The sequence below is a fragment of the Aquarana catesbeiana genome, linkage group LG12 (assembly GCF_042186555.1).
Source record: "Aquarana catesbeiana isolate 2022-GZ linkage group LG12, ASM4218655v1, whole genome shotgun sequence".
Classification (NCBI taxonomy): Eukaryota; Metazoa; Chordata; class Amphibia; order Anura; family Ranidae; genus Aquarana; species Aquarana catesbeiana.
In genome coordinates, this window is record NC_133335.1 from 164,305,798 (window position 1) to 164,377,886 (window position 72,089).

Sequence of the window (72,089 nt, forward strand, 5' to 3'; positions counted from 1 at the left end):
TGTCAATACGGTGGGGGCTGCATTCATGTCAATACGGTGGGGGCTGCATTCATGTGAATGTGGTGGGGGCTGCATTCATGTCAATACGGTGGGGGCTGCATTCATGTCAATACGGTGGGGGCTGCATTCATGTCAATACGGTGGGGGCTGCATTCATGTCAATACGGTGGGGGCTGCATTCATGTCAATACGGTGGGGGCTGCATTCATGTCAATACGGTGGGGGCTGCATTCATGTCAATGTGGTGGGGGCTGCATTCATGTCAATACGGTGGGGGCTGCATTCATGTCAATACGGTGGGGGCTGCATTCATGTGAATGTGGTGGGGGCTGCATTCATGTGAATGTGGTGGGGGCTGCATTCATGTGAATGTGGTGGGGGCTGCATTCATGTCAATACGGTGGGGGCTGCATTCATGTCAATACGGTGGGGGCTGCATTCATGTCAATACGGTGGGGGCTGCATTCATGTCAATACGGTGGGGGCTGCATTCATGTTAATGTGGTGGGGGCTGCATTCATGTCAATACGGTGGGGGCTGCATTCATGTCAATACGGTGGGGGCTGCATTCATGTCAATACGGTGGGGGCTGCATTCATGTCAATACAGTGGGGGCCACATTCATGGCAATGGAGTGGGGGCCGCAGATGGGCACTGATTAGGCTGCATTGATGGGCACTGACCCTTATTTTGCTTCACAGTTCTTTATTTAAAATTTAAGATTTTTTTTCCTGAAACTTCATTTTTAAAGTGAAGGTGCATGTTATAAGCAGATTAAATCCGGTATATCCAAATAACACGCCCAAGCTCATCTATTCACCACACACAGCACAAAGGCAAGAGAATTCTTGTTGGGCCGTGTATTAGTGCTCGGATGGACACACTTAGACCAAATTTTAATGGTTTAAGAATGTCAGGCAAAATGGTCGGCCCTCAAGCATGTTCTATTCATCAAATCTGGCCCTCTTGGAAAAAAGATTGGACACCCCTGATCTAAACCTTGAGCCTGGTCTGAAGTCATTTGAAAGGAGTGCATTGTGGTACATGGAGCATCAGAGGAACAGGACCTGTAAAGCACACAGACAAGGGGTACAGGAGACTACCATAAAGAGTTAACTCAGCAGAAGAGACAGAGCAGGAGTATAGTTGTCACGGGTAACCATGAACTGATGGGAATGTATAGCAGCCGGTCAACAGAGTGTGGTGCCTGGCGTAGGTGACAGGTCCTCCATTAGTGGGGGGGCGGTGTTCTGGCTCCCTACCTAGCGGTCGGTTCCCCAAAAGCAGCTATGACTGAACCCACAGTACAGAGACCCCATGTATCTAGCTGCAAGGTATGAGAGAGTAGAAGGAGCTAATTATGTACATGCATGAGGTCCATGCTAGGTGCACAGCAGGACCCCATTCTGTTACTGGGAACTGTGGATATAGGATTGTGTTTATGGAGGTGTGTGTGTGTTTTTTTCTTTCTCTGTGGGTTGAACTGGATGGGCTTTTTTTCATTCAGACTCTATGTAACTATGACAGGAGTACTCAAAAGACGTGGTTAAATGGGTCAGACTGATACATCCATCCAAGGGCGTATTCAATCCACGAAGAGCGTGTTTTATCCATACTGTGTAGGTTAGAAGAATGGTAGGTGGGTGTGGACAAACACACACACACACACTTGGTGGAACACAGTGTGTTAAAACCTAGACTCTATGCAGTGGCCATTACATAACATCTCATCAAGTTACACAATAATTTTGGACCTCTGGAATAATTACCGAAGCAGCCTGTAGACGGAGTTAATGGAAATCTTCAAACAAACCTTGAAACCCAACTCAGCTCTTCACATTCACCATCTTGCATGATGGCACTAATTTACATCTCTCATAAAATTCAATACAAACTCACAGAAACCTCTTAATGCATTTCCAATTTCATCTGCAAAGAGGAACAATTTGCACATAGGCAGACGAAAGAAGAGCGGGCCATGGCCTCTGATGAGTCACATATGCTCAGTAATTTATGACACAAATGCATAAATTGACTGGTGAACATCAATTTCCGTAAATATACACATATATATGTACAGGCAGAGGTTTTCAATATGAACGATACTCAGATGGAATTTAAAGTGTAAACTCTAAAATTATCTTCCTGTATTGCTCCCTTTTGGTCTGTTAAACATACCATTGGAAGCATTTTGCTATATCTGTTTGACAAGTGAAAGAAAAAACCTGTTACCCTGTCAGAAAGTGTGTGAGCTGAAAATTTCCAGTCCCCTCTGCTTGTGCTGACTGTTATCAGTCAGGGCTGGATTAAGAGCATCACGAGCCTGGTTCTGAGGATTTCTGGTGCGCCTTTTCACAGAAATACATAAAATGAAAACACAAAATTTTTTTGTTAAAACAAATTAAATATTTTAAACAAACTGCTTATTCACACTGTATGTGTGAATGAGCCCTTTTTTTTTTTTTTTACATTTTTTTTATTATTTGCTGCAATTTTGTTATTTTTAAAAATTTTTAACAATGCCTTTTGGAGGGAGGGGTCAGTGAATGGTGTCAGTAGGGCAGTGGATGGTGTCTGCAGAGCAATAGACCGTGTCAGTATTTTATTTATTATTATTATTATTATTATTTTATTTATTTATTTTTTTACAATTTTATTTGTTGTTATATTTTACAATTAAATGTTTTATTATTATTTTTTTCACAATACTTTTTTTTTTGGGGGGGGGGGGGCAGTGGATGATGTCAGTAGGGTAGTGGATGGTGTCAATAGAGCAGTGGACAGTGTCAGTAAAGCAGTGGATGGTGTCAGTAGTCTTTTATTTATTTATTTTTAGAATTTTCTTGCAACTTAATTATTTTTATCAATGCTTTGGGGGGGTGAATGGTGTCAGCGGGGGCAGTGGCCGGTGTCAGTAGTTTTTTATTATCATTTTCCTGGTCGTCCTCCCGTCTGCACACTATGGGTTAACCGTTCCTCATTAACCCTCAGGACCACCTTCTTCCAGCGTTATAAATCCCTGTCCTCCCCTCCGCATAGTGTTCTTTTTTCATTGGTCGCCAGACCACCGGACTGAATTCCAGATTATATATAGACCAGGCTGGGAATACAACAGACCACAATGGAGGGGTACACAGAGCTGTTTTTTGCGCAAGGTGAAGTCAACCGCAGGACAGGCGGCGAAAAAGTCTGAAAAGTCTTTTTGACAGTCATTCCGTCCAAACCCTCACCTGGTTGGAGCCAGGTTGGCAAGATACTGGAGGGAATGGGCAACAAATGTGAAGAACAGCTGGACTCAACAGACAGTTCAACATGGATACAAGATAAAATTTCGAAGGCAACCTCCAAACATTTTTGTCCAAACTCATTATCCACAGGATCTGAAGAAACGCAAGTGCCTGCAGGACTACGTTGCCGAATTATCTCAAAAACAAGCAAATATTAGAGTGCCACAGGAGTGCCAGGGGAAGGAAGTATATTCTCCAATATTCCTAGTACCCAAAGCATCCGGAGAGCTCAGACCAGTGTTGGACTTGAGGTCCCTAAATCTTTTCATCATACCCAAAAGATTCAAGATGGAATCAATATATACAATAACATCCGTAGTTCAACAGGGAGATTGGCTAATATCGATCGATTTGGCAGATTCCTACTTACATGTCCCAATCTACAAGCATCACTAAAAGTACCTCAGATTCACAATAGAGGAAAGACATTATCAATTCAGATGTCTGCCCTTCGGCATCAGCACAGCTCCCAGGGTTTTCTCCAAGATCCTTTTGGAGACTATAGCATTTATCCGATTGCAAAGAATAAAGATTTTTCATTATTTAGATGACATTCTTGTTGTGGCACGTTCAAGCAAACAGCTGACACTACAACGCGACAAGGTAATAGCGATCCTGTCCAACTTTAGATGGCTAATAAACAGTCAGAAGAGCAATCTCATTCCTTCCCAACGGATGGAGTATTTAGGCATGGTGTTCGACACGCAGTCAGGTCGGATTCTCCTACCACATCGCAAAGTAGCCGAACTAAAAGCCTGTGTCTACAGGGTAATGGAGGCTCCAACACTGTCGGCAAGAGACTGCATGACAATGTTGGGGATGTTCACTGCAGCTATCCCTGCATTACCTTGGGCAAGATTCCATATGAGAGCTTTTCAGATGTCCTTCCTGGGACAATGGGATGGCCGGTCACTGGACCAGAAGATCTGGGTACCGAGACGAATCCGACAGAGTCTGAACTGGTGGACCTTGCCAGAAACCCTGTCACGGGGCATGTCTCTCAGCCCAGGAGACTGGATTGTAATTACATCGGATGCCAGTCTCCAGGGCTGGGGGGCTCACTGCCTCGGCAAGCGGGTTCAAGGCAGGTGGAGCATGACGGAAACCAGACACTCCAATGTACTGGAGCTTTAAGCAGCATACATGGCCCTGATGGCATTCAAGGGGATGATTCGGGGAGCTCGAGTCAAGCTTCGGTTGGACAACCAGACGGCGGTAGCATATATCACCCAACAGGGGGTAACCAGGAGTCTGGCATTACTCCAGGTGGCAACCAAGATTCTCCACTGGGCCGAGACTCATGTGGAAAATTTAACAGCAGTGTACATTCCAGGCAGTCAAAACCAGATAGCGGACCGCTTGAGCCGGAGTTTTCCCAGCCAGGGAGAATGGGCAATCGGCAGTCGCTATATTCAACCAATTTTTGCCAAATGGGGGACACCCAGTGTAGACCTTATGGCCACACCAACGAATGCTCAAGTACCAGAATTAGTCACGAGGTTCAGGTGCAACGGGGCAATAGCCCAAGACGCCTTTTCAATCTCGTGGCGGTTTCCCCTAGTGTACTTGTTTCCTCCAATCCCATTAATTATGAGGACCTTACTGAAGATCGAGAAGGAAGAGGTGCATGCCATCTTAATTGTACCCTTCTGGCCCAGGAGGCCATGGTTTCCACTACTCCTGCAGATGGCTTCAGCCCCACCAGTACATCTCCCCCTCAGGAGAGATTTGTTACAGCAGGAGCAATGGATGCACCAGAGATTGCGGCTTATGACCTGGCTGTTGAATCGGCCCAACTGCAGGCACAGGGCCTCTCAGAGGAAGTAATAGCTACCTTACTAGGGGCAAGGAAGTCTACAACAAATACCACATATTCCAGGATCTGGAGGAGATTTGTGAGATTACAGCATAATTTCTCCCCATTAACTCCGGGTATCGCAAATATTTTGGAATTTCTACAGACAGCACTAACTATAGGCTTGGCATACAACTTGATTAAAGTCCAAGTGTCAGCCCTGTCCTGTTTCACCAGACATAGGCTAAGGAACCTTTAATAAAACAATTCCTCAGAGCCGCAATAAGAGTACGGCCACCAAGGAAGAACCTCTTCCCAACTCGGGACTTGGACACGGTCCTAAAAGCGCTGCTACAGCCCCCATTCGGTCCAGCGGATTCATGCACACTAGGGTCTCTGACAATCAAGTTGGTCTTCTTGACGGCCATTACAACGGCCAGAAGGGTATCGGAATTAGCAGCCTTATCCTGTGAAGAACCATTTTGCATTATTTATCCTGACAGAGTGATCCTGAGACCCTCTTCTGCTCTAGCCTCTAAGGTAGTGTCAAGTTTTCATGTAAACTGGGAATCAGTGTTACCTTGCTTTACGCAACCTCCAGAGCAGGCAAACCAGTTAGATTTGAGACCTCTGGATATGGTCAGCTTGTTATCAACATATCTTCAGAGGGCACAACAGATACGTAAATCGAATAGTTTGTTCATCCCCCCTTCGGGACCCAAGAAGGGGGAGGCCGCACCATCAAGGGTCTTATCCACCTGGATCACCATGACCATCTCCTTGGCATACAAGCAACAGGGCCTTGCTCCTCCGCAAACTATACGGGCTCATTCTGCAAGAGGGATGGCAGCTTCTTGGGCGTCCGTAGCAAAGATCCTGGTGGAAGACATATGCAGGACTGCTAGCTGGAGCTCCTGTGAGACTTTTGTTCGGCACTACAAACTAGATGTAGTCGCCGCTAGCTCTTTGGCGTTTGGAGCGGCATTAGTTTCGACTCCTTTGATCAATTAATTAATTCAAAGTGTGGTTAAGCATGGAATTAGAACAGTCTTTGTCGTTTCTTTCCCACCCTATATTGACTTTGGTATATCCCATAGTGTGCTGACAGGAGGACGACCAGGAAAATGGAAAATTGTTATAAATACTCACCGTAATTTTCCTTTCCTGGTCCGTCCTCCTGTCAGCACAACTTTGCTTCCCTCCCTAAGTGGCCTGGCGCCGCTACAAAAGAACACGAGGGGGAGGGGAGGACAGGGATTTATAACGCTGGAAGAAGGTGGTCCTGAGGGTTAATGAGGAACAGTTAACCCATAGTGTGCTGACGGGAGGACGGACCAGGAAAGGAAAATTACGGTGAGTATTTATAACAATTTTCCATTATTTTATTTTTTACAACTTTATTGTTTTAAGTTTAATGTAACAATCCTGTTGGGGGGCTTTGGCAAGATATCAGGCGTCATTTTTGAGACAGAGAAAGGGACTAAGGACACATTCCCTAGTTTCTTTCTCTGTAGCCTCAGCTGCACTGCAGATGAATGAACAGGAGACAGAGGCTCCTGTCCATTCATCAGCTGAAATATAGTAAACACAGTTTACTATGCTTTTGTTATTAATGAATAGAGTCAGTAATTGGTACAGATCACTAACTCTGTTCATTCAGACAAGGAAGGGGCCGGTAAATTATATATTTACCGGCCTCTTCACCACCCTCCATCCTGACATATCCCCTGGTGGGAGAGGAGGGGAGAGAAGGAAATCCAGCAGCGCTGCGGAGGTCCAGCCCTGTTATCAGTTACATTGTTCCCAGCTCTCTCTGTGGACTACAGGAAACCTCCCTATTATATATATTATAGAAATTAGGTGTTATTTAGTTCAAATGAAAAGCGAGCATCCTTTCATTTATTTTCTTTTGAGAAGAAGCAATTAGGGGGGATATGATCGACATGTATAAATATATATGTGGTCCATATAGTGAGCTTAGTGTAGAGTTATTCATTTTCAAGTCATTACAGAGGACAAGGGGGCACTCTTTGTGGCTGCATGAAAAAAGATTTAACCTCCACATTCTGAAAGGCTTTTTCACAGTAAGAGCTGTGAAAATGTGGAACAGATTCCTTCGGGAACAAGTTCTGACCAATTCTGTAGAGTGTTTAAAAAAAAAAAGCTGGATGGATTCCTAATGTAGAAAATATAACTGGATACTAACTTTTATAGGTAATAACACCAGGGGTAGTCGATTCAAAGAATATCTGATTGCCTCCTGGGGGATCAGGAAGGATAAAATGAGAATCACAATTTTTTTTGCTTACAATAATGATCACGATTTCCTCACAATTCTCAGCATTACATCATCTTTCACATTATACAAAAAATTGGACTAGCTTTACTGCTTAGTTTTTTCTTAATTCATTGAAGTGTATTTTTTCGTGAAAAATTGCATTTTGAAAGAGCAGAGAAGGGCTCTGCACTTACATGAATTTTGGAAATGCAGGATTAAGATCGTTAGGGTGGTTGAATCAAGATCGTGATTTTTTAAAAATTAATTGTGCAGCTCTAGTATAGGATTGTGTGTATGGAGGTTTTCTATTATTTTTGTTTTCTATTGGATGAACTAGATGGCCTTGTGTCTTTTTTTTAACCTAACTATGTAACTACCCTAGGCGGACAAGGCTGCTCCTCAGAAGCTGAGGAGCAGCCTTGTCCGCCTAGGGTAGTTACATAGTTAGGTTAAAAAAAGACACAAGGCCATCTAATTCATCCAATAGAAAAAACAAAAATAATAGAAAACCTCCATACACACAGTCCTATACTAGAGCTTTGAGGTTTGGGGACCCAGGTCTGCCCCAGGGGACATGTATCAATGCAAAAAAACTTTTTAAAACAGACGTTTTTTTTGGGAGCAGTTATTTTTTTTTTTTTTTCTTTTTTTCTTCTTTTTGGCCACATCAGACAACTTTATCCAGAGACTACTTTCAGAATGATACTCATATACGTCTCTAATTTAGTCACATCATTGTGGCCTTTCAAAGTTTTCCCCCTTTTTTTTTTTTTTTTTTTTTTTTTTTTTATATATGATTTTTAAAAGTAATGTATTACAATTTGCATTTCAATATGTAGGTGGTAACAGTAGTCCCAAACTACAGGTCACATATCATGCAGCTTATACCTCAGTGCCTATTGGCCGCATATCCTATCATTACCGTTATACATATTTATATGTTATTGCTTTTCTCTTAGTTAAACCCTCCCCCCACCCCCCTGTGACCCTCCCCTTATTGGACCCCCATAGTACCCGGGTGCACCTGATGGGCAGCATCAGTTCTGTGCATTGTTCTCTCTTATCTCTAAGTTACACCTAGTACGGCCGCGCCCCATTGCTAAGGGTATAAGCACTCTCAGCGCTAAAGTAGCACTGATTGCGGACATGGCATTGCTTGGACCCACGGATTCCACAACCTCACAAACTTGTTATAATTGCCTGCCCTAGTATAGAACGTCCTTTCACTCCACACTGTGGAGTTGACTATACCAATCCAATCTTCTGAAGTCGGGGGAGTTCTTGATTGCCAAAGCTGTGTTATTAATTTCCTGGCTTGAAACAGACATCTTGCTACCACTAACGCTGTGCTCCTGTCTCTCAACCCGTTGTTAACGTGTCCCAGCACGCAAGTCTTGGGATCAAGCTCTAAATTAATTTTAAACGTTATATTTATTTTCTTTAAAATCTCGGACCAGTACCTGACTAGTTTTGGGCACCTCCATACCATGTGAATTAAGTCGCCTGTTCTTCTACATCTAGGGCACTCATCATTAATTCTGCGGCCGAACATGAAAAGCTTTTTTGGAGTGTAATAAGATCTGTGTAGTAGCATCAGATGGGAGGTCTTTTGTGAAGGTGAGACTGACACCTCTGGTCCAAATTCCAGGATCCTTTTCCACTCTGTGTCCGTTATCTCCCCCACATCGGCCGCCCATCTGTCCCTACCCCCAGGGAGGCCTACCTGCGTATTTATTCGCTTTATTAATTGGGTGTATATCTCTGAGATTAACCCCTTAGAGGACTCTGATTTAATTATTGTTTGTAGCAGTGGAATCCTACACCATATGGGGGGTTGCCTGTCGAACTGCTTACTCAAGGCATGCCTAATCTGTAAGTAGCTATAGAATACACGATTTGGCATCCCGTACTCGTGCTTCAGTTCCTCAAAAGATTTCAGGGTATCCCCCTCATATAACTGTATCAACCGGCTTATCCCGCACCTTTCCCACAACTTGTTGCTGTCAACAGATAGTAATTCCTGCAAGTTCTTATTCTTCCAGATTGGTGAATATTCTGAGGTTCCTTTATACCCCATTATTCGCTTGGTTGTCTGCCAAACCCTAGTAATCATTTTAAGTGTCGGGATCTCTCCTTGTAGTGACTCTGCCTCCAGTGCTTCCACCAGTGAACTATGTGGGCTTCCCTGTAAAATAATTTGGGCACTCTTACTTCCCCCTCCATCAATGGCGCATCCGCCCAGTTGTTGTAGCTGGGCTGCCAGAAAATAGGTAAAAGGATGGGGGACCCCCAGTCCCCCCTCCGTAGTAGGGCACTGCAGTTTTTGTAGCAGCCGCTAAGATAGCCAACCAACCAAAAATCAGCAGATACCACTGCACTGTCAGCACTTCAAGCTACAACACTAGATTAGAGTCCACTCCACTAACACAGCCCTCCGCCAGCTGACAGGAGGTGTATTATCTTCAAATAGATATAGGAACGCTGAGTGTCCGTGTAACAGGCTGCCTGTATCTTCACCCCCCCCGTCCGCGGCGGTAACCCGACCCACGGGAAGTAGGGAGAGATGAACCACTTTTTGATAGGCTCAGTAATTGGTAGTTGGTACCTTAGTGCTACCAGCACATTGACACTCCTGGCGATGGTTGTGGCTCCTTTCGTTCTTCACACACGTCGTCTCGGCCGCCTCCTCCCGCTGGTGACGAGATCGTTGCCCGGGTGACCGCTCGAGCAGAGAGCCCGACCCTCTCCTCCCCGCCACTAGGGCTCGGGTCGCGTCCTCTCCCGGGCGGCTGCGCTGCAATTCCAGCGTCACACTCTGACTCATGCAGGCGGGCGGGAGAGCCAAGCAGCCGGTCAAGACGCCACAGGGGGAGAGAGCTCACGCAGACAGGTTCCGATCACCGGGCGGAACAGACAGACACGGAGGCATCGGGCTGGGGAAAGCTCACGCTCGCCTCCACTCACTCCAGCATCCGGTCACGCCCCCTGGGAGCAGTTATTTTAATGATGCTTAAAGTGAAAAAAAAAGTACCTGGGGGGTGTCTATAGCATGCCTGTGAAGTGGCATGTGTTTCCCATGTTTAGAACTGTCCCTGCATAAAATGACATTTCTAAAGGAAAAAAAGTAATTTAAAATTTCTTGCGGCTTTAATATAATGTCTGGTCCAGGCAATATGGATGAAAATCATTGAGAAAAATGGCATGGGTACTTCCCCCCAAGCCCATTACCAGCCCCTTTGGGTCTTGTATGGATATTAAGGGGAACCCCGCACCCAAATTAAAAAAAGGGAAGGTTTGGGGCCCCCAGGCCCTATATACTCTGAACAGTAGTATACAGGCGGTGCAAACAAGACAGGGACTGCAGGTTTGTTGGTAAGTAGAATCTGTTTGTAATTTTGAACTGGTACATTTTTAAAGAGTAGCTCCAGTCAAAAAATCTATTTTTAAGCTTTTTGGAAAACATAGGGAAGGGTTATCACCCCTGTAACATTTGTTTTGCTGTCTGTGCACCTCTTCAGAAGATTTCACCTCCCTTTCTGTCCTAATGACAAATGTTTTTTGAAAATTTGTGTTTTTTTTAGTTAAACAAGGATTGGTGATAAAGCATCAGTGAAGAGGAGATACGTTTTTCCCATATTAACTCTTACAGGAGAGAATTTCCCTTCCTAGGGGTAGATTTCATCTCACTTCCTGTTGTCTCCTTCCGTTTGCAAGTAGGAGTCGTTTGTAAGTTGGATGTTTGAAAGTAGGGGCCTGCCCTATATACTCTGCAGAAATTTGGGCCTTAGGTGTTAGTGTTGCCACAATACTGTAAGCCCTCACAGTTACTCTTGATGGGCGCTGGAACGCCCTGCTGTGAACTATTATATCAAGAATTGTAATTACATGCCATTGTTGAACAGTGGTAGAAAAATTGGGCCTTTGGTGGTGGTGGTGCTGGTGCCACAACACTGTAAGTCCTCACAGTTAATCTTGGTGGGCACTGGAACGGGCCCTGCAGTGAAATATTATATCAAGAATTGTAATTACATGCACCTGTTGAACGGGGCAGAAAAATTGGGCCTTTGGTGGTGGTGTTGCCACAATACTGTAAGCCCTCACAGTTACTCTTGGTGGGCGCAGGAATGGGCCATACTGTGATATTAGATCAAGAATTGGAGCAGGGGCAGAAAAATTCGGCCTTAGGCACTGGTGCCACCACACTGCAACCCCTCACAGATACTCTAGTTGGAGAGCAGGAATAAGCCCTGCTGTAAATTATAGCATTAAAATTTGTAATTACACACCCCTGTTAAGCAGGGGCTGAAAAATTGGGCCTTGGGCGCTGGTGGCGGCGCCCAGAACCAAAAATATTCTTACAAGCTATCAGCATGATTATTGAGGAGGAAGAGGATAGTCACTCAGCATAACAGGATAGTCTCTTAGCATCAGCATAGGCAGTCTTGAAGGGATCTGACATTTAAAAAAAAATTATTCGGTTACATCAGCATCAGGTGCTTGGTAGCTGGTGGTGATCCAAGACGGATTCGTTTTTATGAAGGTCAGTTGATCGACCGAGTCGGTGGACAGGCGTACAAAGCCTCCAGCAACACTAAATGTGCGTTCCGAAAGAACGCTGAATGCAGGACAGGCCAGTAGCTCAACTGCATAATGTGCAAGCTCTGGCCAGTGATCCATCCTCAAGACCCAGTAACCGAGAGGATTTTGGGTGGGAAAGGTGTCCAAGTCTGATCTTGCCCCTAGGTATTCCTGCACCATGTAAAACAGACGCTGGCGATGGTTGCTGGAACCGATCATACCTTGGGGCTGCAGACTAAAAAATTGTCTGAACACATCAGTCAGATGGCCAGCTTCTCCCCTGCACCCCCTTTTACTGACCGAAGCCTCAGCAACACATTGTCCAGGAACAGGAATTTGTAACCTCTCAGTCTCTGGAAACGCGTTGCACAGACCTTTCTGCAAGGCCTCCCGAAGATGTTTCATCCTCTGCTCCCTCTACAACAGCAAGAAAAGGTCCGCAACCTTACCCTTGTAACGTAGATCAAGGAGGGTTGCCAGCCAGTAATGATCCCTCTCCTTGATACCACAAATACGAGGATCCTTCCACAGGCTTTGCAGGATCAGGGAGGCCATGCAGCGTAGGTTTGCTGAGGTATTCGGTCCAGAGTCCTCTGGGTCACTAAGGATGACATGATCTACAGCCACCTCCTCCCAGCCACGTATAAGTCCATGGGTTTCTTTGGACTGTAATTGATCCCTTGAAGACTGCTGCTGATGCTGAGTGCCAGGCTCCACCTCCATGCTGACGCAATCCTCCTCCTCCTCCTCCTCTTCCTGTGTGATCGGCGGGTACACAGGAACACTGTCTGGATAAAGGGGGCCTTGAGAGGTAAGGAAGTCCTCCTCTTCCTGCCTCTGTTCTGCCTCAATTGCCCTGTCACTGCTCACCATCCTTGTGGCCTCCTCAAATGGTGACAGGGCAGTACATGCATGCCTGATCATGGCCCACTGGCGTGGGGAAAAAAAACAAGCTCCCCTGACCCTGTCCTGGTGTCATATTTGCCTAGGTACTTATTGATGGCCCTCTGCTGCATGTGCAGCCGCTGCAGCATGGCCAAAGTTGAGTTCCACCTGGTGGGCATGTCATAGATTAGGAGGTTCTTGGGCAGGTTAAATTCCTTTTGGAGGTCAGCCAGCCATGCACTGGCATTATATGACCTGTGGAAATGCACACAGACTTTCCTGGCCTGCCTCAGGACATCCTGTAAGCCTGGGTACCTACCCAAGAACCACTGCACCACCAAGTTAAGGACATGAGCCAAACAGGGCACATGGGTCAGTTGTCCCTGTCGATGGGCGGAGAGGAGGTTGGTGCCATTGTCGCAAACCACCATTCCTGGCTTAAACTGGTATGGCGTCAACCACCTCTGAACCTGCCCCTGCAAAGCTGACAGAATCTCTGCCCCAATGTGGCTCCTGTCCCCCAAGCACATCAGCTCAAGCACTGCATGGCATCTTTTTGCCTGCGTGCTTGCATAGCCCCTTGAATGCCTACGGAGCACCGCTGGACAAATCAGCACAAGAAGAGGCCATGGAGGAAGAAGAAGAGGAGGGGCTGGAGGCGGGAGGTGTGGCAGAATCACCACTAGTAGAATTTTGGAGGCGTGGTGGCAGAACAACCTCCAACACTATTGCACCCTGTCCTGCATCCTTCCCAGCTGCCAGAAGGGTCACCCAGTGCGCAGTGAAAGATAGGTAACGTCCCTGTCCATGCCTGCTGGACCATGAGTCAGTGGTAATATGCACCTTACCGCTGACCGCCCTGTCCAGCGAGGCCAAGACATTGCCTTCCACATGCCGGTAGAGAGCCAGAATCGCCTTCCGTGAGAAAAAGTGGCGTTTGGGAACCTGCCACTGAGGAACCGCACATTCCACAAACTCACAGAAGGGGGCAGAATCTACCAACTGAAAAGGCAGCAGTTGAAGTGCCAGCAATGTAGTCAAGCTAACATTCAACCGCTGGGCATGTGGATGGCTGGGAGCAAACTTCTTTTGGCGGTGGAGCAGCTGGGGTAGGAAAATTTGCCTGGTACAATCTGACATTGGTGTACCGATAGCAGATTGCCCACAAGTACTTGGCTGTGACACACCTAATTCTACACCTTCATTCCTCTCAGTGCAGGTTTCAAAGAGGACTGAAGGTATAGTGGGGTTGGAGATTCCAGATGATGAGGAGCAAGGAGAGGTCCGCTTTGTTCTTTGGTGTGTGTCTTTTAGGTACGCTTGCCAATGAACTGCATGGCAGGTCGACATATGTCTGGTCAAGCATGTGGTGCCCAAGCGGGTGATGTTTTGGCCATGCGAGATACGCTTGAGACATATGTTACAAATAGCAGCAGTGCGATCTGATGCACTCATCTCAAAAAAGGCCCACACCAAAGAACTTTTGGAATAACGCGAGACAGCAGCGCCCTGCACATGCGGAGCTCTGCGGTGTGATGCAGTCGGTGTGCTGCCCTTAAACTGGCCCCTGAAGGGCATCCTGCCTCGTTGGAGATGTGCCTCATCCTCCTCCTCTCTCCTATCAGACAGCCACGTGGAGTCAGTGACTTCCTCATCATCCCCTCCCTCCTCATCACTGGAGCAAACCTGGCAGTATGCTGCAGCTGGGGGAACATGACTGCTGTCCTTCTTGTGCAACCCCTCTCTCTGGGCTCACGTTAATGCCTTCCTCTAGCTTGGTACCATCATCGGAGCCTTCAAAACCCTGGGCATCCTCCTGGAGCATGTACCAAACACTGTGGTCAAACAGTTGGGGGCACTCCTCAGGAGGACATGGTGGGGCTAGGGAAGAAGTGACTGATGCCACTGAGTCGAGGGAAGAGGCCGCGTTTGGCAGCTGCTTTGCCAGACAAAGTACCCTGAGCCTGGGTGAGAGAGGATGAGGAGGATGAGGACGGCTTGGTCATCTACTCTACCAAGTCTTTGGCATTTTGTGGCTCAACACGGCCAGCTGCTGAAAAAAAGGACAAGCGTGTCCCATGGCCACGTGCTGATGAGGATGCACTGCGTCCACGACCAGCACTGTTGCCTCTAGACACAGACCCTGCTTGCCCTCTTTTATTGCCTTGTGACTGTCTGCCTCTCCTTGTTGGCCTTCCAGACATACTAATTGCCTGCAGTGAGATGTAGCTGCACAAAGCTGGGATGTATATATATACTGAATTTACTGCAGCTAGCAGAATCAACTGCCTGTCCGTAGTATTATTAGTATGAGAACACCAGCAAATGCCTTCAGGTAGCTTTAGGTGCACACTGTGCAGAGGACACAGTACACTAACTGTAAATACTGCAGCTGCCTGCCTGTGGTATTAATAGCATCAGAAGAACACCAGCAATTGTCTTCAGGTAGCTTTAGGTGCACACTGTGCAGAGGACAAAGTACACTAACTGTAAATACTGCAGCTGCCTGCCTGTGGTATTAATAGGATCAGAACACCAGCAATTGTCTTCATGTAGCTTTAGGTGCACACTGTGCAGAGGACACAGTACACTAACTGTAAATACTGCAGCTATCTACCTATGGTATTAATAGGATCAGAACACCAGCAATTGTCTTTAGGTAGCTTTAGGTGCACACTGTGCAGAGGACACAGTACACTAACTGTAAATACTGCAGCTGCCTGCCTGTGGTATTAATATGATCAGAAGAACACCAGCAATTGTTTTCAGGTAGCTTTAGGTGCACACTGTGCAGAGGACACAGTACACTAACTGTAAATACTGCAGCTGCCTGCCTGTGGTATTAATAGGATCAGAAGAACACCAGCAATTGTCTTCAAGTAGCTTTAGGTGCACACTGTGCAGAGGACACAGTACACTAACTGTAAATACTGCAGCTGCCTGCCTGTGGTATTAATATGATCAAAAGAACACCAGCAATTGTCTTCAGGTAGCTTTAGGTGCACACTGTGCAGAGGACAAAGTACACTAACTGTAAATACTGTAGCTGCCTGCCTGTGGTATTAATAGGATCAGAAGAACACCAGCAATTGTCTTCAGGTAGCTTTAGGTGCACACTGTGCAGAGGACACAGTACACTAACTGTAAATACTACAGCTACCTACCTATGGTATTAATAGGATCAGAACACCAGCAATTGTCTTTAGGTAGCTTTAGGTGCACACTGTGCAGAGGACACAGTACACTAACTGTAAATACTGCAGCTGCCTGCCTGTGGTATTAATATGATCAGAAGAACACCAGCAATTGTTTTCAGGTAGCTTTAGGTGCACACTGTGCAGAGGACACAGTACACTAACTGTAAATACTGCAGCTGTCTGCCTGTGGTATTAATAGGATCAGAAGAACACCAGCAATTGTCTTCAGGTAGCTTTAGGTGCACACTGTGCAGAGGACACAGTACACTAACTGTAAATACTGCAGCTGCCTGCCTGTGGTATTAATAGGATCAGAAGAACACCAGCAATTGTCTTCAGGTAGCTTTAGGTGCACACTGCGCAGAGGACACAGTACACTAACTGTAAATACTGCAGCTGCCTGCCTGTGGTATTAATAGGATCAGAAGAACACCAGCAATTGTCTTCAGGTAGCTTTAGGTGCACACTGTGAAGAGGACACAGTACACTAACTGTAAATACTGCAGCTGCCTGCCTGTGGTATTAATAGGATCAGAACACCAGCAATTGTCTTCAGGTAGCTTTAGGTGCACACTGTGCAGAGGACACAGTAAACTAACTGTAAATGCTGCAGCTGCCTGCCTGTGGTATTAATATGATCAGAAGAACACCAGCAATTGTCTTCAGGTAGCTTTAGGGGCACACTGTGCAGAGGACACAGTACACTAATGCCCCGTACACACGGTTGGATTTTCCGATGGACAATGTCCGATCGGAGCGTGTTGTCGGAAATTCCGACCGTGTGTGGGCTCCATCGGACATTTTCCATCGGATTTTCAACACAAAGTTTGAGAGCAGGCTATAAAATTTTCCGACAACAAAATCCGATCGTGTCAATTTCGACCGTGTGTGGCCTGTTCCGACGCACAAAGTGCCACGCATGCTCAGAAGAAATTCCGAGACGGAACAGCTCGGCCGGGTAAAATTAGCGTTCGGAATGGATACAGCACTTTCGTCAGGCTGCAATGTTAAAAATGGTTTAATACAGCGCACTCTCTTCTTCTTTATGATGTGAGAAGAATTAAGTAGTTTTGCTGCTCATATTCACACAGACTTCTCACAAACTTATTTCTTTACTATTTATCGGGATTCCTTCAATATATTTGGATTCGTCACATCTGACAACATTTTTTTTTTTTTTTTGGTTTTAAGGCAGATTTTTTTTGGTTTGTCTTTTTTTAAAGGCTGATCTTTGTTTTATTGTATTTTAATTTTTACTCCAGAATATTTTTGTGTGTCAAGTTACCACAACACCATTGATATGTTGTTCTATTTAATCTGTAGGAGATTGTTTGGTGTTGTTGTCTCTTGTTAATGTCACATTGTATTTTGAAATGTACCTGAATCCTCACCAACCAACTGTCCTTTTTGGATGAAAACACACATAGGAGAGTATAATTTTCCAAAAAATTTCATTTATTAAGGGCTCACAACTAAACAAAGAGGGAGGCAACGCTGGAGAAACAGCAGAAATGGGTGAAGCCTTGGACCCCCAGGGCAGACATCAACTATTTTCAATCAAAATTGGTGGCCTGAGGAGTCCATATATAAGGGAGTGCAGTCTGGTCCAGAAGTCCCAGAGATCCGGAAAGCAGCAGATGACATCTGTGTCCCCAGGCTGTGGTCATACAAGAGACTGCATCTTTTGCCAGACCAGACTGAACCCAGGGTCATCACTCTCTGGTCTTCCTTCCATGCTTCCTTCCACGCTGTGGCTGTGGTGGTGGAGTTGTGGCAGCAGGAGGAGGAGGATGGTCCAACTCAATCACGTCGGTCTTGGGTGTTATTTCGCCACTCACCCCCTTAGTTAGGACTTTATAAATAAGTTGCTCACACATGAGGCGTTGACCCTCCTGCATGCCCTGCAGTTTTGTGGCAGCCATGCAGGCAAAGGCCTCTTCAGGAGTGGGTAAGGCTCTGAGGGATGCAGAAGCCTCCTGAATGAGCCTGAGTGCAGAATCCTGCACGTGACTCTCCTTCCTGGGTCTTTTGTATGGAAGGCGGAGGGGAGGAACCTGCGATTCGGTCAGGCTTCGACTGGTCCCAGGCTTCTCCTGGCTGACACTTAGCCCCGCCTCCTCCTGGCTGCCACTAACCCCTTCTTCCTCCTGGCTGCCACATTCCACAGCCTCCTCCTGGCTGAGGTCTTCCTGTGTATGAAAAAGGGACATAGTTTTAGTATTTGTTTCATCAATCACACACAATTTTCATCTCCTGACTGTTGCAAATAGAATGTGAACAAATATAACAGACTATCATTCTGAGCCCAGCATTTTTCATTCTTGTCCCAATTTTGGGTGCCCACTACTGTCTATTGATATGTCAAACACTTTATTAAATCACCAAGTAGTGATCAATAATAACATCTAGTAAAGATCATTTATTTATTGACCAGAAATCTGTAGAAGAATGCTATACCTGACTCCAGCTGGGCTCCTCCACTTCTTCCTGGCTGGAAGGCCCAGGTTGGACATCGGAAGCCTCAGCTGGGGTGGAAGGAAGAGTGGAGAGTGATTCCCTGACTTCAGTTTGGTCTGACAGAAATCGCAGTCTCTCATAGTACCAGAGCCTGGGGACATAAATGTCATCTGCTGCAGCTCCGCACCTCTGGGAATCCGTGACCTTCTTGCGCTCCCTAAGATATGTGCTCCTCAGGCCACCAATTTTGGTTTTTAAATAGGGGATGGTTGCTGTGGGGATCACCGGCTTCACCAACTCCAGCAGTTTCTCCAGTGCTGCCTGTGTCTTTTGTTTATTATTATAATGTGGATGTTTCACCTGCCACAGACAGGGCAGCTCCCTGTACTTGTCTATGAACAGGGGGAGGAAGTTGTGGTCATTGAAGCCATCCATTTTCTCTGCAAGACACAACATGAGACAAACCCTAAGGTCAGGCCAAACTCTCCTAATCTTTTTACAATATAGGCTTCAGTTTTGAAGCAGTATAGGCCCAAGTTTAGATCTTACCTTTATTATCACGATCGGCGCCTCCGATGCTCCTTCCTCCGCTCACTGATTGTACGTAATACGCACGCGTGTTACGCTTTATACACACTGCGCGTCTAACTCCGCCCGCCCCTGATGTTTTTTCTAGTCTATTCCCCGCCCATTTTCGTTCTGCGCAGTGGGGGAGAACACATGGCGGATACACAGCAGGTGCGTGCTAATTACAGCAACGTAGGAGGAGGAAAGGTCGGAGCCTGAAACGTCTGGATCCAGAAGGAGATGATTTAAGGCCTCAAATATGTCCTTTGGGGAGATGTTGGAGATGGTCGACATCCTGAAGAGGGCCGACTATGACGGGAAGTATGGACCCTACCACAACCCCAATGTCAGAAAGGCCAAGATCATGGTGAAAGTGGTCAGGAGTCTGCACCGGAATTTCGGGGTACAACGATCGAAAGATCAGCTCTGGAAGCGGCGGTCGGACCTGAAATTACTAGAACACGAGCAGTACAGAAAGATCTGGAGAGTGCTGCAAAAAAGTAAGTGGTTGTCCTGTGTTCCTAATCTTTTTCTGTTTATTACGTTCGTGCTGCTCCATGTGCTTTTCTTAAAAGTGTACATTTTAAAATGGCAACTTTCATGTTCATGGGCACATTATTCGTTCATATCAAACATTTTTATTTCGGACTATAAAACACTATTGTTTTGGCCATATGCATTTGGCCACATTTTTGACGCCCTACTTGTATGAAACTAATTTGCTTGTGTAGATGTGTTTATTACTAGAATGAAATGCAAACTAGATTCTGTGTAAGGAGAGGACACTCAGCAGCTGTTTTCACATCTGGACTCTGGAGCATTAGTGTGGGACACAAGAACACCCTTTTTATTAGGGGGCCCACACAGGTGCTCCAGTGTATACTACGGGGTGATTCCATCTGTGAAGCTTGTTTAAAACAGGTAAAAAGTATTGCAGCTTGACAAAGGACACTGAAAATGCTACATTTTGGAACTCGGCCAAAATAGACAATTGTACCACACTTCCAAGCAATGTTTCCTATTTATAGTTCTGCCATCAAATATCTGTGTGCTAAGTATACCATTTTTATTTTACATAGGGGAGAAAAGACTCGGAGGACACCCCTCATCTGAGGAGAACAGAGACCCTCCACCTCGGGAAGAAGGGGAAATACCCCCAACCCAAGCAGAGCAGGAGGAGGAAGAAGATGTGGTGGAAATTGTCACCACAACAGGTGAGTGTCTGTGACCACAGACTCAGGTAAGAGATAGATGCCGGCATATTTTTGATACCTGTTTTTGTTTGGTTTCTCTCTTTTTAGGTGATCGTGATGTTGTGGATCCAGATCCTTTCACATCAGAAAGTGCTCAGATCCTGATCGGGGAGATCAAGGGGTGTAATTTAGAATTGGAAAACCTCAAGAAAAACATCAATGATGTTATTCAAAAAACTAAAAACATCACTGATGTTTTGGGGCGAGTTTAAAACCCCTCCAAATCCCTTTGTTTTTTGTGTGCTACAATCTTTTAGAAAAGCCAAATTTGGAGGATGCACACAGTGTGTCAACATGTGCTATCTGCCATCACAGGAGATCAATGGACACGTTTTGGGGGTGCAACCCCTTCCTCAATAATAAAGTAGCTGAGAGGAAGGGGTTTCTCCCCCAAAACACGTCCCTTGATCCCCCGTGATGGCAGCTAGCACATGTTGACATTGGCAAAATTGTGTGCATCTTGCAAATTTGGCTTTTCCTGGGGTGACTTTACCCCATCTGAACACAATATCAAACACAGTTCCTAAATACTCATGTCTGATATTGCCTTCAACTTCTACCAAATGTGAACTTTCTAAGTTCAAGATTTGTGTCTTTCTTGTTGGTTTTACACATGCCTGTTTTATCTTAGATTGGATATTTCTATTTTTGATAATGCCACCCCAAAAAAGGTTATACAACAAACATGTTGGTTTGTTTTAAAAACCTTTTCTAAATACACATGTGATTGTGCAGGTATTAAAAAGATTGTGAATCAAGAATGTGTGGATTATTGTCTCAACGTTACAACACTTTTGTGGTGAGGTAATTGCTGCTTTCTGTGAAAATGAGGGTTATTTCCTAAGGGCAAATCCTCTTTGCACTACAAGTGCAGTTTCAGTGCAGTTTCAAGTGCACTTGTAGTGCAAAGTGTCTTTGCCTTTAATAAATAACAGCCAACAGTGCTTTGGATAAGGTTACACAATCACGCCATTTTCAGAACTACCCACATTTCAGTCAGGGTCAGCTAAAACAAACACAAGCAGTAAATGTCAACAAAGATTTATTTTTTTCTTTTGTTTTTATTTGATAAAGGCTTCACAAATTGTCTGGCATATTGATGGCCCCCCTACCCACAAAGAACTCAAGGTATCTTAACCGGACATCACGGGCACTCAGGGAGGGCAAGCCAGGACGGCCACTTTCAAGCGCCGTCAGGGTTGTTTCATTTAGAATTCTGGCCTCAGGCCCAACTGAGCCAGCATAGTTGGCAGAATGTTGGCGTAAAAAGTTATGTAGAACACAGCACGCCAGGATTATATGATTAAGTTTATACTCCGCCATATGGATGGGTGTCAAAAATAGGCGGAACCGGCTGACCATGATTCCAAATGTGTTCTCCACCACTCTTCTGGCTCTGGCCAGCTGGTAATTAAAAACCCTCTGGTCCGGGGTGAGGGTCCTCATTGGGAATGGCTGCATAAGATGGTCCCCCAGTGCAAAGGCTTCATCCGCAACGAAGACGAATGGGAGTCCTTCCACATTGTCTTCTGGAGGTGGCAAGTCCAAGCTGCCATTCTGGAGATGCCTGTAAAACTTCATCTGGGTGATGACTCCACCATCAGACATCCGGCCATTCTTCCCCACGTCCACATACAGGAACTCGTAATTAGCCGACACCACTGCCAACATCACAATATTAATGAACCCCTTGTAATTATAATAGTACGACCCCGAGTTGGGTGGGACGATGTGGACGTGTTTCCCATCAATTGCCCCTCCACAGTTAGGAAAGTCCCACCGCTGGGCAAAGTGGGAGGCCACAGTTTGCCATTCCTGTGGCGTTGAAGGAAACTGTTGATGAAAACAAAACAAACTTAGTATTTTTGCACATAAACATGGAAAGCAGATTAGACACAAACATTCTTGGCCAACATCCAGATAACATTTATTAAGGGGAATTTTACAACACCAAAGTATAAGGTACACCTATCATATTCCCCCTCCCACCCCCTCTCGTGGGCCATTTCTAAAATTATAGGGGGGGGGGATCTTGGACAGGTAACCCTCTTCACTTCATTGAGGGATGAATGCCTAAATACAGGGTATTACTTGGAACAGCCCCTCCTTAGTTACACTATTGGCAGCCCACTGGACAGGTAAGAAGTGTCATAATACAACGATATAAATACACACTGTACACATTTGAGCACATTTGGACATTCTGCTATTACCTATCAAGATAATAATAGGATACAAAAACTTTAAACAGTACCATTTGAAAGTATTCAGGCAGGCCCTTGCACTACATGCTTTGGGGAATTCATCCATAAATCTGACCACAAAAGAGGTGCGTATAGTGTGTATGGGTTTGGCAAAGTCAGTAGATAGATGATTGAGGATAGATAGAGAATTGGGATCAGCTGACTTAGCAGTTGGGGGGAGGGAGGGTTAATAAAAATGATTTGGGGGCACCGCAAAAAAAAGCCTCTGGCACTCTGCCTGAATTTAAAGCACAAATCAAATTTCTAAACATTTTAGGGGGTGTTTGGGGTAAAGCACTACTATGGAGCTGATAAAATCCATTGTTAAGTGACTACATGAGGTGAATATAGGGGCAGGAGAGCATGCAGGGGAGGTAAGTGAAGGCAAATATGTATGAAGGACTAAAAAAATAATTACATAAAAATCCAGCATGCATGAGAACAAAGGGGACATTCACAGCATATTACAATCATGGTAATTAGGGAATGAGGAGAGAAATACAATATATTAGCAAACATTATATACAATAAAATGTGATATTAAAGGATAAAAATCTTACCTTCATATACTCCTTCTGTAGGACCTGGATGATGGCAGAACAGGTCTCTGGGATAATGATCCCCAGAGCCTGGGGGGAGATGCCTGTCAAGAACTTCAAGTCCTGCAGGCTTCTCCCTGTCACCAAGTACCGCAGGGTAGTGAGGAGCCTCTGCTCCGCAGTGATGGCTTGCCTCATGCAGGTATCCTGCTTGCTGATATAGGGGGTCAGCAAAGCCAGCAGACGGTGAAATACGGGGTCAGTAATCCTGAGAAAGTTCCTAAAATCATGAGGATTATTCTCACGGAGCAAAGGCATATGAGAGAACTGGTCACGCTGAAGCAACCAATTCTTGGTCCTTGAACTCCTCCTCACCCTGTTCATGGACTGGACTTGTGTCAAGGTCAGGACCCCAACACCAAGCCCCCGCACAGCACGAACTCCACGAGGAGTACGTATATGCAACATGGCTAGAAAACGGTCGGCTGCTCAGAACGAAGTAACAGAACGCACTGAAGAACAGCAAGGCCTGTGAAGAGCGACCTGAGAAACAGTAACAAACGAACAAGAACACAATGACTAATCCAAGTCACGCGTAGCTTGCTTGCATGCACTGAAGAGCAGATACAAACCCACAAGCACAAACTGAACCGCAGAAAACGATCTGAAAGCCACGAGTCTGAAAAAGCGCAAATCGTCTCTCACCAAACTTTTACTAACACGAGATTAACAAAAGGAGCCCAAAGGGTGCCGCGCTTGGTTCTGAACTGGCCTTTTCTAGTCTCGTTGGACGTGGTTGACGTCACCGCGTTGTTGGCGATCGGAAATTCCAACAACTTTGTGCGACCGTGTGTACGCAAAACAAGTTTGAGCCAACATCCGTCGGAAAAAATCCTAGGATTTTGTTGTTGGATTGTCCGATCAATGTCCGACCATGTGTACGGGGCATTACTGTAAATACTGCAGCTGCCTGCCTGTGGTATTAATAGGATCAGAACACCAGCAATTGTCTTCAGGTAGCTTTAGGTGCACACTGTGCAGAGGACACAGTACACTAACTGTAAATATTGCAGCTGCCTGCCTGTGGTATTAATATGATCAGAAGAACACCAGCAATTGTTTTCAGGTAGCTGTAGGTGCACACTTTGCAGAGGACACAGTACACTAACTGTAAATACTGCAGCTGCCTGCCTGTGGTATTAATATGATCAGAAGAACACCAGCAATTGTTTTCAGGTAGCTTTAGGTGCACACTGTGCAGAGGACACAGTACACTAACTGTAAATACTGCAGCTGCCTGCCTGTGGTATTAATAGGATCAGAAGAACACCAGTAATTGTCTTCAGGTAGCTTTAGGTGCACACTGTGCAGAGGACACAGTACACTAACTGTAAATACTGCAGCTGCCTGCCTGTGGTATTAATAAGATCAGAACACCAGCAATTGTCTTCAGGTAGCTTTAGGTGCACACTGTGCAGAGGACACAGTAAACTAACTGTAAATGCTGCAGCTGCCTGCATGTGGTATTAATATGATCAGAAGAACATCAGCAATTGTCTTTAGGTAGCTTTAGGGGCACACTGTGCAGAGGACACAGTACACTAACTGTAAATTCTGCAGCTGCCTGCCTGTGGTATGAATAGGATCAGAACACCAGCAATTGTCTTCAGGTAGCTTTAGGTGCACACTATGCAGATGACACAGTACACTAACTGTAAATACTGCAGCTGCCTGCCTGTGGTATTGATAGGATCAGAAGAACACCAGCAATTGTCTTCACGTAGCTTTAGGTGCACACTGTGCAGAGGACAAAGTACACTAACTGTAAATACTGCAGCTGCCTGCCTGTGGTATTAATAGGATCAGAACACCAGCAATTGTCTTCATGTAGCTTTAGGTGCACACTGTGCAGAGGACACAGTACACTAACTGTAAATACTGCAGCTGCCTGCCTGTGGTATTAATGGGATCAGAAGAACACCAGCAATTGTCTTCAGGTAGCTTTAGGTGCACACTGTGCAGAGGACCATGTACACTAACTGTAAATACTGCAGCTGCCTGCCTGTGGTATTAATAGGATCAGAACACCAGCAACTGTCTTCAGGTAGCTTTAGGTGCACACTGTGCAGAGGACACAGTACACTAACTGTAAATACTGCAGCTGCCTGCCTGTGGTATTAATGGGATCAGAAGAACACCAGCAATTGTCTTCAGGTAGCTTTAGGTGCACACTGTGCAGAGGACACAGTACACTAACTGTAAATACTGCAGCTGCCTGCCTGTGGTATTAATGGGATCAGAAGAACACCAGCAATTGTCTTCAGGTAGCTTTAGGTGCACACTGTGCAGAGGACCATGTACACTAACTGTAAATACTGCAGCTGCCTGCCTGTGGTATTAATAGGATCAGAACACCAGCAACTGTCTTCAGGTAGCTTTAGGTGCACACTGTGCAGAGGACACAGTACACTAACTGTAAATATTGCAGCTGCCTGCCTGTGGTATGAATAGGATCAGAACACCAGCAATTGTCTTCAGGTAGCTTTAGGTGCACACTGTGCAGAGGACCATGTACACTAACTGTAAATACTGCAGCTGCCTGCCTGTGGTATTAATAGGATCAGAACACCAGCAACTGTCTTCAGGTAGCTTTAGGTGCACACTGTGCAGAGGACACAGTACACTAACTGTAAATATTGCAGCTGCCTGCCTGTGGTATGAATAGGATCAGAACACCAGCAATTGTCTTCAGGTAGCTTTAGGTGCACACTGTGCAGAGGACACAGTACACTAACTGTAAATACTGCAGTTGCCTGCCTGTGGTATTAATAGGATCAGAAGAACACCAGCAATTGTCTTCAGGTAGCTTTAGCTTTAGGTGAACACTGTGAAGAGGACACAGTACACTAACTGTAAATACTGCAGCTGCCTGCCTGTGGTACTAATAGGATCAGAAGAACACCAGCACCAATATATACACAACACCTAGGATGCATATATATACACAATACATTGTAAGTGCAGCTAACTGACTCGCCTGCCTACTCTATCTAACTTAAATCAAATGACACTGTCTCTCTGTCTATCTCTCTCCACCGCCGCAACACACTACACAAGGCCGCCACGCAGGCGACCTTATAGAGTGTGGGACGTGTACTAAACTCCCTAAGCCATAATTGGCCAAAGCCACCTTGGCTTTGCCCAATTACGGCTCTCTGTACAGACGGCGCTGTGATTGGCCAAACATGCGGGTCATAGTGCATGCTTGGCCAATCATCAGCCAGCAATGCACTGTGATGCCGCAGTGAATTATGGGCCGTGAGGCACCACTCGAATTTGGCGTGCACGGCGCATAACGTTCGCAATTCAACGAACAATCGAAAGGGCGATGTTCGAGTCGAACCCGAAGCTCATCCCTAGTGATCAGTGGGAAGAATGTCCTTTACATTGATGATCAGTGGGAAGAATGTTCCTTACATTGGTGATCAGTGGGAAGAATGTCCCTTACATTGGTGATCAGTGGGAAGAATGTCCCTTACATTGGTGTTCAGTGGGAAGAATGTTCCTTACATTGGTGGTCAGTGGGAAGAAAGTTCCTTACATTGGAGATCAGTGGGAAGAATGTTGATTACATTGGTGATCAGTGGGAAGAATGTTCCTTACATTGGTGATCAGTGGGAAAAATGTCCCTTACATTGATGATCAGTGGGAAGAATGTCCCTTACATTGGTGATCAGTGGGAAGAATGTCCCTTACATTGGTGATCAGTGGGAAGAATGTTCCTTACATTGGTGATCAGTGGGAAGAATGTCCCTTACATTGGTGATCAGTGGGAAGGAGGAGGAGGACACACCCAAAGAGCTCTCTGTGAGAACCAGCCTTTTTCAAGCCTGGGCCTTGCCTGCTAGCTTGGCCCAGGAATAATGCCTTATCCTGGGGGAGGCCCTGGGAGAGATTCCCCTGATGATACGGGGCCTAGTGAGGAGGAGGTGGAGGATCTGACTGTGGGTCCAGGCCCTGGTGAGAATGTGGATGTCTACAGACAGAAGATCATTGATCGCTTCCGAGCAATTGGAAGAGCTGAGGAGAAACTTAAATGTTTAAAAGCTGAACATAAAAACTTCAGGGCCAAGTATTTCCAGGCCTGGAGTAAGATTCGTTTGGCCATGAAGCCAGAGTTACAGCAGCTGGAGGAGAAGGTAAAGAAACAATCTTTATTTTTGGAGCAATTGAAAGACAGAAGTGGAGCTTTTACAGAAAAGTTTCACAGTGAGAGGAGATTTACCAGCCAGACATCAGTGAGTTCTGTGGATCAGCAGCCGCAGGTAACAGACATCCCGGCTTCATCTGCCTCTGCATCTCTCCCCCCATGCCAGGCTGGGGAATCGCCAGCGGCAACCAGCCAGGGGGTTGAGAGTAAACATGGCACCCTAAAGTTCATCAAGCAGATGGAGTCACCCCTAAGGGCAGACAGATCTGTTGATGAACCATCAGAAGTCCCTGAGGATGAGCAGAGGGGTTACAGACCGGCAGAGCCAGCACTGGTGGAGAAATCCCAGTGCACCGTACTGCCTCTTTCCAACATGTCTGCCCCACTGGCTGTGGTGAATGGTGTCCCGGCTGTGGTGGATGGTGTCCCGGCTGTAATGGATGGTGTCCCGGCTGAGGAACAGGAAGGGAAGGAGCTCTGCAAACAGCTGCCTGTTGGAGTTTCTGCTACAGAGAAACCCTCTGCAGACATGGAGGGAAAACCCCTGACAGAGGTGTCATCAGACCAACAGAGTAATGTGGATGGATCTGCATTATGCACCCAGGACATGGATTTTGCTGAGACCTGTAGTTCTACAAGCAAGATGGCTGCCAGCTCCAAAAAGCCTGTTTCACCTGCACCTTGATGCAGGTGGGGGAGGGGATCAGCACTGTGCAGCATGTGAAGTGGAGACAGGCATAGAAGTCTCCTGCAATTATTCACCTGTTGCTGTATTAGAACAACCTTCACTCTGCTCAGCTGAAAGTCCTGTCCTGATGGAGGAGAAGAGTCTGCCTGGAGGTGATGTGTGCATGGGGACAGAAGTGAGTGAGGACACGGCAGGAACTATGTATGTGACAGAAAATAATGACAGCAATAATATTGATAAAGCAATGAATATGGTGGGTGGTGGTGGAGAGGTTAATATTGCTGGGCAAAATAAAAATGACATTCCTCCCCCTGCTCAGCAGAGGAAAGACTCGTTCATTGTTCAGACCAAATCTGTACAATCGATATCTGCTAGAAATGTGTCAGATGGTTCAAAACACACAAATGTATTTTTCTGCTGGAAGAAATGTGGGCAGTTATGCGTCTGTTCTGCGGAGTCACACCAAGGAGGGTGGAGGGAATTTTGTAAATACTAGTCACAATTTGAGGAGGCTTGGTGGTGGGATGGTTGGTGGGTGCAGGAGAAGGAATGTGGTTCAGTTGAAGTGGGAGGGGGAGGGGACCCCACCAGTAAGGGGGAGGGTGGCTGAGTTGGTTTTAGAAATGGGGTTTAAAGCCTTGGATATATTTGCTTTGATTTTCCCAGTGGGGAGTTATGAATTTGATTTGTCCTTTGTAAAGCCTGAGGGTCTGGATTCATTTTGGGAGAGGTATAGGAGGTGGAGTGGTTTGGTGCCAAAGGTGATTTTCCCAGTGGGGAAAGGTGATTTTCCCAGTGGGGAGTTATGAATTTAATTTGTCCTTTGTAAAGCCTGAGGGTCTGGATTTATTTTGGGAGAGGTATAGGAGGTGGAGTGGTTTGGTGCCAAAGGTGATTTCATGGCAGCCTCTGATAAAATCGGTGATGATCCTGGTGCGTAACAAATCCATACCAGAGGCTGATTTGATAGTATGGTTACGCCGATATGGTGAGGTCCTCGCTCCACTGCGGAAGGTTCTCGATGAGCATGGGGTATGGACAGGGGCCTGGACAGTCTCACTAAAATTGGGCATGCTGGGCAATATAGTTCAACACCTTCCCTGTTCAGCCTTTCTGGGGAGGGATAGGCTGACCATTTTTTACCAGGGTCAGCCTAAAGTTTGTAATAAATGTGGTGACAAAGGCCATTTTGCATCTACCTGTACCCGTAAGAAATGCACACTATGCCAGGATTTGGGCCATTTGGCTAAGGATTGTACCAAAATTTGGTGTAATTTGTGCCAAAAGCTTGGTCATCCTTATAGTCAATGCCCGGAGGCATTACATAACTTGCCAGTATTGGAGGCTGAACTACAGAGGCTCGATAAAGAGGATGAGGCTGCTAAAGTTAGGGAGGAAACTGTTATTGCCCCTCCTGTGTCTGTTACATCTGTTTCCTCTAGTAATGTGGTCCCTGAGTCTGTCCCTTATGTGGTGGTCACTAATCCTACTGTACGTAGATCCTCCAGACTAGCAGAAGCTGCTGGGGGAGCTCGTGATATTGCCTTATTTTTGCTCAGCGAGTTTGATGCCGAGATTTTATTTTTGCAAGAGACCTGGCTCAATACTTTGGCCGATATCCATCTAGCAAAAATGGAGTGGAGATGCGGTCCCTCCTTTTGGTCTCTTGCGACTGAGCCCTGCAGCGGAGTTGCGGTCCTTTTTAAAACCGATATGGTAACATGCTGGCGGGTAATTGAGGTAGAAATGGGGAGAAGCATGGTCTTAGACGTCTCTGTTAGGGGGCAGGACCTGCGCCTGATCAATATCTATGGACCGCAGTCAAAATGGGGCAGGAAATGCCTCCTCACAGAGATCAAGCCCTTCCTTTTTATGTCCCAGCAGGTTTTCTTTGGAGGTGATTTTAACACCATAATTAGGCCAGAAGACTGGAGAGGCTCCATAGACAGGCTGGGTTATGATAGCGTTTTTCTTAGAGATATGGTGAGACAAGCAGGCCTGGTAGATGTGCATATTAAGCACTGCCCTGGCAGCACGGGATTCACATTTCAGAGAGGGAATAGTCAGAGTAGGATAGATAGTTTTTTTTTTTTTAAAGGAGAACTCTGCTTTCTCGGCTCCTGAGTTGAGGGCGGTGGAGTTCTCTGACCACTGTATGCTGTCTGTGACTCTGAATGCCTTGGACACTCCACTCAGGAGAAGGGGTACCTGAATTCGGCTCTCCTGGAAGATGTAGAGGTAAGACAATCCTTTGAGGATTTTTTTCAGGCACAGGTTTCTATTCTGGACTTTTGCAGCAGTAAGTCAGAGTGGTGGGAACTTTTCAAGGCCATAAGTAAGAAGAAGCAGCTTGATATGTACATTGCCTACCAGCATTTGCGGAGGAAGCTTGATCATCTTGTCTCGTATAGAGGAGATCCAGGGGAGATCTCTGAGGTGAAATTTCTTCTTCGGAAGTGTCAATACGACCCGTATGCCTCCTTGGTTCTGGAGAGGGATTATGGAAAATATCACTGGCCTGATCCTTACCAGAACTGTAAGCAAGGCATAGCAGTTAAGACGGTCATAGGCCTGAGGGATAGTACGGGTTCCCTGGTGAAGTCCAGACCTTCACTGAAGAAAGGACCTTTGTCGGGACAGGATGGAAAGCTTTCTGGATTCTACTCCAGGATTGGGAAATGGTACGTTGCCTTTGATGGATTTGATAGAACCAATTTCTGTGGATGAGGTAGTTCATGCTATAGAGAAGCTGGCTACCAAAAAATCGCCTGGGCCAGATGGGTTGACAGCTGAAATCTACAAGTGTTTTAAGTCCATTCTGGCTCCCTTTTTAGCAGAGGTTTATAACAGCTGTCTAGAAGAGGGTTCGCTCCCTCCCTCCATGAGGCAATCTGCTGTGATTCTTCTGTCAAAAGGTAAAGATCCCTCAATGATTGAGAACTGGCACCCCATTAGTCTTCTCAATGTTGATAGAAAGATCCTGGCGAAGATTCTTTTTTGGCGCTTGTCAGTGGCAGGCGATTTGCTGTCCAGTCATCAGCACTGCTCGTTCCAAGGTAGAAGTACCTTTTCAGCAGTTTTAGCTGTCCGGGAGGCTTTGGAACGATGCAGGGCTGCTGGATGGAGAAATTACTTGCTGGCATTGGATCAGGCGAAGGCTTTTGATAGTCAATCACGAGTACCTGTATTTGCTACTTGGTAGATACGGCCTGCAGGGGAGGTTTATAGATTGGTTGAAGCCATTATATAGAGGGGCTGAGAGCTTCCCACTGGTTAATGGTTGGGTTGGACGGCCTTTTGAGGTTGGCTCTGGTGTGCGCCAGGGATGTCCTCTGAGCCCCCTGTTATATGTATTCGCAATCAACCCCTTCATAAGAAGGCTAGAGAGTGGATCTTTGTGCGGGGTGTCTTTGGGCATTGCTGGTGTGCCGCCTTTGAAGGTCGTGGCCTATGCCGATGATGTGTCTGTTATTGTCTCTGGGACGGAGGAGGCGCAGGAGGTGGTCTCTATGATAGAGCAGTACACGGAGGCTTCTGGTTCTAAAGTTTTCTGGATGGGTGAGGAGGATGAAAGCTTCGAACTTCCTGATGCCTTCCCAGAGCCCCAGCAGGAAATTAAAGTGTCGGGCATCAAATTTGGTCCTGGTGACTATGGTCATCGAAATTGGGAAAGCAGGTTGGTGTGTGCCAATGCCAAAGTAGCAAGGTGGATGAAATGGAAGCTTTCCTTGAGGGCGAGGGTTGACTTGATCAAAACGTACCTGGTCCCAATATTTTTATATATTAGCTTTGTCTGTATCTGTTAGTAATAGCCGTTCACGTAGGGCATTAGCCTGGATCCTGAAGTCACTTTCAGATGTACAGTTCTTACATAAGCGCAGGTATTGCGCAAAAGGTATGCTACACACCAGTGGTTTGGGGTGAGCACTTGGAATGAGCTTCGAGTTCGAGTCGAACTCATGTTCGACTCGAACATCAGCTGTTCGCCAGTTCTCCGAACAGTGAACAATTTGGGGTGTTCGCGGCAAATTCGAAAGCCGCAGAACACCCTTTAAAAGTCTATGGGAGAAATCAAAAGTGCTCATTTTAAATGCTTATAAATGCTTATATGCATGGTATTGTCATAAAAAAGTGTTTGGGGACCTGGGTCCTGCCCCAGGGGACATGGATCAATGCAAAAAAAAGTTTTAAAAACGGATGTTTTTTCAGGAGCAGTGATTTTAATAATGCTTAATGTGAAACAATAAAAGTGTAATATTCCTTTAAATTTCTTACCTGGGGGGTGTCTATAGTATGCCTGTAAAGGGGCGCATGTTTCCCGTGTTTAGAACAGTCTGACAGCAAAATGACATTTCAAAGGAAAAAAAGTAATTTAAAACTACTCACGGCTAATAATGAATTGCTGGTCTGACAATACACAAAAAAGTTCATTGATAAAAACGGCATGGGAATTCCCCACAGGGGAACCCCGAACCAAAATTAAAAAAAAAAATGACATGGGGGTCCCCCTAAATTCCATTCCAGGCCCTTCAGGTCTGGTATGGATATTAAGGGGAACCCCAGACAAAATGTAAAAAAAAAAATGGCGTGGGGGTCCCCCTCAAAATCTATACCAGACCCTTCAGGTCTGGTATGGATTTTAAGGGGAACCCCCGTGCCAATTTTTTTTTTTTTAAATGGCTCGGGGTCCCCCCAAAAATCCATACCAGACCCTTATCTGAGCACACAACCTGGCAGGCCGCAGGAAAAGAGGGGGGACGAGAGAGTGCCCCCCCTCCTGAACCGTACCAGGCCACGTGCCCTCAACATTGGGAGGGTGCTTTGGGGTACCCCCCCTTGTCCCCCACATAGATGGGGACAAGGGCCTCATCCTCACAACCTCCCTTGCCCAGTGGTTGTGGGGGTCTGCAGGCGGGGGGGCTTATCGGAATCTGGAAGCCCCCTTTAACAAGGGGACCCCCAGATCCCGGCCCTCCCCTCTGTGTGAAATGGTAAGGGAGTACAAAAGTACCCCTACCATTTCACAAAAAAGTGTCAAAAATGTTAAAAATGACAAGAGACAGTTTTTGACAATGCCTTTATTTAAATGCTTCTTCTATCTTCTATCTTTTATCTTCCTTCAGTTTCTTCCTCCATCTTCTTCTTCTTCTGATTCTTCCTCCGGTGTTCTCGTCTGGCATCTTCCTCCGCGGCGTCCTCTTCCCTTGGTCTTCTGGGCCGCTCCGCATCCAGCATGATGGGAGGCTCCCGCTGTGTGATGCTTCTCCTCTTCTGACGGTTCTTAAATAATGGAGGGCGGGGCCACCCGGTGACCCCGCCCCCTCTGACGCACGGGGACTTGATGGGGACTTCCCTGTGGCATTCCCCGAGGGGGCAGGGTCACCCGTTACGTAATTGTTAAATACTGTATTATAATCATACAATTTATTTTGCTCTCTGGACACCATAATATATTAATATAAGTTTCAAAAATATATGTCATTATATCCTCATTGACTTTTTCTATTTTTCCTTCCCCTAGATTCTGGACCGCTGTTTCTGTCCTCCCCCACACCTTGGGGTGTCAGTCCTACATCCGGCGGCTTCCCGGCAGGGTGGGGAGACGAATTGTTTCATATCTCCCTGGCTAAGAATCCACCACCAGGTGGAGCTTCTCACCCTGCCGGCGGCGTTCCGTGTTTACCTTCGGACATGGGGTTCGGGTGGTGCGCATGCGCGGGACGATCCCCCGGCCCTGACCGGACACGTCTCCTTTGCGCGTCCGCGCTCCTCGTCTCCAGTCACGGCATTACGGTGGAGGTAACTGAGGCATCCGGAGCATTAGCTTACCGGAACGCCGAGGGGGCCACAACAGGGAGACCTCACGCCCCCCACGGCCCCTCCCTCTGAGGGATGGTCTGGAGATATTCAAAAACACCTGTTAGCAATTACCCCTCCACCCAGGAAATATAACTAGAGATGCTCCCTGCTGGAATCACTCAGTTGATCCGCAAGGAGAGCATGACAACACACAAACCTGTGGGGTAAGGAGACACAACAACAATAGGCTGCAGGATTACAAACCTATTTACAAAAACTTCCCTTTTTACTTATATGACTCTTCTCCCGTGTATAGGTCCTTATTGTGATCAAATGGTATGCATTTTCTTGTTTGGATGTTGCATACGTCCAACCTTTTTAATCATAGCAATCAGGTAATTAGTTTTGTGGCATTTTTTTACAATTTTGCAGTACTTAAACACTTTTGATAGTCTTATTATGTTTGTCACACTCCATTCATTTTACAGCACTCCAAATTTCCAGGGTTTTCACTCCCATCTATCTTCTGTCTATCACTATCATCACTATTGTTTTCTTGGCTTTTTGATACCTTTGTTGGCCGGATATACTTATCAAGGCAATCACATATATCCTTCACTAGCACTTTTCTGCACATTATCTCTTCACCCTTAGTACACTTTTTAACTTCTTACCTCTCACGGGTGATGCACATGGTTCCTTTATAACCTAATCTGAGGAGTCCCAACACAGGATTTTTCTTTTCACAGCGCATGTTCGCACCAATTTAAATTTTCCCCTTTTTTTCACCCTGTACCCTCACTAGTCTTTATCACATTTTGTATCTTTGCTGGCATAGATAGTGAGTAAAAAAGATCACTTTTGTTGATATGGATACCTTTGTCCTAAGTGTAAATCTAGTCATAATACGAGGGGATACCTACCCCCTGGTTATATACACCTCTTGAGGGATCCCCCTTTGGGGTATAGACAAAAATTAGATTAATAGATAAATATTGGTAGATTAATACTAACATCAATCACTCAAGACAAATATTTTTAAATAAATTGAAACACCCTGTATATTTGGGTTAGTATACCATCATGACACAATATATGGACATTTTTTAATCTATACTATTATGACAACTTTCAGGTGTCCCTTTTCTCTATTCTCCTCCCTCTGTTTGTGGGTGGGGGCCGCGTCGTCTGTGACCACCTGCAAGTCGCAAGGGTCGGCCCTGCTTTTCCTTTGGGGTGCAAGTAGGGACGACGTCCCAGCGGAATCCAGAATCATAAGTGGGAAACCTTTCGTCTTTTGTCTGTTTGTTAAAGAAATCTCCGGATAAACCAGTGCATGACATAGAGGGTATCTACTTAAAACACTATCTCCAGTTTCCTGTAGAGGACATAATTTATAATACTAATACTTTGATCTTTTCTTTCTGATGCAATTGTAGAGCTATTATGAACCTCCTGAGGAAGACCATGAACCAGTAAGGTTGAAATGCATTGGGGTTTTCTCTGTCATCGGATAGTATAACTTCAATCAATGTTATAGGTGGCATCGCTGTATGCACAACCCTCACAATAATTTTCACATGATATTAAATTTACTGTCTAATTTGTTACCTCAAATTACTGTGTTATGCATTATGTAAACCGGAGCTCATGTTTTTAAATTTGTGTCTTGTATGGCCTATGTCCAGAGCCTTTTTCAAATAAAACTAATCATTTTGAATAAAACTTTATTTGATTTATAATTGCCGCCAAAAAACCCCATGGGGAACTTCCATTTTTTTATTTTCAAATAATTTTATATATTAAAACTTCTGTGAATGATTCTAATTTATCCTGCATCAATATTCTGTATTTTATCTGTATTTGTATTTCTGTATGGGAGACTCGTCCCCCTCGGTGGTCAATCCGGCGAACTTGGCTCCCTCTCTCCCCTCTGGCGGACATGTGTTTGCCCTGGCCGACTTGTGCTTCTAGCCATCCCAGCTTGCCTTGAATGAGCCTGGGCCACCTGGCCTATGGGCTCTGTCATGGCGCACTTGCGCAGTAGCACGGAATCGTGCACCTGCACAGTGTGAGCAAACTCATCCTGTGACATCAGACTCCGCCGTCCGGTGGCATGCTTTGACACCTGCAGGGTTGGGGAGCTCATATAGCAGCTCCTTCGGGTCCATTATGTGAGCAGCAGAGACTCTCCATGCTGGGCTGATACGTTGGATGGTTGCATCAACAGGTGAGTGACCCTTGGTGTGGTTTGGTGCGGGGATTTGCTCTCTCCCCCAGCGCCCCTTCTCCCTTGTCCGTTCCTCCTTCCCCCTCCCCTCCTCCCTTCCCAACCCCCTGTAACATTATGTACTATTATTATGTTTCCCCTGCAGATTTGGCTGCCGCTAAGGGACTCATAGGCTGATTAGCCTCTGGACCCACACAACTTTAGTGGCCTCTGCACTTTTTTGGAGCTGATTGGGCTCCCATTTAACCCCACCTGCACCGTTCCATATTCCATCCAGCCCATGTATTTATCCCTCTATGTCCAGGTTACCAGTCTGGTGAGTTACTCTCTAAAACATATGCCAATATGGTGTTAAGGTGGCTGGTTTTCACTTTGCTGGCACCTTTCCCACCCCCTTCCTCACTCCCCTCACCTTCCTTTCCCTGGGTTCTCCCTCTTTTTCTCCCCGGTTTCTCTCCCCTCTTCCTCCACTACCCTCACATTGGTTTTCCGTTCCCTTCTCCTCCCCCCCCCCCTTTTGGTTCTTTTTTCTGATTTGTATTAAAATTTGATTTTTTATCATAAACCATTGGGTCATTGTATGAATACCGAGTACATAACCGGGTGACCCCGCCCCCCTCTGACATCACGGGAAGTCCCCGTGAAGTCCCCGTGCGTCAGAGGGGGGGCGGGGTCACCGGGTGGCCCTGCCCTCAGTTATATAAGAACTGTCAGAAGAACAGAAGCGTGGATGAGGATCGTCCAGAGAACGAAGCGGGGAAGAAGACGCCGCAGAAAGATGCGGACGAGAAGATCGAAGGAAGAAGCAGAGGATTGGAGGAAGAAGAGGAAGAAGCGGGGGAAGAACAAGATGGAGGAAGAAAACCGAATGAAGACCAGAAGAAGATGGAAGAAGAAACGGGGAAAGAAGAAGACATTAATAAAGGAATTGTCAAAAACCGTCTCTTGTCTTTTTTAACATTTTTGACACTTTTGTGTGAAATGGTAGGGGTACACTTGTACCCCATTACCATTTCACACAGGGGGGCCATGATATGGGGGTCCCCTTGTTAAAGGGGGCTTCCAGATTTCGATAAGCCCCCCCGCCTGCAGACCCCCACAAGCACCGGGCAAGGGTTGTGGGGATGAGGCCCTTGTCCCCATCAACATGGGGACATCCTCCCCATGTTGAGAGCATGTGGCCTGGTACAGTTCAGGAGGGGGGCCATTCTCTCGTCCCCCCCTCTTTTCCTGTGGCCTGCCAGGTTGCGTGTTTGGATAAGGGTTTGGTATGGATTTTTAGGGGGACCCCCACGCCATTTTTTTTTACATTTTGGCGCGGGGTTCCCCTTATGGATTTTGAGGGGGACCCCCGCGCCATTTTTTTTTTTAATGTTGGTGCGGGGTTCTCCTTAATATCCATGCCAGACCTGAAGGGTCTGGTATGGAATTTGGGGGGACCCCCACGCATTTTTATTTTAAATTTTGGTTCAGGGTACCCTTAATATTCATACCGGACCCAAAAGGCCTGGTAATGCACTGTGGGGTGATCCCAGGCCGTGTTTTTTAATGACTTTTATGAGTATTGCAGAGACCCGACAATTCATTATAGCTGCCGGTGCTACCGCTAGTACTTTTAAATGACTTTCTTTTCCTTTAGAAATGTCATTTTGCTCTCGGGCATGTAAACATGGGACACATGCGCCACTTTACAGGCATACTATGGACACCTCCCAGGTACGAAATTTAAAGGAATATTTCACTTTTATTGTTTCACTTTAAGCATTATTAAAATCACTGCTCCCGAAAAAACATCTGTTTTTAAAACTTTTTTTGCATTGATACATGTCCCCTGGGGCAGGACCCGGGTCCCCAAACACGTTTTATGACAATAGCTTACATATTAACCTTTAAAATTAGCACTTTTGATTTCTCCCATAGACTTTTAAAGGGTGTTCCGCGGCTTTCGATATTGCCACGAATACCCCAAATTGTTCGCTATTTGGCGAACGGGCGAACAGTCAATGTTTGAGTCGAACTCATGTTCGACCCGAACAGACATCCCTAGTGGTCATGTGTAGTGGTCAGCATCAGCAACTGCCCCCACATCTCCATCTTCTCAATTTTCCATACATGGTTTCTAGATATCTGTATTTGGCTGACTGAACATGTGCTGAAGCTGCTGAAGTATATTGTTGAGGAAATCACTGTACAGCCAGCTAAGTGATTACATTATTAGAGAAAATTGTCAGGGGAGAGTGGAAATGACTGATCATTAAAATAACAACTTAGTATTATTGAGCACATCACATCTTATGCACTTGATGGAGAAAGCCTTGAAATGAGCAGTGAGTTCAGTGCATGCTGGGAGGAGGAAAGGACTGAGATATGGTCAAATGTTCTTTTTTTCTAATGTTGTCATTAGCAGACTATGGTTTAAATAACATAATTATCTGGCTTATGCTTTATGTGGTGAGGCTAAGACAGAATGAATTTGAGTCTTCCTAATATCCAAAGATCACCTGGTGACAAATAGCAATTAGGGATGGGCCGAACACCCCCCTCCCCCGTTCGGTTCACACCAGAACATGCGAACAGGCAAAAAATTTGTTCGAACACGCGAACACCATTAAAGTCTATAGGACACGAACATGAAAAATCAAAAGTGCTAATTTTAAAGGCTTATATGCATGGTATTGTCTTAAAAAGTGTTTGGGGACCTGGGTCCTGCCCCAGGGAACATGTATCAATGCAAAAAACGTTTTTTCGGGAGCAGTGATTTTAATAATGCTTAAAGTGAAAAAATAAAAGTGTAATATTCCTTTAAATTTCATACCTGTGGGGTTTCTATAGTATGCCTGTAAAGTGGTGCATGTCTTCCGTGTTTAGAACAGTCTGACAGGAAAACTTTTTTCTAAAGGAAAAAAGGTCATTTAAAACTACTCGCAGCTATAATGAATTGTCAGTCCGGCAATACACATATAAGTTTATACATAAAAACGCCATGGGATTCCCCCACAGGGGAACCCCGAGCCAAAATTAAAAAAAAAAAAATGCGTAGGGGTCCCCCCAAATTCCATACCAGGCCCTTCAGGTCTGGTATGGATATTAAGGGGAACCCTGCGCCAAAATTTTTTAAAAAATGGCGTGGGGTTCCCCCAAAAATCCATACCAGACCCTTATCCGAGCATGCAACCTGGCAGGCTGCAGGAAAAGAGGGGGGATGAGAGAGCACCCCCCCTCCTGAACCATACCAGGCCACATGCCCTCAACATTGGGAGGGTGCTTTGGGGTAGCCCCCCAAAGCACCTTGTCCCCATGTTGATGGGGAGAAGGGCCTCATCCCCACAACCCTTGCCCAGTGGTTGTGGGGGTCTGCGGGCAGGGGCTTATCGGAATCTGGAAGCCCCCTTTAACAAGGGGACCCCCAGATCTTGCCTTCTCCGCTTCGTCCTCCGATCCTCCTCAATGGGAGTCTCCCGCTGTGTGACGCTTCTGTTCAGGTGACAGCTCTTATATAATGGAGGGTGGGGCCACCTGGTGACCCCGCCCCCTCTGACGCACAGGGACTTCCCTATGGCTTTCCCCGTGGTGTCAGCGGGGGCAGGGTCACCCGTTTATGTAACAATAGACAATAGACAACAAACTGTCTATTGTCTTTTTTAACATTTTTGACACTTTTTTTGTGAAATGGTAGGGGTACATTTGTACCCCATTACCAATTCACACAGGGGGGGCAGGATCTGGGGGTCCCCTTGTTAAAGGGGGTTTCCAGATTCCAATAAGCCCCCCACCCACAGACCCCCACAACCACCGGGCAAGGGTTGTGGGGATGAGGCCCTTCTCCCTATCAACATGGGGACAAGGGGCTTTGGGGGGCTACCCCAAAGCACCCTCCCAATGTTGAGGGCATGTGGCCTGGTACGGTTCAAGAGGGGGGCGCTCTCTCATCCCCCCTCTTTTCCTGCAGCCTGCCAGGTTATGTGCTCGGATAAGGGTCTGGTATGGATTTTTGGGGGGACCCCACGCCATTTTTTTTTTAAATTTTGGCGCGGGGTTCCCCTTAAAATCCATACCAGACCTGAAGGGCCTGGTATGGAATTTGGGGGGATTCCCACACATTTTTTTTTTTTATTTTGGTTCGAGGTTCCCCTGTGGGGGAATCCCATGCCGTTTTTATCGATGTGTGTTGCCAGGACTGACAATTCATTATAGCAGCGAGTAGTTTTAAATGACTTTTTTCCTTTAGAAGTGTCATTTTGCTGTCAGACTGTTCTAAACACGGGAAACATGCGCCACTTTACAGGCATACTATAGACACCCCCCAGCTACGAAATTTAAAATAACTGCTCCCGAAAAAACGTCCATTTTTTAAAACTTTTTTTTGCATTGATACATGTCCTCTGGGGCAGGACCCAGGTCCCCAAACACTTTTTATGACAATAACTTGCATATTAACCTTTAAAATTAGCACTTTTGATTTCTCCCATAAACTTTTAAAGGGTGTTCCGCGGCTTTCGAATTTGCCGCGAACACCCCAAATTGTTCGCTATTCGGCGAATGGGCGAACAGCCAATGTTCGAGTCAAACTCATGTTCGACCCAAACATAAAGCCCATCCCTAATGGCAATGCTATAGTGGGAGGCAATGGCTTCTGGGTCCAGTGGGGCTAAGGTTAACTGCTATTTACTCACAATATGTTATCTACTGTTTCAGCTTGTTAGACTTACTGTAAAAAAAAGCACAAAACATGCTTTTAAACGCCGTTCTGAGCCTGTAATCCCTGTGATTAAGCTTGTGGAACATGATAGGAAGTGAGGTCCCGGTGAGGCAGAATTCTGCCAAGTACAATAAAGTTTTATACATACTGAATAGCAAAGTGCAGCCGTGTTCTCTGAATTGTTTCCTCATCCCTGAACCCCTTATTTGTGTATACATTAATGCCGCGTACACACAATCGGACATTCCGACAACAAATGTTCGATGTGAGCTTGTTGTCGGAATTTCAGACAACAAATGTTTGAGAGCAGGTTCTCAAATTTTCCGACAAAAAACTTTGTTGTCGGAAATTCCAAGCGTGTGTACACAAGTCCAATGCACAAAGTTCCACGCATGCTCTGAATCAAGTACGAGATGGAATCGATCGGTCTTGTAAAACTAGAGTTCGTAATAGAGATAGCACATTTGTCACGCTGCAAATTTTTAAATGTTTCAATGCAGCACATTCTCTTCTTCTTTATAATGCTAGAATAATGAAGTTGCTTTGCTGCTGATATTCACACAGAGTTCTGACAAACTGATTTTGTATTATTTCTCGTGATCTCCTGAATAATCTTTGTTTTTGTTTTGTTTTTTTTTGCAGGATCTCCAGAATAATCCTTTTTTGCTTTTTTATAGTGATTTTTTTTTCTCAAGATCTCCCGAAACTGTATTTATTTTTTATAGTGATCTCCATAATATTTGTTGTCATATTGTGTGTCAAGTTACCACAACACCATTATTATCTTGTATTTTTTAACCTCAAAAGAGGTTGGTTGGTGTTGGTGTTCCTTGTTAATTTGACATTGTATTTTTGAAATGTACCTGTCTACTCACAAACAAACTGTCCTTTTTGAACTAAAACACATAGCCAACTATTTTTCCCAAAGATAATTAAAAATTTATTAGGGGCCATAACAAAATAAAGAGGAAGGCAACGCTGGATAAACTGCTGAAATTGGTGAAGCCTTTGTACCCCAGGGCAGACATCAATTATTTGACAGGCAAAATTGGTAGCCTGAGGAGTCCATTTAATAGGGAGCACAATACGGTCCAGGACTCCGAGAGATCGGGAGCAGCAGCAGATGACATATATGTCCCGAGGCTGTGGTCTTACAACAGCCTGCGTTTTTTGCCAGACCAGACCGAACCCAGGCCATCACTCTCAAGACTTCCTTGCACGCTTCCTTCCAGACTGTGGCTGTGGTGTTGGAGGTGTTGCAGGAGGTGGTGGAGGAGTCATATGGTCCAACTCACAGACGTGGCTTTTATTGGTGAGTTCACCCCTTACCCCCTTATTTAGGGCCTGAAATATGACCTCCTCACAGATGAGGCATTGGCCCTCCTCCATTACTTGCATTTTGCTGGCCGTCATACAGCCAAAGGCCTCCTGGACATTAGGGGTGGTTGTGAGGACCGCAGTAGCCTGCCGAATCAAAGCAGTCGCTGACTCCTCCACTTTCCTCCCCTTCCTGGTCCTTTTTGTTGGAAGGTGGAGGGGAGGAACCTGGGATTCGGACAGACTACTGGGCACAGCCACCTCCTGGCTGCCACTTTCCACAGCCACCTCCTGGCTGCCACTTTCCACGCCCTCCTCCTGGCTGAGACTTTCCTGTGTATGAAAATGGGACATAGTTTTAGTTTTTTGGTCATCAATCACACACAATTTTGAGCTCATGACTGTTGCAAATTGAATGTTAACAAATAGAAAAGACTATCATTCTGGCTACTACTTTTTGGCTACTACTGTCTATTGATATGTAAACCACTTTGTTAAATTTAGAAATTAGTGATCGATAATAACATCTAGTTAACATCATTCATTTTTTGACAAGAAATATGTTGAATAATGCTATACCTGGCTCAAGCTGGGCTCCTCTACATCTTCCTGGGTGGAAGGCCCAGGTTGTACGCCAAAAGCCTCAGCTGAGGTGGAAGGTAGAATGGAAGGAAGGGTTGAGAGTGATTGCCTGGGTTCACTGGGTCTGACAAAAACCGCAGTCTGTCATAGTACCAGAGCCTGGGTACATATACGTCATCTGTCATCATACGTCATCTGCTGCTGTTCCTGATCTCATGGTATCCTGGACCTTTTCGCGCTCCCTATTATATGTGCTCTTCAGGCCACCAATTTTGCACTTCAAATAGGGGATGTTTGCCGTGGGAATCACCGGCTTGACCAATTCCAACAGTTGATCCAGCGCTGCGCCTTTCTCTTTATTTTGTTGTTATAAAATTGGTGTTTCACTTGCCACACACAGGGCAGCTCCCTGTACTTATCAATGAAGTTGGGGAGGAAGTCATGGTCAATACACAACACAAGACAAACCCTAATGTCAGGCTAAACTCTCTTAATCTTGTCCCAATATAGGCCTCAATCTATAAGCAGTATAGGCTACTTACAATGATGCCCCAAGTTTAAATTGTACCTTTGTTTGCACGATCAGCGTTTACGCAACTCTGTCCTCCACTCAAAGATCGTACGTACGACGCACGCATGTTATGCTTTATATATATATATATACTGCGCATGCGTGAAACTCTGCCCCTGACCTTCGTTCTAGTATATTCCCCGCCCCTTCTCTTTCAGCGCAGTGGGAGAGCACATGGCAGGGAGAGACAACAGGTGCATGAGAATAGCAGCAACGAGGAGGACGAGGAAAGCCGGAGCCAGAAACGTTCCGATCCAGGAGAAGATTTAAGGCCTCAAATATGTCCTTTGTAGAGATGGTGGAGATGGTGGACATCTTGAAGAGGGCCGACTATGATGGGAAGTATGACCCGTACAGAAACCCAAATGTGAGACAGGCCAAGATCATGACTAAAGTTGTGAGAAGTCTGCAGAGGAATTTTGGGGTATGACGATCCAAGGAGCAATTGAGGAAATGCTGGTCTGGAGAGGGGCCTGGTGACTCAATTGGAGGACGCATCTTAAGTTAACCTACCACATAGTACTGCCGGGTTGGCTTAAAGGTTCTGGTACTGTGTTTCTGTTCACTGAAAACTACTACATCCTGTGGCAGAGGATCGTACAGTTTGTTTCACTCAAGTCTGTGTCGGAGACTTTCTGTTCGTGCTATGCACCGGCTGCTAGGTTACTGAGAGGGACCTATCTGGGTGGGCAAAGATTTAATCCTGAACTGAAGATACATTCATCCCTGAGATCCATGATCCTTCCATGACGAGTCCTCCCCTGGATTCTTCTCAATTGTCCAGCTTCTTCCCGCAGGACAGACAGCTCAGGACCATCTCCACAGCCGTTGTAGTAGTCCCCAGATAGACTTCTGGGCCCACCCACACGCTGCAGCAACGTGGTCCTCCCGCCCGGAGGACCACGAGGTAGGACTCCTAGCACATACCTGTTGGCCAGGAGGGCCAGCAGGTGGAACGAAAAGACCCAGAAATATGTCCCTTAAATACCCCCCTCCCAGAATGCACCGCAGGGGACAACCTCTGCCAAGTTACTTCTGAGAAAGAAGAGCACTCAATACACCTCAGTCTGCTGCTTTCCAGCTCCGGTCTGTAGTGACACCGACATATACAGGCGACGGAGTGAAACTGCACGCAACACAACCAAGGTTGGAACAGAAGCTAATTTAGCTATAGATTAAATCTGAACTATGTACAGAAAAGATGACCCACTAAATTTACATATAAGCAGTAGATTAAAAATCTACCAGAGCTACATAAGTATTTGTCATGTGATCCTATTTTATTACTACTTGCACGCTGCTCCATGTGCTTTTCTTTACTGTTGTACAATTTAAAATGGCGTTTAAAAAGGTAAGTTTCAGGTTCGTGGGGACAGTAATCGTTCGTAGTGAACATCGTTCGTTCGACCACTAATATGATGCTTTTGGCAGATGCAGGTTAACTACATTTGTTCATGCCTATTTGTATTAAAATAAGTTTAGTACATTTTTGTCTAGATGGGTTTGTAACTAGAATGAAATGCAAACTTGATTCAGTGTAAGGAGAGGACACTCAGCAGCTGTTTACACATCTGGATGCAGGAGCACTAGTGTGGGACACCAGAACACCCTTTTTAGGGTGTCCCACACAGGTGCTCCAGTGGATACTAGGGGTCTCTCCATGTGTGAATCTTTAACAAAACAGGTAAATATTCCAGCTTTAAGAAAGGGAAAAAATAATGTCTTCAGCTTGGAACTCTGCCAAAACAGACAATTGTACAACACTTCCAAGCAATGTTTCATATCCCTATTTCTTACCTCAAATATCTCTGTGCTAAATATACCTTTTTTTTTTATTCACATAGGGGAGAAAAGAATCGGGACATCTCAGGACACCACGAACCCCACACCATGAAGAAGATGTGGAGAGAGGAGAGGTTCACGAATTGGGCTAAATAGTGACCACTAGGGATGAGTCGAATACCCCTCGGATCGTTTTGCACCAGAACCTGCGAACGGACCGAAAGTTCGCGCGAACTTTAGAACCCCATTAAAGTCTATGGGACTCGAACGTTTGAAATCAAAAGTGTTAATTTTAAAGGCTAATATGCAAGTTATTGTCCTAAAAAGGGTTTGGGGACCCGGGTCCTGCCCCAGGGGGACATGTATCAATGCAAAAAAAAGTTTTAAAAACGGCCGTTTTTTCGGGAGCAGTGATTTTAATGATGCTTAAAGTGAAAAAAAAAAAGTGAAATATTCCTTTAAATATCGTAACCTGGTGGGGTGTCTATAGTATGCCTGTAAAGTGGCACGTTTCCCGTGCTTAGAACAGTCCCTGCACAAAATGACATTTTTAAAGGAATAAAAGTCATTTAAAACTGCTTTAATTTAATGTCGGGTCCCGGCAATATGGATGTAAATCAGTGAGACAAATGGCATGGGTACCCCCCCAGTCCATTACCAGGCCCTTTGGGTCTTGTATGGTTATTAAGGGGAACCCCGCACCCAGATTAAAAAAAGGAAAGGCGTGGGGCCCCCAGGCCCTATATACTCTGAACAGCAGTATACAGGCGGTGCAAACAAGACAGGGACTATAGGTTTGTTGTTAAGTAAAATCTGTTTGTAATTTTGAACTGGTACATGTGTAGCTCCAGCCAAAAAATCTATTTTAAGCTTTTTGGAAAACATACGGAAGGGTTATCACCCCTGTGACATTTGTTTTGCTGTCTGTGCACCTCTTCAGAAGATTTCACCTGACTTTCTGTCCCAATGACAAATGTTTTTTGACAATTTGGGGTTTTTAGTGAAACAAGGATTGTTGATAAAGCATCAGTGGAGCGGAGACACGTTTTTCCCATATTAACTCTTACAGGAGAGAATTTCCCTTCCTAGGGGTAGATTTCGTCTAACTTCCTGTTCTCCTTCAATTTGCAAGTAGGAGTCGTTTGTAAGTTGGATGTTTGAAAGTAAGGGCCTGCCCTATATACTCTGCAGAAATTGGGGCCTTAGGTGTTGGTGTTGCCACAACACTGTAAGCCCTCACAGTTACTCTTGGTGGGCGCAGGAACTGGCCCTGCTGTGAAATATTAGATCAAGAATTGTAATTACATGGGGGCATGTCCGGGATGGCAGAGGGAGCAGATGTGTGAGATCTGAGCTCCCAAAGATCGGCTTTAAAATCCTTTTTTTCTGGGTTGCAGCGGCCCAGAAAATGACCCTCCTGTGCCCCCCTAACTCCCGAGACACCACTGGGGCACAGGAGGAAAGCCCAGCAGAAATCTCGAAAAAAGGCAGCGCCGCCGAGAACCACAGACAAGGCCGAAGCCTCTCTCCTGCCCACATGGGGAACCAGGCCGGTGGATCGAATGAACCGGAGCGGCTCCTGGACCCGGCGGCGGACTTCAAGGCTGTGATGCAGACCATAACCTCCCTGACAGAAAAGGTGGACCACATACAGACCCACGTAGAGTTCATCAGGAAGAATTTTGATACCCTGAGAGGCCGTATGCATGTGGTGGAGCAGAGGGTCTCCCATAATTAAGACATGGTACGTGACCATGAGGCTGATTTACATGTGCTGCAAACCAAAGTTAAAGTGCTGGAGGCCAGGGCTGAGGATGCCGAAAATCGCAACAAAAGAAACAACTTGCGAGTTTTAGGCCTTCCAGAGGGGGCAGAGGGTGCGGACCCCACTGCATTTGCTGAACGTTTATTGCAACAATTGCTCCCTTCAGCACGGTTTTCCCCATTCTTCACCGTGGAAAGAGCACATCGCATACCCTCCACCAGGGGCCCACAGGGGGCGCCAGCCCACACCTTCATCTTTAAATTACTCAACTTTCGTGATCGTGACATGGTGATGAAGGAGGCGAGGGCTCAGGGGGAGCTCTGCTTTGAAAATGCCAAACTCCTGATCTTCCCAGATTACTCACTGGAAACTCAGAAGCAGCAGAAATCATTTGATGCAGTGAGGGCCAGACTCTGAACCAAGCATATCAAGTACAGCATGCTGTTTCCGGCCAGGCTGCGGGTGGAAGATGGTGAATCGGTGGGATTCTTCACTTCTCCTGAGGATGCCTCCACGTGGATTGACACGCTACCACACAGATAAGTAACCCTGAAACCACGAAGCTGTTTATTTCTAGTTAAATGAGCCATGGCCAACTGGTGCCTTAAAGACCTGCCTTCTTTATTCATCACTCCTCCTGGCCCAGAAGGCTCCCCATGTGTTGCATGTCACCTTGCCTTAAGGTAGATGGAAACCCAGGGTTTCATTGGTCCCCAACCTTTCTCATAGTTCCTTGAGATGTTCTAGCAGGGGAGGCGGGAGTAAACCTAACCAACTCATCTCTAAAATTGCTGCCTTTGGCACAGATAATGTGGTAATACTGGGGGACTTTAACCTGATCCCGGATCCTGAAATGGACAGGCTCACACCCGGAGTTGTCTCGCCCTCGGAGCTGCTCTCTTGGGCTGAGGCATCTAATTTGACTGACGTGTTAAGGTGGCGTCACCCTTTTTGGCGGGCCTACACATGTCACTCAGCCTCACACAAGACCCTATCACATATAGATCTTGCATATGTGGGGGGGTCTGTCTTGCCCAGGGTTCGGGACATTAATATACTTCCCCGTGTCTTATCCGACCACGCTCCACTTGTTCTAAAGCTATGTGTGTCCAATGCTCCGGGGAAGAGGGGGGGAGTCTATGGAGACTGTCCAGATTTTGGCTATCCGACTCCAGGATATCTGAACCATATAGATCCGAGGGGATACACTATTGGCGGGACCTTGACCATTCTGTGACTCTGACCACATCCTGGGATGCATTTAAGGCCTTCACTAGGGGCAGCTTACAAACACACATCCGTAGGATCCGGAGAGATCTGAGGGAGGAAACACAGAGGGCCGAGGAGAAGGTAGCAGCACTAGAGGCGGAATATTCCATGACGGGGTCCCCTGGGGTATACTCAGACTTCCAGGCAGCATTGAGGGATGTTCTCCTACTACGCACGGTGGCCACAAAAAACAAATTTCTACACCAGTCCCAAAGAGTTTTTGAACACGGAGAAAGAACGGGCAGTATGCTGGCACGGCTGGCGAGGGAAAGCTCCTCCCCGGTGACTATCTCAACCATATGCGATTCGGACGGGACGACCTTGACCGATCCCGCAGATATTAATAACAAATTCACATCATTCTACCAAGAGCTCTATGGCTCCCGGATGGGGTGCTCGGATGAGGAGCTGACAGCATATCTTGACGGGGTGGAGCTTCCTTGCCTGACATTCACATATAGGGAAGCATTAGACGGCCCGATCCTAATAGAGGAAATTCAGCGGGCTGTAGCCTCTTTACAAAATAGTAAAACACCAGGTCCAGACGGCATTCCAGCTGAATTCTGTAAAACATACGCTGAAGAAATACTCCCATTGTTTAATTTAATGCTCCAAAAAGCCATGGAAGGGAACTCACTGCCCCTGACAATGGCTGAAGCAGTTATTGTGGTCATTCTTAAACCTGGTAAGCCTCCTGATCAGTGCTCCTCGTACCGGCCAATTTCACTCCTTAATGTGGACGCCAAGATATTAGCCAAAGTATTGGCTGGACGATTGAACACTGTGATCACAGCACTGGTCCATCCAGACCAGTCTGGATTTATGCCAGGAAGGGGGACTGATATCAACATTAGACGCCTCCTTACACATCTTTCCAGGACGGGCGGGACGGTCCAGAGGTGGTAGCCTCTCTTGATGCCGAAAAAGCTTTTGACTCGGTTGAGTGGCGCTACCTCTGGGCTGTCCTGTGCAAATTTGGATTAGGCCCCCGCTTCATTAGATGGGTGCAGATGTTATACCACAACCCCATGGCTCGCATACGTACAAACAACTCGCTATCATTGCCCTTCCCTCTATCCAGGGGCACTAGACAGGGCTGTCCGCTCTCTCCCGGACTGTTTGTCGTGGCCATGGAACCCATGGCTGCCGGTATCAGATTCGCCCCCTCAAGTAGGGGTAATAATGGACAAAATATCCCTATATGACGATGATACCCTTCTCTTCCTCAAAGACATCTCCTCCCTCTCACCAGCACTTCAAATAATAGACGATTTTGGCACGTTCTCAGGAATCAAGGTAAACTGGGGGAAATCAATCCTTTTTTCATTGAACGCATCCAGTCAAAACCTACCAACATGTACCCCTCTAAACTGGATACCTGAATTTAAATATCTAGGAGTAAGGGTTGGAACTCCGCTGTCTTCATATTTTGAGCTGAACCTCCAACCACTACTCAAAAACCTCTCGCAGAAATGTGCAGCCTGGAAAACCCTCCCCCTCTCCCCGGTGGGTAGGGTAAACTTAATTAAAATGATATACCTACCTAAATTTCTATACCTTTTTCAGAATTCACCCTTGATTCCCCCGCCTCATTTTTTGCCAAACTGAAAAGTATAATATCCTCCTTTATCTGGAACTGAAGGCCCCAAGACTGGCCATTACCACCCTTCAGCTATCCATCACTCAAGGGGGTCTATCTCTACTGGACTTTCAGGTCTACTTCTGGGCGGCTGTCCTAGTGATGGTTAGATGGTGGTTCTCCCAACCACATGACAACCCAGCGGTGACCTTGGAGGCCGCTATGATGGGTTCCTACTCCTCTCTCAACAACGTGGTGTTCAAAGGGACGAAATCCCACCCTGGCGTTACGGAGCTGATGAGCACTACAATTGCAGTTTGGAACAGGGCTAGGACCCGCTTTAACTCCCCAGGGGCATTTTCCCCCCACATTCCCCTGTGGGGCAACCCTAGACTACCGCATATGGAATCGGTTCCAGATCCCCAAATCTGTACAAGGAAGGGAATTGTTAAGCTAAAACATGTCATTGTAGGTTGATAAACTAAGAACCTTCTCTGACCTCAAGAATGCTTATTCACTACCGGGATGGGTGCTGTTCAGATATTACCAGCTACGACATGCTTATAGGAAAGACCCTGTGGAAGGACTACTTACTGCTAAGCTCATAGATAAGCCCTTATCCTCTATATATTTCCATTTGTCCATACCCCCTACAAAGAAACTTGAGAAAACTCTGGACAAATGGAAAATCCCTGATTTTTCAGAGGATGAATGGGAAACATGTGTATCCTTCTTTGTTATCAATGCGATTTCGGCTAGAGATCGATTTATGCAGATCAAGTTCCTCCACAGAGCCTATTACACCCCGAAACGACTGACAATTATGACACCTAACACCCCGGTGGCCTGTTCCAGGTGTGGTCTAGAGTCCGCCTCCTTTCTTCACATGGTGTGGTCTTGCTCCCACCTCGGGGACTATTGGTTGTAAATAGTTAACACTCTCGATCAGGTTACCTCATTAGATGTGGGGGCTCACCCCAAAGCGATACTGTTGAATATTTTCAATCCCAGTATACGGGGCAAATATACCAAACTTTCTGAGTTATGCTACTTTTTATGCCCGGAAAGAGATATTCCTCCACTGGAGGGACGATTCACCCCCTAAGGTGTCTTCATGGTGCCTAGCAATGAACTCTGTACTCCCATTATACAAACTCACATATGTCAATCCTAACTGCCCTAAAAAATTCGACAAGATGTGGTCGGGATGAATAGATGCATGGGGTGCTGGGGTTGTAGATGATATCCGCGGTGCTGCTGATGTACCAGCTCCATAATTATGCACCACGGCCAGGATCTCTTGAATAAACACTTATTGTTTATGCCAAGTTAAACTAATGAGGTGCTTGTGGTTCCTCCCTTGCCTCCCTTCCCCCCCCTCATCTTTCCTCTATCCTTTCTCCCCCTTACCCCCCCCCGCCCCCCCCCCCCTCCCGCTCCTCCCCACAAGACCTCCTTGGTTGTTTCGCTTTAATCTGTTGCTTCTACTCCCATATTGTGCTGCAGTGTCATGTAATGCTCTCAAACATCTTTCTCCTGCCTATGTGAACAAACCAATTACCTACCTTGTGACTACATATGTAATAATACTACTATACCTAACTGTGTCTATGCATCGCTTGTACTGTTAATTATCTTGAATAAACATTTTTTCTTGTGAAAAAAAGAATTGTAATTACATGCCATTGTTGAACAGTAGTAGAAAAATTTGGCCTTTCATGGTGGTGGTGTTGCCACAACACTGTAAGCCCTCACAGTTACTCTTGGTGGGCGCAGGAATGGGCCCTGCTGTGAAATATTAGATCAAGAATTGTAATTACATACACCTGTTGAACAGGGGCAGAAAAATTGGGCCTTTGGTGGTGGTGGTGGTGTTGCCACAACACTGTAAGCCCTCAGTTACTCTTGTTGGGTGCAGGAATGGGTCCTGCTGTGAAATATCAGATCAACAATTGTAATTACATGCACCTGTTGAACAGGGGCAGAAAAATTGGGCCTTTGGTGGTGGTGGTGGTGTTGCCACAACACTGTAAGCCCTCACAGTTACTCTTGGTGGGCGCAGGAATGGGCCCTGCTGTGAAATATTAGATCAAGAATTGTAATTACATGCACCTGTTGAACAGGAGCAGAAAAATTGGGCCTTTGGTGGTGGTGGTGTTGCCACAACACTATAATGCCCCGTACACACGGTCGGACTTTGTTCGGACATTCCGACAACAAAATCCTAGGATTTTTTCCGACGGATGTTGGCTCAAACTTGTTTTGCGTACACACGGTCGCACAAAGTTGTCGGAATTTCTGATCGCCAACAACGCGGTGACATCAAGCACATACGACGAGACTAGAAAAGGCCAGTTCAGAACCAAGCGCGCACCCTTTGGGCTCCTTTTGCTAATCTCGTGTTAGTAAAAGTTTGGTGAGAGACTATTCATGCTTTTTCAGACTCGTGGCTTTCAGATCGTTTTCTGCGGTTCAGTTTGTGCTTGAGGGTTTGTATCTGCTCTTCAGTGCGTGCAAGCAAGTTCCGCGTGACTTTAAGTAGTCATTGTGTTCTTGTTCGTTCGTTACTGTTTTTCAGGTCGCTCTTCACAGGCCTTGCTGTTCTTCAGTGCGTTCTGTTACTTCGTTCTGAGCAGCCGACCGTTTTCTAGCCATGTTTCGTATATGTACTCCTCGTAGAGTTCGTGCTGTGCGGGGGCTTGGTGTTGGGGTCCTTACCTTGACACAAGTCCAGTCCATGAACAGGGTGGGGAGGAGTTCATGGACCAAGAATTGGTTGCTTCAGCGTGACCAGTTCTCTCATATGCCTTTGCTCCGTGAGATCCATGAGAATAATCCTGATGATTTCAGGAACTTTCTCAGGATGACGGACCCTGTGTTTCACCGTCTGCTGGCTTCGCTCGCCCCCTATATCAGCAGGCAGGATACCTGCATGAGGCAAGCCATCACTCCGGAGCAGAGGCTGGTCGCTACCCTGCGGTACTTGGCGACAGGGAGAAGCCTGCAGGACCTCAAGTTCTCAACAGGCATCTCCCCCCAGGCTCTGGGGATCATAATCCCAGAGACCTGTTCTGCCATCATCCAGGTCCTGCAGAAGGAGTATATGAAGGTAAGATTTTTATCCTTTAATATCACATTTTATTTTATATAATGTTTGCTAATATATTGTATTTCTCTCCTCATTCCCTAATTACCATGATTGGAATATGCTGTGAATGTCCCCTTTGTCCTCATTCATGCTGCATTTTTATGTAATTAATTTTTTAGATCCTTCATACAGATTGGCCTTCAATAACCTCCCCAGCATGCTCTCCTGCCCTACAATTCACCTTGTGTAATCACTTAACAATGTATTTTATCAGCTCCATAGTAGTGCTTTACCCCAAACACCCCCAAAAATGTTTAAAAATGTGATTTGTGCTTTAAATTCAGGCAGAGTGCCAGAGGCTTTTTTTTGTAGTGTCCCCAAATCATTTTTATTAACCCTCCCTCCCCCCAACTGCTAAGTCAGCTGATACCAATTCTCTATCTATCCTCAATCATCTATCTGCTAACTTTGCCAAACCCATACACAGTATACCCACCTCTTTTGTGGTCAGATTTATGGATGAATTCCACAAAGCATGTAGTGCAAGGGCCTGCCTGTATACTTTCAAATGGTACTGTTTAAAGTTTTTATATCCTATTATTATCTTGACAGGTAATAGCAGAATGTCCAAATGTCCTCAAATGTGTACAGTGTGTATTTAGATCTTTGTATTAGGACACTTCTTACCTGTCCAGTGGGCTGCCAATAGTGTAACTAAGGAGGGGCTGTTCCAAGTAATACCCTGTATTTAGGCATTCATCAATTCATTCAATGAAGTGGAGAGGGTTACCTGTCCAAGATTCCCCCCCTATAATGTTAGAAATGGCCCATGAGAGTGGGGGGGGGGGGGGGGATATGATAGGTGTACCTTATACTTGGGTGTTGTTAAATTCCCCTTAAGAAATGCTATCTGGAGGTTGGCCAAGAATGTTTGTGTCTAATCTGCTTGCCATGTTTATGTGCAAAAATATTAATTTATTTTTGTTTTCCTCAACAGTTTCCTTCCACGCCACAGGAATGGCAGACTGTGGCCTCCCACTTTGCCGAGCGGTGGGACTTTCCTAACTGCGGAGGGGCAATTGATGGGAAACACGTCCACATCATCCCACCACCCAACTCGGGGTCGTACTATTTCAACTATAAGGGGTTCAATAGTATTGTGATGTTGGCAGTGGTGTCGGCTAATTACGACTTCTTGTATGTGGACGTGGGGAAGAATGGCCGGATGTCCGATGGTGGAGTCATCACCCAGACGGAGTTCTACAGGCGTCTCCAGAATGGCAGCTTGGACTTGCCACCTTCAGAGGACAATGTGAAAGGACTCCCATTCGTGTTCGTTGCTGATGAAGCGTTTGCGCTGGGGGACCATCTTATGCGGCCATTCCCTATGAGGACCCTCACCCCGGAACAGAGGGTTTTTAATTACCGGCTGGCCAGAGCCAGAAGAGTAGTGGAGAACACATTTGGAATCCTGGCCAGCCGGTTCTGACACCCATCCATATGACGGAGTATAAACTTAATCATATAATCCTGGCGTGCTGTATTCTCCATAACTTTTTACGCAAGCATTCCGCCAACTATGCTGGCTCAGTTGGGCCTGAGGCCGGAATGATCCATGAAACAACACTGATGGCGCTTGAAAGTGGCCGTCCTGGCTTGCCCTCCCTGAGTGCCCGTGATGTCCGGTTACGATACCTGGAGTTCTTTGCGGGTAGGGGGGCCATCAATATGCCAGCAAATTTGTGAAGCCTTTATCAAATAAAAAAGCAAAAAAAAGAAAATCTTTGTGGACATTTACTGCTTGTGTTTGTTTTAGCTGACCCTGACAGAAATGTGTTGAGTCCAGAAAATGGCGTGATTGTGTAACCTTATATAAAGCACTGTTGGGTGTTATTTACTAAAGGCAAAGACACTTTGCACTACAAGTGCAGTGAAACTGCACTTGTAGTGCAAAGAGGATTTGCCCTTAGGAAATAACCCCCATTTTCACAGAAAACACCAATTACATCACCAACAAAGTGTTTGAGCGTTGACACAATAATCCACACATTCTTGCTTAACAATCTCTTTAATACCTGCACAATCACATGTGCATTTAGAAAAGGTTTTTATAACAAAAAAAACATGTTTGTGGTATAGCAATTTTTGGGGTAGCATTATCAAACAGATAAATGTCCATTTAAGCTAAAACAGGCATGTGTAAAACCAACAAGAAAGGCACAAATCTTGAACTTACAAAGTTCACATTTGGTAGAACTTGAAGGCACTATCGGACATGAGTATTTAGGAACTGTGTTTGATCTTGCCTTCAGATGGGGTGAAGTCACCCCAGGAAAAGACAAATTTGGAAGATGCACACAAATTTCCCAATGTCAACATGTGCTAGCTGCCATCACGGGGGATCAAGGGACGTGTTTTGGGGGAGAAACCCCTTTCTCTCAGCTACTTTATTATTGAGGAAGGGGTTGCACTCCCAAAACGCGTCCATTGATCTCCCGTGATGGCAGATAGCACATGTTGGCACACTGTGTACATCCTCCAAATTAGGCTTTTCGACAAATCTTTCAAACATTTTGAACATTGGAGCACACAAAAAAACAAAGGGATTGGGAGGGGTTTTAAACTCGCCCCAAAACATCAATGATGTTTTTATATTTTTGAATAACATCATTAATGTTTTTATTGAGGTTTTCCAATTCTAAATTACACCCCATGATCTCCCCGATCAGCATCTGGGCACTTTCTGATGTGAAAGGATCTGGATCCACAACATCACGATCACCTAAAAAGAGAGAAACCCCAAAAAAAAAGTATCAAAAATATGCCGGCATCCATCTCTTACCTGAGCCTGTGGTTGCAGACACTCACCTGTTGTGGTGACAATTTCCACCACGTCTTCTTCCTCCTCCTGCTCTTCTTGGGTTGGTGGGATTTCACCTTCTTCCAGAGGTGGGGGGTCTCTGGTCTCCTCGGATGAGGGGGTGTCCTCCGAGTCTTTTCTCCCCTATGTAAAACAAAAATGCTATACTTAGCACACAGTGATTTGATGGCAGAACTATAATTATAAAACATTGCTTAGACGTGGGGTACAATTGTCTATTTTGGCAGAGTTCCAAAATGTGGCATTTTCAGTGTCCTTTGTCAAGCTGCAATACTTTACCTGTTTGATACAAGCTTCACAGATGTAGCCCCCCCTATACTATACACTGGAGCACCTGTGTGCCCCCCCTAATAAAAATGGTGTTCTTGTGTCCCACACTAGTGCTCCAGTGTCCAGATGTGAAAACAGCTGCTCAGTGTCCTCTCCTTACACAGAATCTAGTTTGGATTTCATTCTAGTAACAAAGCCATCTACCCAACCAAAATAGTTTCTGACAAGTAGGGCGTAAAAATTGTGGCCCAATGCATATGGCCTAAACAATGGTGTTTTATAGGCCGAAAGAAAAATGTTTGATACGAACGAATAATGTACCCATGAACATGAAATTTGCCATTTAAAAATGTAGACTTGTAAGAAAAGCACATGGAGCAGCACGAACGTAAGAAACATAAAGAATAGGAACACAGGACAACTACTTACTTTTTTGCAGCACTCTCTGGATCTTTCTGTACTGCTCATGTCCTTGTAATTTCAGGTCCGACCACCGCTTCCTGAGCTGATCTTTTGATCGTCGTACCCCGAAATGCCGGTGCAGACTCTTGACCACTTTCGCCATTATCTTGGCCCTTCTGACATTGGGGTTGGGGTAAGGTCCATACTTCCCGTCATAGTCGGCCCTCTTCAGAATGTCGACCATCTCCAACATCTCCCCAAAGGACATATTTGAGGCCTTAAATCGTCTCCTTCTGGATCCAGACGTTTCAGGCTCCGGCATTTCCTCCTCCTCGTTGCTATAATTAGTACGCACCTGCTGTGTCTCCGCCATGTGCTCTTCCCCCACGAAAACGAAAAGGGGCGGGTAATAGACTATAAAGAACGTCAGGGGCGGGCGGAGTTACACGCATGCGCAGTGTGTATAAAGCGTAATATGCGTGCGTATTACGTACGATCTGTGAGCGGAGGAAGGAGCATCGAAAGCGCCGATCGTGATAACGAAGGTAAGATTTAAACTTGGGCCTATACTGCTTTGAAATTGAAGCCTATATTGTAACAAGATTAGGAGAGTTTGGCCTGACCTTAGGGTTTGTCTCGTGTTGTGTCTTGCAGAGAAAATGGATGGGTTCAACGACCACAATTTCCTCCCCCTGTTCATAGACAAATACAGGGAGCTGCCCTGTCTGTGGCAGGTGAGACATCCTCATTATAATAATAAACAAAAGAGGCAGGCAGCGCTGGAGAAACTGCTGGAGTTGGTGAAGCCGGTGGTCCCCACAGCAACCATTCCCTATTTAAAAACCAAAATTGGTGGCCTGAGGAGCACTTATCTTAGGGAGCGCAAGAAGGTCACGGATTCCCAGAGATCCGGAGCTGGAGCAGATGACATTTATGTCCCCAGGCTCTGGTACTATGAGAGACTGTGATTTCTGTCAGACCACACTGAAGTCAGGGAATCCTTCTCCACTCTTCCTTTCCTCCCCAGCTGAGGCATCCGATGTCCAACCTGTGCCTTCCAGCCAGGAAGAAGTGGAGGAGCCCAGGTATAGCATTCTTCTACAGATTTCTGGTCAATAAATAAATTATGTTTACTAGATGTTATTATTGATCACTAATTGCTGATTGAAAAAAGTGTTTTACATATCAATAGACAGTAGTGGGCACCTAAAATTGGGACAAGAATGAAAAATGCTGGGCTCAGAATGCTAGTCTGTTATATTTGATAACATTCAATTTGCAACAGTCAGGAGGTGAAAATTGTGTGTGATTGATGAATAAAAAACTAACACTATGTCCCTTTTTCATACACAGGAAGACCTCAGCCAGGAGGAGGTTGTGGAATGTGGCAGTCAGGAGGAGGCGCGGATTAGTGGCAGCCAGGAGGAGGCGGGGCTAAGTGTCAGCCAAGAGAAGCCAGGGACCAGTCGCAGCCTGACTGAATCGCAGGTTCCTCCCCTCCGCCTTCCATATAAAAGAGCGAGGAAGACGACTCCCATGCAGGATTCAACACTCAGGCTCATTCAGGAGGCTTCTGCGTCCCTCCGAGCCTTACTCACTCCTGAAGAGGCCTTTGCCTGCATGGCTGCCACAAAACTGCAGGGAATGCAGGAGGGTCAACGCCTCCTGTGTGTGCAACTTATTTATAAAGTCCTAACTAAGGGGGTGAGTGGGGATCTAACACCCAAGACCGACGTGATTGAGTTGGACCATCCTCCTCCTCCTGCTGCCACAAGTCCACCACCAGAGCCACCGCGTGGAAGGAAGCGTGGAAGGAAGACAAGAGAGTGATGGCCCTGGGTTCAGTCTGGTCTGACAAAAGCTGCAGTCTCTCTTATGACCACAGCCTGGGGACACAGATGTCATCTGCTGCTTTCCGGATAGCTGGGACTTCTGGACCAGACTGCACTCCCTTAGATAAGGACTCCTCAGGCCATCAATTTTGCTTGAAAATAGTTGATGTGTGCCCAGGGGGTCCAAGGCTTCACCCATTTCTGTTTCTCCAGCGTTGCCTCCCTCTTTGTTTAGTTGTGAGCCCTTAATAAAAGTAATTTTTTTGAAAATTATACTCTCCTATGTGTGTTTTCATCCAAAAAGGACAGTTTGTTGTTGACGATTCAGGTACATTTCTAACATAAAATGTGAAATTAATAAGGGACAACAACACCAAACAATCTCCTACAGATTAAATAGAACAACATATCAATGGTGTTGTGGTAACTTGACACAAAAAACACACACAAAAATTTTCAGGAGTACAAATAAAAATCCCAAAAACAAAAAAAAAAGCCTTGAAAAAAATACAAACCAAAAAAAATATAATCAGCCTTAAAAACCCAAAAAAAAACCCACCAAAATAATGTTGTCAGATGTGACAAATCAAAATATATTGAGGGAATCCCGATAAATAGTAAAGAAAGAAGTTTGTGAGTCTGTGTGAATATGAGCAGCAAAACTACTTAATTCTTGTCATATTATAAAGAAGAAGAGAGTGCGCTGTATTAAACCATTTTTAACATTGCAGCGTGACTAAAGTGCTGTATCCATTGCGAACGCTAAGTTTACCAGACCAGGCTGTTCCGTGTCGGAATTTCTTCTGAGCATGCGTGGCACTTTGTGCGTCGGAACAGGCCACACACGGTTGGAATTGACGCGATCGGACTTTGTTGTCGGAAAATTTTATATCCTGCTCTCAAACTTTGTGTGTTGGAAAATCCGATGGAAAATGTCCGATGGAGCCCACACACGGTCGGAATTTCCGACAACACGCTCCGATCGGACATTTTCCATCGGAAAATCCGACCGTGTGTACGGGGCATAAGCCCTCACAGTTACTCTTGGTGGGCGCAGGAATGGGCCCTGCTGTGAAATATTAGATCAAGAATTGTAATTATATGCACCTGTTGAACAGGGGCAGAAAAAATGGGCTTTAGGCACTGGTGCCACAACACTGCAACCCCTCACAGATGCTATAGTTGGAGTGCAGGAATGAGCCCGGCTGCAAAGTATTGCATCAAAAATTGTAATTATATGCCCCTGTTAAACAGGGGCTGAAAAATTGGGCCTTGGCCACTGGTGGCGGTGCCCAGAACCAAAAATGTTCTTACAAGCTATCAGTGTGAAAATTGAGGAGGAAGAGGATTGTCACTCAGCATAACAGGATAGTCACTCAGCATCAGCATAGGCAGTCTTGAAGGGATCTCACATTAAAAAAAAAATCAATCGGTTACATCAGCATCAGGTGCTTGGTAGCTGGTGATCCAAGACTGATTCATTTTTATGAAGGTCAGCCGATCGACCGATTCGGTGGACAGGCGCACTCTGTGATCAGTTACAAAGCCTCCAGCAGCACTGAATGTGTGTTCTGAAAGAACACTGGATGCAAGACAGGCCAGTAGCTCAATTGCATACTGTGCAAGCTCTGGCCAGTGATCCATCCTCAAGACCCAGTAACCCAGAGGATTTTCGGTGTAAAAGGTGTCCAAGTCTGATCTTGCCCCTAGGTAATCCTGCACCATGTGAATCAGACGCTAGCGATGGTTGCTGGAACTGATCAGAACTTGGGGCTGCGGACTAAAAAATTGTTTGAACGCATCGGTCAGATAGCCACCTTCTCCACCACTCCTTCTGTGACTGACCGAAGCCTCAGCAACACGTTGTCCAGGAGGACCAGAAAATTGTAACCTCCCAGGCTCTGGAAACACGTTGCACAAACCTTTCTGCAAGGCCTCCCGAAGATGTTTCATCCTCTGCTCCCTCTGCGACAGCAAGATAAGGTCCGCAACCTTACCCTTGTAAAGTGGATCAAGAAGGGTTGCCAGCCAGTAATCATCCCTCCCCTTGATACCACGAATACGAGGATCCTTCCGCAGGCTTTGCAGGATCAGGGAGGCCATGCAGCGTAGGTATTCAGTCCAGAGTCCTCTGGGTCACTTAGGATGACATGATCCGCAGCCACCTCCTCCCAGCCACGTACAAGGCCATAGGTTTCTTCGGACTGTAAATGATCCCTTGAAGACTGCTGCTGATGCTGAGTGCCAGGCTCCACCTCCATGCTGACACAATCCTCCTACTCCTCATCGGCGGGCATGCAGGAACACTGTCTGGATAAAGGGGGCCTTGAGAGGTAAGGAAGTCCTCCTCTTCCTCCCTCTGTTCTGCCTCAAGTGCCCTTTCCATTATTCCATGCAGCGTGTGCTCCAACAGGTGGACAAGAGGGACAGTGTCACTGATGCATGCACTGTCACTGCTCACTGTGACAGACCTAGCCGGGAAAGAGACTTTTGGAGGGGACTGTATGCTAGCCTCTTGCCGATCGATCGGGAGCCCTTGCATTTGGGGGAACGGTGCTCTTTGTGAGCTGTATGCCTGGGGACCCTGGATTTGCCATATTGGAATAGTGGCTGATTCATAATGCTGGGACAGATACTGTTAGGAGATGCTGATGTAAATTCCAACACCTGTCTGTCTATTGTCTGCTAAAATGTGTATTGTAAATAAGTCTACTATGGGATCTAAGAGTCATTAGATCCCCATTGTTATTTGTGTTAATTAACTCTGCTATTGTATGAAGAAGAGTCTATGTTGATTGTGATAATGTTGATTGGACTTTCTGAACTACAAGACGGCCAGTCTGGCCTAACGGTCATGTCTGAGTCATCTAGGCTGTCTAAAGGGATTAGTTAATTAGCTCATGTTAATTAGGTTAATTAGGTTACAGCTGTATTGTTAGAGTAATATGAGCAGGAGGTCTGCACCTCCACTTTGAGTGTATAAAAGCCTGTATTTTGTCTATAAAGAGAGATTCCTGTTTGAACTTACATACAGCCTGCCTGGTGTTTGTTCTGAGCTATCACAACTGGGTTAGAACGGCACCAAGCTGTAGTTCTAATCCCAGGAACATTGGATGACGGAACCATCAGACGTTGCAATCTGATTCAATAGCTGCAGAGGAGTGTCGGGAGAGTGGAACCGAGCGAGCAAAGGGGCTCGTTACACCTCGTGGCCTCCTCAAATGGTGACAGGACAGTGCATGCATCCCTGATCATAGTCCACTGGCGTGGGGAAAAAAAATTAAGCTCCCCTGAACCTGTCCTGGTGCCATAGTTGCATGGGTACTCATTGATGGCCCTCTGATGCGTGTGCAGCCGCTGCAGCATGGCCAAAGTTGAGTTCCACCTGGTGGGCATGTCACAGATTAGGTGGTTCTTGGGCAGGTTAAATTCCTTTTGGAGGTCAGCCAGCTGAGCACTGGCATTATATGACCTGCGGAAATGCACACAGACTTTCTTGGCCTGCCTCAGGACATCCTGTAAGCCCGGGGACCTGCCCAAGAACCGCTGCACCACCAACTTAAGGACATGAGCCAAACAGGGCACATGGGTCAGTTGTCCCTGTCGGAGGGTGGAGAGGAGATTGGTGCCATTGTCGCAAACCACCATTCCTGGCTTAAGCTGGCATGGCGTCAACTGACTCTGAACCTGCCCCTGCAGAGCTGACAGAATCTCTGCCCCAGTGTGGCTCCTGTCCCCCAAGCACACCAGCTCAAGCACCACATGGCATCTTTTTGCCTGCGTGCTTGAGTAGCCCCTTGAACGGCTACGGAGCAGGACAAATCAGCACAGGAAAAGGCCATGGAGGAAGAAGAGGAGGGGGTGGAGGAGAGAGGTGTGGCAGAATCACCACTAGTAGAATTTTGGAGGCGTGGTGGCGGAACAACCTCCAACACTACCGCACCCTATACTGCATCCTGTATGGGAAAAGGTAAATGGGGGTATGGCGCTCCCTTGTGAGGGGTATATAAGTGATACGGTAAATAGTGATGCAATGATGCTAATAAGGATATTACAAAAACTCATGAATGGATGAAACCCTAAACCATTAATAAATCGTGAAACCAAAAAATAGTGATGAAAACATCCCTAAATAGCATTTGCATGTAATAACAAATATAAATTAGTGGCAAATAGTGACCACTGAGTGCCACCAATATGAATTATGCAGCTTAAGTGGTGATTCCAGCGTGTTTCAAAGGTAAGTGACAAATGCAATCCAATCAACAAAAAATATATGAACGAAAAAAATATTGTAAATCATCATAAATATAAAATAAAAAAAAAAAAAATAAAAAAATTAATTCAAAATGCAAAAAGTCTATTCATAGGTGATACGTTCCCAAAATGCAAATATCAGGACAAAGTTCCAAGAGCTTTGGTGACTGTAGTGCCCACAGAGGAAAGTATCCATGACTTCTGTGCTCCCCCTTTTGGCTCCCCACTCACCGACTCCCAATACCCCTGCAGGGGTGACAGACACCTTGAAATCCCAATGCCGTCCTCTTGGTACGTATCCCGTGGTTACTGAGTTATGGTATCCTCTCTCCCAGGAATGTCAGATCACTTCTCCATACCACGTCCAAGAAGGGGATCGCCAGGGGAATCCTCATAAGAAAAGATGCCTCCTCATAGTGTAGTATGATTAAAATCTTTATTAAAAATATATACGCCCCAATCGGGAAAAGGTAAAATCCACAATACACTACACTATGGGTGAAGCCGAAAGCCAGGAAATGCTATCCCGCAGCGTGCGGTCCAGCTGCGTTCCAAGCTCTCTCGCTCCGTACCCGGAAATGACGTAAGTGCGTAGCTCCGCCTTACGCGTTTCGTCATCGACGTTGTCAAAGGCGGCGCCATCTTACTACACCTCACAGGTTATATGGTAAGCGGACATGCTGGGTCCTCCCTTCTCCCATCGCTATGGGGACTGTGATTGGATATTCAATCATAAAGTCCTCCCTCCAGGTGCAACCTCATTGGAAGAGTCCCAGTCCGGATCCTTATGTCCGTAGGCAAAGATAATTATCACGGACCCGTGCATCTCCGCTGACCCTTACATAGATTGGCAGACATATTTCACGCAGAGTAATATTAACAAATGTATGTACAAAGGATATAAATAAAAATAAATATAAAAAGAGAAAGGTGATTTGCAAAAACCCTATGTTAGGCCTATGTATTCCTAGGTACAGGTATTGCATAGGTGTTTATAACTGCTGGGCACTAATTCACATGGGTAATACACCACATACAGAAGCCTCCCAGTGGTATATTCCGGTAGTGCACTCTCCCACGCAAACCCAGATACTACTTGGTAAACCTTCTCCAATATAGTACCAGCAACCCCGAGGGGGGCCTTTCATTACGTTCTGGGGTGCTAGAAAATGATGGAATTTAGAGTACATAATATCATCCCAGGGTTAGGTTACATTCAGGACAAGAAGATTATAAAAAGAAGCAGCATGAAGGACATTATTTAAAAAGTATATACATATGTGGAAGCAGTATCCAACAAATATCAAGCGCAAAAATATGCGCAAGAATTGCACATAGTCCCACATATCTGGGTATAGATACCACCGACTACCCCCATATATGCACATCCTCCCCAATTATTTCTGTATGTTGATGGTGCTAGGTGTATTAGCTGTGTTCAAACCCATACAACAGCCCCATTTTGTTCATATCTATGGTTTTCCCGCTGCTATCCCCTATTTCACCATTTGTCCTCCAAACCATATATTACAAGGGCAGTGGATTAGTTAACTGATAACATGATGTATTATTACACTCTACCCCCTTATTTCTGAACAAATAACATATAACAGGCAGAAAGCCAAGAACATATACCAGAGAGAACGTGGGGGAGTTTTATATAGATATTGCTACCATAAATTAGTTTAAGGGTTAGCTATAAAACAGTTGAGGTCTATATCCAAATTCAAGCCTCTAGGGGCAATAGACCCCAACCGATATATCCACCCTGTCTCATTCCTAGAGACCAGCGTTTCTTTATTACCCCCTCTCCAGTGGTTTTTCACCTGGTCGATGCCATAAAAAATAAGGCCACTTGGATCTTTTTGATGGAATTCGGCAAAATGCCGTGATAGATGATGTTTCGGGAACCCTTTTTTAATATTTTTAATATGTTCCCGTATTCTGACATAAAGGGGGCGGGTGGTTCTTCCCACGTACTGTAAATGGCAAGGGCATTCAATGATATATGTAACATGGGTGCTATGACAGGTTATCAGCTCCTTAATCTGATATTCTTTATGGTCCATAGTTGACCTAAACTTTTCCTTTTTTCTCGGTTGGGGTTTACTAACTCTACAAGGTAGACATCTGCGACATCTGTAAAACCCTTTCATATTAGGTATGATATGGGTTTGCTTAGGGGGATCAATGACATTATGTACAAGATGGTTACGAAGAGTAGGTGCTTTCCTATATACAAACTTCGGTTTAGTGGGAAGGACTTTAGCTAGTACACGGTCCTCTTTTAAGATGGGCCAGTATTTCTTAATGATCCGTTCCACATCCTTATATTGGTTATTGAACCCTGTAATGAAGGTTATCTCCATCTGGTCATTTCTGGCCCTACTTTTCTTCTTGAGTAGTTGGTTTCTGTCCATGTTCTTGATCTCCTGTTTTAGCTTATCCAGGTTTTCCTGTGGATATCCTTTCTCTTGGAACCGCTGGATAAGGACATCTGCCTGAACATCAAAGTCTTCAAGTGTGTTACAATTTCTCCGTATCCTTAGTAGTTGGCCTTTCGGAATGTTGGATTTCCACTTCGGATGGTGGCAGCTTGAAGTAGGTATGTATCCGTTCCGATCTGTACTTTTAAAAAAAGTACGGGTATTGAGGGAATCCCCTGCTTTGAAAATTTCCAGGTCCAGATAGTCAATTGCCTGCAGGTTCCACTTGCCCGTGAACGTGATCCCATACCTATTCATATTCAGCTCTTCAAGAAATTTCTCAAAACTATCCGTTGTGCCATCCCATAAGATGATTAAATCATCAATATATCTACGGTACATTTTAATTTGGGGAATATTTCTGTTATAGATGTATTCCTCCTCCCACATGTTCATGAACAGGTTTGCAACGCTTGGTGCATATCGTGCCCCCATTGCAACACCTTTAGTTTGTACAAAATATTCCTTGTTGTACCAGAAGTAGTTGCATTCCATTGCCATTTTGAGGCCTTCCCGAATGTAATTGATCTGCCCCTGTCTCATTGCTGTGTTCTCATATAGAGCCTTTTCTACTGCAAGCAATCCATCTTTTTGTTCAATGCTTGTATACAATGAGTTAACGTCTATTGTTGCCAGTACCCAGTTTTCTGTACCTTTTATACTTTGGAGTTCTTCGATGAGCTGTAAACTATCACGCAGGTATGATTTCCCTTGCTGTACCAGAGGTTTCAGGTATTTATCTAGGTATTCCCCTAATCTTGAAAAGATCGAGTTTATGCCACTGATAATGGGCCTTCCAGGTGGTTTGTACAATCTTTTATGGATCTTCGGTGTGTAATATATCACAGGGGTCTTTGTAGAGTTGGAGAATAAGTATTCAGCTTCTTTGGCATTCAATATCCCCATGGCCCTTCCTTTAGTGATATACTTCTTTAGTTTTTCCTCATATTTTTTCTTTGGGTTCGTTTTAAGTTTCTTATACGTGTTTTCCACATTTAGTAGGTTGTCCATCTCTTCTTGGTAGTCTTTTTTGTCCAAGATAACAAGTCCTCCTCCTTTATCGGCCGGCCGTATAACTACCTCATGTCGTTTTCCCAAATCTTTGATGGTCCTCCAGATATTTTTCCTCTTTCTTTCCTTACTTTTCAGATTTCTTAAATCTTCCTCTACCATTTTCTTAAAAGCAGTCAGGCACTGACTGCCTGGCGTCTTAGGGTTGAAGGTAGAGTCGTTCCTGAGATTGGTTTGGATATATTCTGGGTTATCCTTAATACTAATATCTGTATTCATAGCAAAGTGTTTTTTCAAATTGAGCTTCCTCATAAACTTTTGAAGATCAATATAGGCCTCAAACTTATCCAAGGCCTTATCTGGTGCAAATTTTAAGCCCAAATCAAGCACCTGGAGTTCTTCAGCTGTAAATGTTGCATTGCTTAAGTTATAAATGCCTTTTCCTAGTACACTCTTCTTCTTTTTCTTTCTGCCTCCTCTGCATCCTCTTGTCTGCCTCTTCTTACCGGGTTTCTTCGCATCTCCTCTGTATTCCTTCTCTGGCCATATTCCTGCCCGTAATTGGAGTTCTTCCTCTCTCCGTGTCTTCGATTTATAATTGGGGTTCGTTCTTCTCCAGTTCCCCATTGATCTTCTCTCTGCATTTTGCCTCTGTTCATATTCATTCCTCTCCATCCATAGACCCTGTACGGAGGGTGGGTCTTCCATCTTCCCGGGGGTCTGTTTCTCTGTCCTCCATGAAAATCCCTCTCCTCCCTCAAGTCTCTTCTATAAGAGGGATGAAAGTCATACTGGTTTCTCAGAGGTGAGAACCTATTATGTGTAGGTACATTATACCTACACATAATCAAGACCTCTCAACAGGGCTCTGGATAGATCCAACCATAGAAGGGCAAGTCATCAAAGACCCCATGAGTATAGGACACCTAGCAATGTGAGGTATAATGTACTTAAAACTACTCGCGGCTAGGGATGAGCTTCGAGTTCGAGTCGAACCCATGTTCGACTCGAACATCGCATGTTCGACCGTTCGTCCAATTGCGAACATTATGGGTTGTTCGCGCCAAATTCGAGTGGCACGTCACAGCCCATAATTCACTGCGGCATTGCAGTGCATTGCTGGCTGATGATTGGCCAAGCATGCACTATGACCCGCATGCTTGGCCAATCACAGCGCCGTCTGTACAGAGAGACGTAATTGGCCACAGCCAGGGTGGCTGTGGCCAATTATGGCTCAAGGGGTTTAGTACATGTCCCACACTATATAAGGCCGTCTGTGTGGCAGCCTTGTGTAGTGTGTTGTGGCAGAGAGAGATAGACAGAGAGACAGTGTTATTTGATTTAAGTTAGATAGAGCAGGCAGGTTTCTTCGCATCTCCTCTGTATTCCTTCTCTGGCCATATTCCTGCCCGTAATTGGAGTTCTTCCTCTCTCCGTGTCTTCGATTTATAATTGGGGTTCGTTCTTCTCCAGTTCCCCATTGATCTTCTCTCTGCATTTTGCCTCTGTTCATATTCATTCCTCTCCATCCATAGACCCTGTACGGAGGGTGGGTCTTCCATCTTCCCGGGGGTCTGTTTCTCTGTCCTCCATGAAAATCCCTCTCCTCCCTCAAGTCTCTTCTATAAGAGGGATGAAAGTCATACTGGTTTCTCAGAGGTGAGAACCTATTATGTGTAGGTACATTATACCTACACATAATCAAGACCTCTCAACAGGGCTCTGGATAGATCCAACCATAGAAGGGCAAGTCATCAAAGACCCCATGAGTATAGGACACCTAGCAATGTGAGGTATAATGTACCTACACATAATAGGTTCTCACCTCTGAGAAACCAGTATGACTTTCATCCCTCTTATAGAAGAGACTTGAGGGAGGAGAGGGATTTTCATGGAGGACAGAGAAACAGACCCCCGGGAAGATGGAAGACCCGCCCTCCTTACAGGGTCTATGGATGGAGAGGAATGAATATGAACAGAGGCAAAATGCAGAGAGAAGATCAATGGGGAACTGGAGAAGAACGAACCCCAATTATAAATCGAAGACACGGAGAGAGGAAGAACTCCAATTACGGGCAGGAATATGGCCAGAGAAGGAATACAGAGGAGATGCGAAGAAACCCGGTAAGAAGAGGCAGACAAGAGGATGCAGAGGAGGCAGAAAGAAAAAGAAGAAGAGTGTACTAGGAAAAGGCATTTATAACTTAAGCAATGCAACATTTACAGCTGAAGAACTCCAGGTGCTTGATTTGGGCTTAAAATTTGCACCAGATAAGGCCTTGGATAAGTTTGAGGCCTATATTGATCTTCAAAAGTTTATGAGGAAGCTCAATTTGAAAAAACACTTTGCTATGAATACAGATATTAGTATTAAGGATAACCCAGAATATATCCAAACCAATCTCAGGAACAACTCTACCTTTAACCCTAAGACGCCAGGCAGTCAGTGCCTGACTGCTTTTAAGAAAATGGTAGAGGAAGATTTAAGAAATCTGAAAAGTAAGGAAAGAAAGAGGAAAAATATCTGGAGGACCATCAAAGATTTGGGAAAACGACATGAGGTAGTTATACGGCCGGCCGATAAAGGAGGAGGACTGGTTATCTTGGACAAAAAAGACTACCAAGAAGAGATGGACAACCTACTAAATGTGGAAAACACGTATAAGAAACTTAAAACGAACCCAAAGAAAAAATATGAGGAAAAACTAAAGAAGTATATCACTAAAGGAAGGGCCATGGGGATATTGAATGCCAAAGAAGCTGAATACTTATTCTCCAACTCTACAAAGACCCCTGTGATATATTACACACCGAAGATCCATAAAAGATTGTACAAACCACCTGGAAGGCCCATTATCAGTGGCATAAACTCGATCTTTTCAAGATTAGGGGAATACCTAGATAAATACCTGAAACCTCTGGTACAGCAAGGGAAATCATACCTGCGTGATAGTTTACAGCTCATCGAAGAACTCCAAAGTATAAAAGGTACAGAAAACTGGGTACTGGCAACAATAGACGTTAACTCATTGTATACAAGCATTGAACAAAAAGATGGATTGCTTGCAGTAGAAAAGGCTCTATATGAGAACACAGCAATGAGACAGGGGCAGATCAATTACATTCGGGAAGGCCTCAAAATGGCAATGGAATGCAACTACTTCTGGTACAACAAGGAATATTTTGTACAAACTAAAGGTGTTGCAATGGGGGCACGATATGCACCAAGCGTTGCAAACCTGTTCATGAACATGTGGGAGGAGGAATACATCTATAACAGAAATATTCCCCAAATTAAAATGTACCGTAGATATATTGATGATTTAATCATCTTATGGGATGGCACAACGGATAGTTTTGAGAAATTTCTTGAAGAGCTGAATATGAATAGGTATGGGATCACGTTCACGGGCAAGTGGAACCTGCAGGCAATTGACTATCTGGACCTGGAAATTTTCAAAGCAGGGGATTCCCTCAATACCCGTACTTTTTTTAAAAGTACAGATCGGAACGGATACATACCTACTTCAAGCTGCCACCATCCGAAGTGGAAATCCAACATTCCGAAAGGCCAACTACTAAGGATACGGAGAAATTGTAACACACTTGAAGACTTTGATGTTCAGGCAGATGTCCTTATCCAGCGGTTCCAAGAGAAAGGATACCCACAGGAAAACCTGGATAAGCTAAAACAGGAGATCAAGAACATGGACAGAAACCAACTACTCAAGAAGAAAAGTAGGGCCAGAAATGACCAGATGGAGATAACCTTCATTACAGGGTTCAATAACCAATATAAGGATGTGGAACGGATCATTAAGAAATACTGGCCCATCTTAAAAGAGGACCGTGTACTAGCTAAAGTCCTTCCCACTAAACCGAAGTTTGTATATAGGAAAGCACCTACTCTTCGTAACCATCTTGTACATAATGTCATTGATCCCCCTAAGCAAACCCATATCATACCTAATATGAAAGGGTTTTACAGATGTCGCAGATGTCTACCTTGTAGAGTTAGTAAACCCCAACCGAGAAAAAAGGAAAAGTTTAGGTCAACTATGGACCATAAAGAATATCAGATTAAGGAGCTGATAACCTGTCATAGCACCCATGTTACATATATCATTGAATGCCCTTGCCATTTACAGTACGTGGGAAGAACCACCCGCCCCCTTTATGTCAGAATACGGGAACATATTAAAAATATTAAAAAAGGGTTCCCGAAACATCATCTATCACGGCATTTTGCCGAATTCCATCAAAAAGATCCAAGTGGCCTTATTTTTTATGGCATCGACCAGGTGAAAAACCACTGGAGAGGGGGTAATAAAGAAACGCTGGTCTCTAGGAATGAGACAGGGTGGATATATCGGTTGGGGTCTATTGCCCCTAGAGGCTTGAATTTGGATATAGACCTCAACTGTTTTATAGCTAACCCTTAAACTAATTTATGGTAGCAATATCTATATAAAACTCCCCCACGTTCTCTCTGGTATATGTTCTTGGCTTTCTGCCTGTTATATGTTATTTGTTCAGAAATAAGGGGGTAGAGTGTAATAATACATCATGTTATCAGTTAACTAATCCACTGCCCTTGTAATATATGGTTTGGAGGACAAATGGTGAAATAGGGGATAGCAGCGGGAAAACCATAGATATGAACAAAATGGGGCTGTTGTATGGGTTTGAACACAGCTAATTCACCTAGCACCATCAACATACAGAAATAATTGGGGAGGATGTGCATATATGGGGGTAGTCGGTGGTATCTATACCCAGATATGTGGGACTATGTGCAATTCTTGCGCATATTGTTGCGCTTGATATTTGTTGGATACTGCTTCCACATATGTATATACTTTTTAAATAATGTCCTTCATGCTGCTTCCTTTTATAATCTTCTTGTCCTGAATGTAACCTAACCCTGGGATGATATTATGTACTCTAAATTCCATCATTTTCTAGCACCCCAGAACGTAATGAAAGGCCCCCCTCGGGGTTGCTGGTACTATATTGGAGAAGGTTTACCAAGTAGTATCTGGGTTTGCGTGGGAGAGTGCACTACCGGAATATACCACTGGGAGGCTTCTGTATGTGGTATATTACCCATGTGAATTAGTGCCCAGCAGTTATAAACACCTATGCAATACCTGTACCTAGGAATACATAGGCCTAACATAGGGTTTTTGCAAATCACCTTTCTCTTTTTATATTTATTTTTATTTATATCCTTTGTACATACATTTGTTAATATTACTCTGCGTGAAGTATGTCTGCCAATCTATGTAAGGGTCAGCGGAGATGCACGGGTCCGTGATAATTATCTTTGCCTACGGACATAAGGATCCGGACTGGGACTCTTCCAATGAGGTTGCACCTGGAGGGAGGACTTTATGATTGAATATCCAATCACAGTCCCCATAGCGATGGGAGAAGGGAGGACCCAGCATGTCCGCTTACCATATAACCTGTGAGGTGTAGTAAGATGGCGCCGCCTTTGACAACGTCGATGACGAAACGCGTAAGGCGGAGCTACGCACTTACGTCATTTCCGGGTACGGAGCGAGAGAGCTTGGAACGCAGCTGGACCGCACGCTGCGGGATAGCATTTCCTGGCTTTCGGCTTCACCCATAGTGTAGTGTATTGTGGATTTTACCTTTTCCCGATTGGGGAGTATATATTTTTAATAAAGATTTTAATCATACTACACTATGAGGAGGCATCTTTTCTTATGAGGATTCCCCTGGCGATCCCCTTCTTGGACGTGGTATGGAGAAGTGATCTGACATTCCTGGGAGAGAGGATACCATAACTCAGTAACCACGGGATACGTACCAAGAGGACGGCATTGGGATTTCAAGGTGTCTGTCACCCCTGCAGGGGTATTGGGAGTCGGTGAGTGGGGAGCCAAAAGGGGGAGCACAGAAGTCACGGATACTTTCCTCTGTGGGCACTACAGTCACCAAAGCTCTTGGAACTTTGTCCTGATATTTGCATTTTGGGAACGTATCACCTATGAATAGACTTTTTGCATTTTTAATTAATTTTTTATTTTTTTTTATTTTATATTTATGATGATTTACAATATTTTTTTCGTTCATATATTTTTTGTTGATTGGATTGCATTTGTCACTTACCTTTGAAACACGCTGGAATCACCACTTAAGCTGCATAATTCATATTGGTGGCACTCAGTGGTCACTATTTGCCACTAATTTATATTTGTTATTACATGCAAATGCTATTTAGGGATGTTTTCATCACTATTTTTTGGTTTCACGATTTATTAAT